This window comes from Poromitra crassiceps (genome assembly GCF_964638095.1).
Source record: "Poromitra crassiceps genome assembly, chromosome: 7".
Classification (NCBI taxonomy): Eukaryota; Metazoa; Chordata; class Actinopteri; order Beryciformes; family Melamphaidae; genus Poromitra; species Poromitra crassiceps.
In genome coordinates this window covers 39,214,756-39,281,632 of record NC_139628.1, presented here as the reverse complement: position 1 = coordinate 39,281,632, position 66,877 = coordinate 39,214,756, and the positions used below count along the sequence as shown (strand labels likewise).

The window sequence follows — 66,877 nt, the reverse complement described above, 5'->3', positions numbered from 1 at the left end:
CAGAAATCATTTGATTTTATGATATCACTGATTATGCCACAATGTATATGACATCATCAGTTATTAGGGGTGTCACGATACACTCAGTTCACGATACGATACGTATCACGATACTGGGTTCACGATAACGATACGATACAATACGATTTTAACAATATTTTTTTAAACTTGAATAATGACAATATATGACTGGAAAAGTAGTATTTTATTTGAAATGCACAAATACAAAACATGCTGTTGTGGGAAATTGTTATTACAATAACAACTAGAAAAAACATGAGATTGGAGATAAGGCTTATCTTGAAATAGAATGAGTTACACCGTCACTTAGATTTACTTTGAACTAAAAGGTTTCTCAGCAGTATAAATTCTCATTATGCATCTTCAGTTTTTCTTCAAACTCAAACAACAAGACTTTTCTTAGTCTATTTTTTATGCATCTTCAGTTTTTCCTGTCAAGTAAACAGTTTTGCCAGAAACTCATTTGAATGGTTTCTCTCCTGTATAACTTCTCATGTGTCTCTTCAGAGACTTGTTCAACTGAACTACTTTCCACACATTGAACTTCAACAAACAAAGACGTTTCTTTGTCTATTTTTGGAAAAAAAAAAAAAAAAAAAAAATCACGATATGAGATTTCATCTCAACGATACATATCGTGACGTTTTACTATCGCGAAATTTCGTGGGACGATATATTGTGACACCCCTATCAGTTATACATCATCAGTTGTGAGACAATCCTACTTAAAGCCTCTGCAGGGAAGAATTTATGGCATGGGCGGAGATCTGCCCTCTACTGAGTGTGTGCAATTTTCTAGTTTGAATTTAATTAAATTTAATATCTTTATTGTCATTGTACCAGGGGTGTAGTCATGCTTGAGCGCACCACAGAGGCGCTCTGGTACTTCTTTCTCCAAGTGAGAAATTGGATGCAGATCTGAAACTGCACATGGGCATTGATGTGTATACAGCAGGGATGGGCAACTTTGATGATAGAGAGGGTCACAAAAAAATGTCCTCGCTACCAGAGGGCCAGATTGTGACCCTGCACTTTCACCTGTAGCCTATAACACCATCACTCCCAAATATAGCTACTAATTTGATGAAAAGGACTGGTAATCATATTACCAACACTTATATTTTCCATATTCAAATTTACTAATTCTTCCATTCAGATGACACCAGAAACTTTGCTCTCGCTTTAAAACAGCCCGCTACAGCCATTTGATGGGGTACATCATACATACATCATATTAATCAGATTAGTAATGTTGCATGTGCAATGTGCTATGTGCATCCTGGATATAGTTTGATACAATAGCGTTAGCTCAAATGCTAATGTTAAACAGTATGTGAATGGACAATGCTAACGCCATTAGCGCCATGTTCTGGGATGTACAGTAAAATAAAAATGCAGATTTAGGTGGTCTGACGACCTAACCTAACCAAAAAAGTCCGCTGTGTAAAAAAAAAAGGAAATTGACCCAGGGGCCACACTGAGTGAGGTCGGGGGCCGCATGGGCATTGGCCGCATTGCCCACCCCTGGCTATACAGTGGCACGATCAATTGTGACATAATCAGTGATGATGTTATCAGTTAGTGATGTCATCAGCGATGTTATGATGTCATCGTTGATGATGTCATCAGTGATGTCATTGGTGTGACATCATCGGCGACCTGGCGACATTCTTTCTTTCAGCCTCAGCAGCCTAGCCACCTTCTTTCGGTGACGGTCACTAGTCTTTCTTTCTTTTGTGGAGACATACGGACAGTCCCTCAGATGCCTTGGCTCCTAGAAAATCACGTAGCCTGCTGTTCACCAGAGTTTAAATTATGTATATATTAGCTGCTGCTGGACCCCCATCATCTGAGCAGACTCAGACCTTAGCAAAGATTTTCTTCATTGAGTTTGTTGTAATCAGATTGTTCTAATCGCATTACATGTAATATGTTACTCCCAACTCCATGGATAATTGTTGGTTAACCAAATGGACTCATAATAAACCCAAAAATAGGCTGTCACACTGTTTTTACTTGACTGTGAGTGTAATTGCATCGGCGAGTGAATGGAAATGCTGTTCTAATTTTTTACATATTTGGGTTTGAGTTTGGAGACTGTGCGCTATGTTAAAGAGACATTCAGGGCGCGCGCACGCATGCAACGCATGCACGCACAAACACACACACACCCACACACGCGCGCATGCACGCACGCACACGCACACGCACACACACACACACACACACATATGAGGGCCAGACTGGCACATTTGACGCCCCATATGGCACATTTGACGCCCCACCCACACACACACACACACACACACACACACACACACACACACACACACACACACACACACACACACACACACACACACACACACACACACACACACACACACACACACACACACGACTGTTAACTGAAAAGGTCAAAGGTTATGCTGCTGTGCGGCTGGTTCCTTGACCCTCTCCGGCCCTCTGCTGGACACTCTCGTCATTTCCCAAACAAGGAAACCCTATTCGCGCTAAAGTAATGCTGCCTTCACTTGCTATCGGAAATATAACGACTACTAGCCAAACGCACGTGGACTGCTTAGATATGGTAGCGTGGCCGAGCGGTCTAAGGCGCTGCGTTCAAGCTGGGGGACATTCGGCCAGGTAAGGTGGGGGAGAAGGGGGAAGAAGGGGGGAGAAGGAAAAAGAAGGAGGGGAGAGAGGGGGAGGAAAAAGAAAGAAAAAGAGGAAAAATTGGGAGTCTTTCAGATCATATCTTTCTGATAAATGCATCGTTTGCTTCCAAAACACAATAAAAAAAAAACTTTGATACAACTGTCACTCCGGACTGGATTCGAACTTGCGTGTGTGCGAGTGCAAGTGCTGCGGCCTAGTGGACACAGACAGTATTGCCTCTGCATGCATTTTGGATGGGAGGGTGGGTTGATTTGAATTAAATAACAGATATTCTTCCTAGTTATGTCATTATATGTCCCTTTATGTTCATGTGCATGTTACTGACCTAATGGGTATTGTTTTTTTTATTTTTATATGTTTTTGATGTCACATGTATTGTAAGCAACAAGGAATGTCTCACAGTGAATTGCTGTACTGTCATACACCAAAGATAAAATAAATAGAAAATGTAATAAAAAATGCTCTTTGTTTGTGGTATATGTGTAATTTCTTGCATTTTCAACTATCAAGTTTATTAATTGGGTAAAATGAACTCAATAAATAAATAAAGTGTTATCAGAGCCCCCCCCCCCCCCCATTACTGTATTATTATCACAATTGTAATTATTCTGTTTGAAGCAAAAGTGAATGGAAACATCCACAAGCACCTTTGTTTAACACAATTTCAATTTATTAACCTCTTTCCAGACATGCACAAGAGAAGAAAATAAACCAAAATAATTTGTAAAAAAAAACATATGAAGGTTAAAAACGCAAAGCTCCAGTTAGCTTTGCTCTCAAGTACACACAGAGTACACAAGTACACACATACAGAGAAAAAGGAGAAAGAAGGTTACACACATAGTGAAGGCGATCAAGGCAGGAATACTTTGTTAGACATAAGCAAAACAAATTTACAGTGACTGCTATATATAAAGTGGTGACTGTGCTATATAATGTAGTAAAGTGGCTATTTTTAAATATGAATATATGAGGGAGTGTAGAGTCAAAGTGTATGGTAAGTGTGCAACAACGCTACAACATTACAAGGCTTATAGGAATGTACAGTAGTGCAACAACGCTACATAGGTTTGTAAACAAGGCTTATACAGGGATTGCATTTTAAATATGAAAAAATAAGGGCATGTACAGTAGTGCAACAACGGTACATAGTATTGTAAACAAGGCTTATCAGGGATTGCATTTTAAATATGAATATATAAGGGCATGTACAGTAGTGCTACAACGGTCCATAGTATTGTAAACAAGGCTTATCAGGGATTGCATTTTAAATATGAATATATAAGGGAATGTACAATAAATCTGTACAGTAAAATGAGTTGTATGCCGTTCAATGTGAACAAGGCTAGAGTTGACAGTGAATACAGTGAATATAAATTAAGTGAGTGGCTGGTTTAGGTGGTTTTGGTGTTCAACAGAGTGTAGAGTCAAAGTGTATGGTAAGTGTGCAACAACGCTACAACGTTACAAGGCTTATAGGAATGTACAGTAGTGCAACAACGCTAGATAGTATTGTAAACAAGGCTTATCAGCGATTGCATTTTAAATATGAATATATAAGGGCATGTACAGTAGTGCAACAACGGTACATAGTATTGTAAACAAGGCTTATCAGGGATTGCATTTTAAATATGAATATATAAGGGCATGTACAGTAGTGCAACAACGGTACATAGTATTGTAAACAAGGCTTATCAGGGATTGCATTTTAAATATGAATATATAAGGGCATGTACAGTAGTGCAACAACGGTACATAGTATTGTAAACAAGGCTTATCAGGGATTGCATTTTAAATATGAATATATAAGGGAATGTTCAATAAATGTGTACAGTAAAATGAGTTGTATGCCATTGCCGTTCAATGTGAACAAGGCTAGAGTTGACAGTGAATACAGTGAATATAAATTAAGTGAGTGGCTGGTTTAGGTGGTTTTGGTGTTCAACAGAGTGATGGCCTGTGGGTAGAAAATTGTTTTTGCGTCTATTGGTGTTGGCGTGCAGAGCTCTGAAGCGCCTGCCCGAGGGGAGGAGTTCAAACAGGTCGTGGCCAGGGTGAGATGGGTCAGTGATGATCTGTCCTGCCCTTGTTTTGACTCTGGAGGAGTACAAGTCTTTAAGATGAATACAGGGTTCCCACTGGTCCTTGAAATCTTTGAAAGTTTGTGAATTTGAAAAATAAAATTCAAGGCCTTAAACGTTTGTGAAAATAGACATGGGTCCTTGAAAGTGCTTGAATTTACACTATATTTTTTGCTGTGCTCTGTGAGAGAAGGCAAGAGGCTAACACAACACAATTGAGAGGTATTCACACATTCAAGCCTCTCTTTTTGTCTGTGAGCTTCTGCTATTTTTCATCATTCAAATGTTTATTCCTCTGCTCCTCCAACCACTGACCTTTTGGCAGAGTTTCCACTTGTGGGCAGAAAACTCTGCCACGATAATGGCTGTGGCCAGTTTCTGCAGTGCGAAATTGGCCACACTTTTTGCAGGTATTGGCCTGCACAGTGCGCCTGTATGGCCTTTTCACATGGGCACCACCAGCTCCCACTGCATCAGTGGGTGCAGCAGTTGGGTTGGTGCCCTGCAGGTCAGCAGCAGGAAGGACAAATTGATAATAAACAGTTTGCCCTTGTGGTGTTCTGCCGGTGAGGATGGAGACTGGTGGTACAGGGGTTGCTGAGGGGACAGATAATGTGGGTGCTGCGGTCGTTGCAGCTGCCGGGGGGGCTGCTGGTGCCACGGGCCCTTTAGGCATGATAGCCCGTGTTTTCCTCTGTCTAGCCTGCCCTGCCGTACTCACCGGGAGCCGGTACTGATGCTCCTGGTGTGGTGGCATGGGTGTAGCAGGGAGGGCTCGGGCCTCTGGAAGAGGATCTTCAGCCTCGGGGATGGCTTGCTGCTGGATGCCCTGGAGAAGCACAGCCAGCTCCTGCTTCTTCTGGCGACCGTTGTGCCACTGGATGAGGGTGTTTTGGTTGACCTCAACCAGCTGGAGGTTGGTGCCCTGCATCACTATTGCATTGCTGAGCACCAACTGCCGAATCTTCCGATACTCGCCAAGTATGAGGGACCATCGAGAGACTGTACCCTTACCCTTTTTCTTCGGGGCTGGGAAAAGGGTGCAGAGGCGGATGAAGATGGTCTCCACCAGCCGGCAGCAATCCGGCCACTGGGCAGGTACACTGGCTGCACCTAACAAGCAGCGGGTAGTGCTCTCAACACCAGGTGTGGTTGAGGGCCTTTTCGGTGTCCTGAAGCGCCCACTCAACAGTCTGTCCTGGTGCCGCGCTTCATACACCACCCGCTCCCTGTCCACTGCATCCAGCATCTCCCACAGTTCAGTCACCCTGTTTGCCTGCTGGTTGGTGAGGAAGAGGGATGACTGATGCCGCAGCTCTACCAGGTACTCAGCAAGCCTGTCCACGTGGTTAAATCCGGGCATATTCTGCTCATCAACAGCCTGTGAAAATTAATAAACAGAAAATAGCAATTTAACATTTTCTCTAGTTTGTGCAGAATTTTATTGATGCTGATGGTTAAATAAAATATGTGAAATTGATGCAGTTGATTTAATGAGATATGATTTATTTCTATATGCCTGCACATTCTAAAACAACCACAATGTTGCTTACCATGGCTTCATCCTCAATGTCATCATCAACTCCTGACCAGCAGGAAATCTGAGGGGAGCCGGGTGCCTCGGTGGAGCTGCTGGGTGCCTGGGTGGAGCTGCTGGATGGTGGGGGTGCATGGGTGGAGCTGCTGGATGGTGGGGATGCCTGGGTGGAGCGGCTGGATGGTGCAGGTGTGTGGGTGGAGCTGCTGGATGGTGGGGGTGCCTGGGTGGAGCGGCTGGATGGTGCAGGTGTGTGGGTGGAGCTGCTGGATGGTGGGGGTGCCTGGGTGGAGCGGCTGGATGGTGCAGGTGTGTGGGTGGAGCTGCTGGATGGTGGGGGTGCCTGGGTGGAGCGGCTGGATGGTGCAGGTGTGTGGGTGGAGCTGCTGGATGGTGGGGGTGCCTGGGTGGAGCTGCTGTTGCTGTCCAACGATGTGCAGACCGTCACAGTTGGATCTGAGAGATCAATGAAGCCCTCATCTTCCTCCATCTCATCCTCCACTTCATGCTGTTCCAGAAGCTCTGCAGTGAACTCTGAATCAGGGTTCATGTCCTGCAGTGCCTGGCCCGTCTGCTGTAGCAGATACTGCACCCCTATGAGCTCACCTGAAACATGAAAAGATGAGTTAGGACCAATGGTGGATGGAATACCTAAAACCTCCAAGCAACATTTTTGCAATGACATGCAATATGACAGCCTAACATTTCCCAGATAAGACACAATTTGCAGTCTCAAAGGTTTCGTTTGACACATTATATACTGATGTAAAGCAATCGTAGGTGCATGATTGCACACAAGTTCCCAAGAAATACTGAAATCTGCTTAACAATTTCTTTATATATTTTTTTACCTGTGTAACGGGAGGGTGGACAGTACTCTGGCGCCAGCTTTCTGCCGAACAGCCTCAGGTAATTCACATTGACACAATGCAGCAGGTCTCCTGAGTAGCTGCGCAAATGGGAATCATCACCAGCCAGGGCAGCGACACGACGGTCCTGGTTCCACCTGTGCAGCCCCTCCAGCAGGTAAATTTGGAAGTTGAGGCTGTTGGCACTGGTCCCTGGAATTACAATGATATACGTGTCATCACACTGTGAAACATTTTTCGGCCACACAACACATGAACCAACATTTCTGACAAACACAAACCTGGAATAAATCGGTGCAGATGGAGATGAAATGACTCCAATGATGTGGAGCCTCTGGCACACCTGAGCACTGGGAGACGAACACCTCCCTTGGTTAGCTCCCCCGTTTTCGTGTAGAGAGCCACTGCTGGGGGGTCTTGGATGCATTTGACATGCTTCCTCTGGACCCGCCAGACAGCCGCCATTCTCTCACGGTCAAACAGGGGTACTCCAAGGGAGTCGTTTCCTTGGCTTCCCATGAGGGAGCGAAACAGCTCCTCCAACAGCTGGACTGTCAGCGCCTCACCCCGTGTCCTCCGCCGGCAGTGGAGAGCCAGCTCATCCTTTTTGATGTGGGTGTCCACAGCAACGACAGGCAGGCCCAGGGACTGAAGCTGCTGTGTTTTAGCTTGGCGCAGCAGTGCCAAATCAGCTGCATCCCATTCAAATATGCATGCCGAAAGGCGTGACATATAAAACGGGTACAGCTGATGGGCATCTGTTGTGCATGCTATGGCCAGCCGCCGCATAAAATGCCAGATGTCCAGCCTGACAATGAGGTCTGGCCACCCGCTGAACCTGGCTTCCAGCTTTGTGGTCCTGTCTGCCTCAGCACAGCACCCACAGTCCACATAAAGGGCAACAGGGGGATCCACGCCAGCCAGCTGGTACCTCCTAATCAGGCCATCAGCCATCCTGTCCAACCCAGCTCCCTCCTGAGCGGTGAGCACGCTGTTGAGGATTTCTCCCGACTGGTTCCCCACGGATGAGAGCCAGAGTGCCGTCCCCTTGGCTGTCCCGGCCAGCTTCTTGGTGATCTGAAACACACAAAAGAGCCACTCAATAAATGTCTCAATGAAAAACTGATTACCAGTTCATTTCAGTAACCAAGCTGCTATTTTACAGAAAATAGACATTACTTCACCTTTTTGGTGGAGTCCAATTTCAGGATTGTGCCGTAGGTGGAGGTAATATTTGCCTGAATATCATCCAGTCTTGTCAGTATGTCCTGGCTATATACTGACAGGAGCCACCTGCAGCTGGGCACCACACCGACCCCTGGAGGCTCAGCGAAGGGGATGGGTAACAGCCCAGGCCTCTGGAGGAAGGCCATACACTCTGTGGTGTACCGTGCCACGCGTCGCAGCCATTCCTCAGAGTGGCCCTCCTTCAATTGTTTCAGAAGGCGTGTTGGGCTGTTACCCAAGCCCCTTTCCCGCAGAAGCCGGATCACCCGGATATCACAGGCAAACCTTGGTCAAAGATAAACACAGCATATCAGTAAAAATGTTACACATAATGTTGTGTGCCCGTTCTATTGAAGATGTACATTGTTTCAACTGTTTCAGTGCAGATGTACTTAACTTTGTGATTAAATTTTCTCTATAAACATCCAAGTAAGCTCCTTTTTTCTTCCTTATTATATATTTGGCCTACTGAGCTTTTCTTATGCCACACCCTTGTTTTTCCTTACACATAATACAAGGCAAGAAAGAAAAGAAACACTACTCACTTCTGGGTCAGGATGACCCCAAACTCCAGCCTGTGGGCCAAATCCAGCTGCTGCAGCAATGCCTGGCTCCAGGACACATAGGATGCTTTGCATTTGGAGCAGGCCAGGGTCTCAGTCACCATAAGGTAAACCCTGTCCAGGTCTAACACCTGCCGCGCCCTCTTGTGCAGACCCGCTCCTGTGAGCTGATTCTGCCCACAATCTGGGTTGATGCAGCTGAACCTCACCCTCCACAGTTTGTAGGGCATCCAGAGGAGCAGGTCATGCACAAAGTAACGGCCAGGTGTCGGTGGCTGGCAGGGGATGCTGGCAGGTCGTGGCGGATGGTACCAGAGCCGCAGGGGGTCCCGCAGCTCCGGCTTGCCTGACTTCCCGACTTTGAACAGCGCTGCCGCCAGCCATTTGTGGTCCTCCTGAGGAATGTTCTCTGCCCACAAACGGGGCAGCAGCACTGGAAGGTCAGCTGAGGCTGGCTGCACTGCGGGTGCCTGGATGATGGCAACTGAGGCTGGCTGCACTGCGGGTGCCGGGATGGTGGCAGCTGAGGCTGGCTGCACTGCGGGTGCCGGGATGGTGGCAGCTGAGGCTGGCTGCACTGCGGGTGCCGGGATGGTGGCAGCTGAGGCTGGCTGCGCTGCGGGTGCCGGGATGGTGCCCTATTGTGCCATTACAAAGTAGATACATCACTAATTGGTTTGTAAAGAGATAAACATAATTGAGTGTCAACTTGACCAGTGTGACCCGTATCTAAAACTAAAAGTTAAATTACTCATTGACGCAGAGGCACACACCACAGCAATCCTGGCGGGAGAAGTGACACTCTCATGTATGACTTGTGTCTAGAAGTAGTATGTAAATAACCAAATAAAACAATAAAATCAGATCCTTACCGGATGTACTCTTCTGGCCACATTTAAATTTGGCTTGGCTGCTGCACCATGAGCCCCTCCGAATCTTGGCTTGGTAAACTGTAAGTTAATAAAGCAAATGATCATGAAATGAATTGGCCATGATGTAAATTTAGGGAACGAAATGTCAAATATTCATGGTCAATGGAGTGTGTGTGTGTGTGTGTAAATAACTGTGTAATTACCATTGATAAATTCAGTGATGGGCTAGTAGCAGCCTGCCCAGTATGCTGTCTCACGCCGGTCTGGTGTCCCGCATCTGTCTGGTGTCCCATGCCAGTCTGCCCTGCAACAGTAGGCACCGCAACAGTCTGTGGCACCGCAACAGTCTGTGGCACCGCAACAGTCTGTGGCCTCACAGTGCCAGCACCTGGACCCGCCGCAGCAGCCTACAATTGAAACATCACCAATTAATTTGTGCACTGATGAGCATGCACGTGCGCACGCTTAAACACACAGTACAGTGCATTTATTTGCCAACTTGCACTTATAATGATTTTGTGAGATTTAGATCACACAAATCTCTCTAGTACACTACCTAACTTTAAGCAGTATGTTAATTGCCCCACCAGAGAAAAGAAAACACTGGATCTTTTATATGCAAATGTAAAGGATGCGTATAGCTTCACTGCACTTCCCCCCCTCGGCAGATCAGATCAGATCACAACCTGGCTTTTCTCACCTCCACTCACAAGAGACAAACGAGGCTCTACAGGGGTGCTTTGAGGCAACACAATGGGATGTGCTCTGTGAACCCATCAGAGCATAAATAAATAAAGTACTCTATCTATCTATCTATCTATCATTACCTTCTCAGTGTGGAATCCACAGACACACTTTGGTTGACCAAACAAGGCGGTCTGTCCACGTCTGGTCAATGGACATTTATCAATCTACAAATAAAATGTATAGAGCATGGATTAAATCATTGCTGTCTGAGTAGTAACTGTGCACATTACATTATTAGCTGAGCTTAAGACATGTTTACTACCTTATAGGACCAGGATCTTTGTCTTATGAGCACACATGTATTGTAAGAGTAAGTAAAATAAGTATAATTTGCCAAGTATCATACCCTTTGATATAGCTCATGCCACTTTTTTTGTTTGGGTGCTGGCCTGTTTCCTTCATTTGAAGGCCACGTCCCAGTAGTGGCAAATTTCCTCAGGCGGGCGATCCAATCGGAGTCTGCCAGAGCCTTGTGTGTTTTCGGTTTTGAAGACATCGCCTTTGGTGACATAAATGCATAAAAACAACAGACATGCTGGAACATGAAAGGCAGACCATCAGCCCTGTAATATTGTAATTAGGGCTACAACTAATGATTATTTTCATCATTGATTAATCTGTCAATTATGTTATTACCGGTGATTGTCTTCCAAACCCCAAGATGACGTCCTCAAATGTCCTATGTCAAACACAGATTAAGTTTACTGCATCAGACAAACTGGATTTTTTTTTAATAACTGTAGTAATCATATGCAACAAAATGTGGAATAGGGTATGCAGTTTATCCATCTCTTTTTACTCATTTAATTTCAGATCAACTGTATCAATCATGTTTGCAACATAGCTCATGAATTAATCAGATTTCCTTTATAAACACATGTTCCTACAGTGTGTGGTGAAAAATATCCTGAATTAGAGAGGTAGTTGTACCTTCTCAGGGTATTCTTTGAATTTTTGGTCATATTAAGTACAGTAAATAACTCAGCAGTGTTGCTCCCAATGAAACAGGAGACATTCCCGTTCTCCGTCGGGGGGGGGGAGGGGAGGAGAAACGCTGGTACTTCGCTGGTACTTAATACTGTAGGCTAACACAGTGGTTCCCAACCTTTTTTGTCTCATGTAGCCTACCCCCTATATATATATATATATATATATATATATATATATATATATATATATATATATATATATATATATATATATAGTAGCCCCTCACTCATGCCTGATGATGCTCCTACATTTGTTGTATAATTTTTAGTGTAATATGCAGACATACAAGTAAATCAATACAAAATCGAATTTTCACTGAACTGCCAGTGGCCTCCTTTGTCCTCCTTTGTCTCTCTCACCAGGGGCTCGCTCCCCTGAACCTGAATCTGGAGCGACAGCAACTCCATGTTTTGATCCATTTTCAGTATCAGTAGGTCTAATGTAACAATTGACACTTGTCGGGGGAAACTACATGCCATTTTAACAACGGGCTTATGAAATGACTTGAAATGATTTCCATCATTTTGGAAATAAATTGTAATCCCAAATCTTTCCAAGTACCCCCTGCAAGCTGCTCAAGTACCCCTAGGGTACACGTTACGTACCCCTGGTTGGGAATCACTGGGCTAACAGACAGCTAGTTTACGTTAAGCTAACACTACAATCAGAGAAGCTAGTTTACCTTAAACATGAATTAAGAGACGACGAAACTTCGTAAAAGTTTTAGTTACTCACCGTTTCGCTGTAACACACGATATGATTCCTGGCGGAAAAAGACGATTTCTCTCGGAAAAGGCGTGCCTGTCAGTGTCGCTCCAACATTTGATTCGTCCAAATGCTGAGCCGTAGCTCCTCCGTGATTAGTCAAGGTGTTCGAAGAACACACCTTCGCAATGTTGAAGGGGGGAAGCTGATTGGCCACAAATGTTGAAAATGTTGAGAATTCGCCATGTTGATTGGCCAGAAATGTTGAGAATGTTGAAAACGAGAAGCTGCTATTGGCTGAATGTTGAACAATGTTGAAATGTTGAACGGCCGAGCAGGCGGCAGCTGGCGTTCAGGCTCCAGTCTCTTCGGAGGCGCGGGTTCGAATCCCGCCGCTGCCAGGAAACTTTTCGAGATCTGACAGCTTAGCACTGAGACTTTTGTTTGAAAGTCAAATACGTGTTTTTTGTGGCTCTGTAGATCAGCGCATACATGGCACTAACTGCCAGGATTATGATACCATAAGGGTGGTTTGGATAACATGTCCACTGAATGTCATGTCTTTCTGATGCCACAGTGGTAAGTAGCCTAAATATGACTGGGATAATGAGAAGTTTGGGTTATGGAGCAAAGCTGTGGCTATAAAAGTTATGCAAATGATTAGCATATTTTATTGTTTGTTGTTTTTAAGCAGTGCAGCCACTTCTATAACTGACTTTGTCATGTATGTCTGTCATGTTTTTATTGTTTTGTTTCTATTTTCACTCTTTGCTGATGTTTTGTGACACTTTTTTGAGCCGAGTAACTCTGCACCACTCGATTTTTAAAGAACAGCGACCGCAAAAAACTACTTCCTCAGAGGGCCCAGTTGTCGACTAAAGCACTTGAAGCACCGACAAGTCTCGAACTCTCGATCTAGGAAGTTTTTTTTCTCGAACTAGGAAGTTGGAGCCTACCAGGAGAACGTGAAGGCGGCACTTGGACGCCACCGTCGGAGAAGAGAGAGAGAGAGGAAAGAAAGGGCAAGCGACCTGTAATAAATCCAGCCTCATACTCTTGGCGCCAATCCGGCTCAAAGACGAATTAAATAGCCAAATTTTCATTGACGGCATAATCAAATTGCCCCTAATTGGTGATACGCTCCCTTTCATCGGTCCGTGCTAGCCAGTTAGCCTCGTTAGCACACTATCATTGTCATAATCTGGCCCCTTTCTCTCTCTCGTCACGATACTAATAATTCAGCAACAGTAACCATAGGGACAATAGAGGTGTATTTCTCCAAGGTGATCGATAAGACACGGCGAAATGGGGGTGAGTTTTAACGTTATCCGTGTGTTTCTGCTTAACGTGTCCGTGCGAGGTATTGAGGTAGCGTTAATCTAATGAAAGGTGAATGTTTGGGAACGTGAATGCATGATGGTGAGAGAGCGAGAGAAAGAAAGAGAGAGAGAGGGAAGGAAGGGGAGACCATGGTGGATGGATGTAGGTCTGGCATCGGGACATATTTGGCTGTGCTAGCCGCCGTCCAGATAGCCTCATCCTCGGCGTACACATGGCTTTTTTTTTATAGCAGTTTCAGCATTGTTACATTGCTACCGCATTTCGTTTACCACCAAGTCTGCAAGTGTGTGGTTTTTGTCGCTGCCCTATGGCTGTGCTCTGTTGATAAGTTATCCTTGTATGTGTTGTGACAATGCTAGCTTGCTAGCTAAGTTAGCCACTTGGGAATCCAGTTTTTATGAGTGGTGTTTTGTTAGCTATTTATGCTAAATCCCTTTTTATTGCAAGGTGTGTGTACATTTACCGAGCAAGCCAGTGTGCCGCTTTCTTCGGCACCGACGACACACACTGTGGCTCGATACAGAGAGGTTACCTGTCACCAGGAACCAGGCCTGGAGTCAGTCCATAAGGCTATAAGTTAGTTTCCACAAGTTTAAGTTAGCAACTTTAGATAAGTAGACCGAGTTTATCCGTCACTTGCACTGCAGATAAACCAATCCACGTGCTTCCTGAGTCCTAGCTCAGTCTGTAGCCTTCCTGTGCTTGGTACAGAGTTAATTCTCTGTGCTATAATTGGCATTGGATGCATTCCTTAGTCCTTACCTTAATTGTTACCTTCTCTGGTCTTGTCTGGACTAAATTATGGCACTAAGCTAATTCGCACTTGTTTGTCATCTGCTGCATGAAACATCATCTCAACACATAATGAAACCTTGTTCATATTGTTACCTTGTTGCATATCTTCATTGTTATGAAGTTAGTTTGTTTCACTGGTATATTAACCTAACACATTCAAAAGGAGTATTACATTACATCACAACACAGCCATTTTTTTGTGGACACCAGTGTAACTTAAATTGCAAAGACAGACATGGTAGCAACAATCTGTGCTACCTTTTGTAGCTCTGTGTTCTGTTCTTTGCAGGGAGTAACATTAAGCCCATGGCACACCAATCAAACATTCTACTACAACAAACACAGATGTTTGTTTGGTGATGTGCATGGCTGTCTGTCCTTGTTTGCAGAAGCTTTGTCAGATTTGACATGTTCAATCCTTTGGCCATTGTTGGATCATGTTTGATCGGTGTGCCATGGGCTTTATCATGTTTGATCGGTGTGCCATGGGCTTTATCATGTTTGATCAGTGTGCCATGGGCTTTATCATGTTTGATCGGTGTGCCATGGGCTTTATCATGTTTGATCGGTGTGCCATGGGCTTTATCATGTTTGATCAGTGTGCCATGGGCTTTATCATGTTTGATCAGTGTGCCATGGGCTTTATCATGTTTGATCGGTGTGCCATGGGCTTTATCATGTTTGATCAGTGTGCCATGGGCTTTATCATGTTTGATCGGTGTGCCATGGGCTTTAGATGCAGTGCAGCCAGAGTGTGATTTGTTTTTAGAGCTGATACCATCACTGGATATTAATGATGAGCTATGGCCACCAGGCTAAATGAGGATATCAGTATCAAGAGTATTTATCCAATACTGAGATCTCATACCAAGAAGAACAACAACGTGGAATGCATCAGAGATCAAAGCAAGACTTTAAAACTTTATTAAAAGCAATATTTCTCCTCGTGCAACTGCTTGCCTCACCCAGTGATATTCTGTATAGATGACATTACTGTTGTGAGTGTATATAACAAAATTATCTCTTTCAAGTCCTATGCTTCTTGTTAACTTAGCATATCTATTACTGTTTCTTCTGTACGATTTTCACTCATTCAATTGTCTTGTTTTGTTTTTGACATGATTTGTGGTGTTATTTTGGTTGAGGGTTTCTGTGCTGGTGTCGTAAATTTAGGGGTGGGCGATATGGTTGAAATCAATATTATGATAATCATTATCATAATCATCAAGGATTTTTCTTAATATCAATATATATCATGATATGGTCCATGTATGTAAAATCACATTAAATAATCAAATTAATGTTCATCTCATTGAACTGAGTGGTAATGTTAGGTGTGATGTCAAACAAAACAGAAATATTCAAATAATATTCTTACCATACCTCAATTCCACGCCCGCCCCCCCCCCCCCCCGTCTAAATATTTATTGTCCAGTAAAAGTAATGCATTGGATTTATGAGTAGAAGTATACTTTACCCATACAGTGATTAGTGAAAGAGAGGTATTGGTGAAAATGAACTAAGATTCAACAGTAGAATCAGCCTAAAATGATACTTTACAAGGAGCATAATTACATAAATGCTACTGCTTACAAGAGACAGGGACTCCCCCTCTGTCCCCCCTCAAACTGCACTCAAAAGCATGGGCTGAATTGCTAGCAGCTTAACACCTTTTTGAGAGTTTGCCAAATGCACAGGTGCTCTTGTCTGTGGAGCTGCTGGCCTGCTTTGCGTTGTTTGATCTTTGTCTTATGAGGAGGACTTGGCTGTGCACGAAAAGACCTGGCTGCATAAAAGAATTTCAGATTGAGCAAATCAATCACCGTCTCCTCTCCTCTGTGCAGAGTGGAACAGATAACTGGCAGACGTGCTCCCTTCCTACTTTGCAAACTTTTTACAATACCACCAAAACCAACATGGAAACACATTTTAGTTTACAGCATAGATCTTCTCAAAGTGTCTCAAATTGGTTCAGTTGAAGACACATTGAAGAAGAGTGACATTTTGTATCTATTCTTACCGTTTGATGCTACGCAGCTTAGCATGCCAACCCACCTTTAAAGATTGACAGAGCCAGCACTAACTTTTTCAAACCAACTCCATAGTCAATATCTACATAAACATGCTCACTCTCTAGATACATGATTTCTCATATGGTATAGAGAACTTGATTTATTGAGCCACCTGGGTGTATAAAATGATTTGACAGATCTTTCCCTCCATTGTCCGTCTTCTGTCCCTTCCTCTCTTGTGTTCACCACCTTCCTCTATCGCTCCACATCTCCTCGCTCTCCCTTTCTTCTATTCCACGTGTCCTCGCTCTCTCTCTCCCTCCTCCTACCTCTCACTTCCTGTGTCCAGAGGAAGTCCAACAGAGCGAAAGAGAAGAAGGCCCGGCGCCTCGAGGAAAGGGCAGCTATGGATGCCGTCTGTGCCAAGGTGGACGCAGCCAATAAGGTGAGAGCACCGGGCGCGATGAACCAGTGAGGCTGGAGCAGCGATTCTCTGTTTTATCATCGTTTTGGGAGTGTAAAAGTCTTTGCACACAGTCAGTTTTTTTGTCCAAGTCCGACAATTACGTCCGTCATTTAAGTTTTTGGACGTTTTTCGCATCAGTCAGTAGCTTTTTGCAAGCTGGGACCCGTCTGTGTGTTCAGATGACTGATTAAGAAAACGCATACGAAGAACAAGCGAACTGTGTGTGCAAAGACCTTTACAGTCATGAAATAAGTATGTACTGCAAACTAGCTCTGTCAGTTGATATTAATGGCATTGGATGGGGGCTGCGCATGTTAGAAATGAATGCAGTCACGGTACCGTAAAGTGCTCTGCATAAACGTGTCCACCACTTGACCTTTTGTTACGTTGTTGCAGGCTCTCCATAAGGCTTGTATAGATCACGGCACTGTATCGTAAACTTGGATTTTTCATCCACGCTTCAGTTACAGTGTCATAACACATGGGCACATCTAATGACACCAGACACTGTGATCGCCCTCCCTGCCCTAATCGCATCCATAATTAATAATATGTGCATAACCGGAAAAGGCAAAGACAGTGCCATATGTTTATTTCTGCATAATTAAACAGATGATCATCATTTTTAAAATCCTGCCAATCTACTAGAACAGCAGTTCTTCCCAACCTTTTCTAATTCAGGGCCCACTTGAAAATCTCAAAGCTTTTTCGCGGCCCCCATAAAAAAACATGGAGGGCCAAATAATGCGTTGCCAGAGCACTTTTTATTTTCCACAGTCACTAACACGGCATCTGAAACATTTTGCATTTTCAGTGTTACAGTTTTCAAGGGCATTCTTTTTTAAATTATTATTAATGTAAAAAAAAAAGAAATACAGTGTAATGATTTCACGGCTCACTTGCAATATCGCCACAGCCCACCAGAGGGCTGGGTTGGGAATCACTGTCCTAGAACACCCCCCCCCTTTCCTCCTCCCAAATGCGCTTGAAAAGGGCTAGGAGGCAGGAAGGAGTAAGTAATTCGCCCCATTGCACCCGCCTGGAGCCCACTGTAGACAAGAGTGTCTTCCAGAACCAGCCTGAACAGGGCCAGCCTGGGCTCACTGGTTTCTGTGTCACTGTCCTTGTCCCAAAATGGGGCACTCTGTGGCTCTGCAGAACGGGACACATCTCATGTAATTGCAGCACTGTGGCCTGACCTGTGTTATGTGCTGTCCCCTCTCTGCCTCCTCCTGCTTCTGTCCGCTGTCAACTTGCCAACAGAGCAGGAATGCAACAAATTCTCCCAAAGCAACGTTTCTGTTATTATTTTTTGTCGATCTTGTTGCCATCAGAAAGGAAGCATGAGTTGGGCGATTGTTTCAAATACACAAATGGAGCATTCAGTTCTATTTTCTAAACATTTCAAATCGCCCATGGCAAGTTCCCCTCGGCCCTATTGTGGAAAAGGGAGTATTGTTAATTTGAGAAAACCGAAGCAAAGAGACAAGCGCCATTATGGATTATTCCCAGGGCCAAGGAAAAGCTGACTTTACGGATGACTTAATGCCACTGTTTAAATATGTATTCAGTATCTTTCAGAATGTGATTCAGGCCTTTTAAGGTGGAAAAGACTTGATGTTGATTTGTTTGTTTGTGTGAAAGTCTCTTAATTGTATACTTGTCACAGCTTGATGACCCACTGGCTGCCTTCCCAGTCTTCAAAAAGTACGACAGAAATGGGTAAGCAATGCATTCTTATTCAAGGCCTGCAACACGGTGTTTCATGAACGACATATTTCTTGCATTTCGATACGTGGAGGGAAGAGTAGGTCCAAAAACTCTGCCAGGGGTGGTTGTCTCTCTCTCTCTCTCTCCCCGATCTTTTCTTTCTCTTACACTCGCAAATAGACACACACTAGACAAGGACGCGCTCATTGTGGAATTGCTGAGTCGGCAATCACACCCCGCATACACACAAACACACAACACACACAGCCACTGGTCTGGTACATATAGGACCAGTATCAGATTCAGGACATATCCCTGTTTTACTTGGAGAGTGAGAGACAGCAACTGAAGAACAGGGAGACTGAAGCAGATGAGACGGAGACAGACATGTGACATAGATACAGCCACACAGTAGGATAAGAAAGAGAAGGGTGATTGACCAATCACAGAGAGCCAACAGGAAGGGTAAGCTGTAGCCAGTGTTTTTAACGGACAAGCTACAGTTTGCGCACTCAGCAATCACATGCACGTTCTCCAGAAAATGCTCATCATTCCCACCGTCATAGAAAAACCTGGAAAAGTAATGGAATTTCAAAATCTCATTTTCCAAGCCTGGAGAAGTCATGGAATTGGTAAAATCCTTGAACGTTTTGGAAAAGTCACAGAATTTTGTAATTGTTACAGTAATCTTCCATGGAGAACCTTCCATGTAATGTAACATGGCAGCAAATTTATTTTCTGTGTTGACGTAACATAGCTTTAATATGTGTCACTGTCGATGCGTGACGTTATGTTTACTATCGCGTAGGTTTCTATACTTCATGTTCGTGCAGCGTTATCAGTGGTGTGTGCAACGCAGTGAAGTTAGTTTTAGGATACTAGGCATCTCGCGCGCTACGCATGCTCGATGCCTAGGCTCGCCCGCTGCGTGTGCTCCCTAGCTCGGCCACTGCGCGGCCTCGCCCGCCCTATAGAGACACTGCATGAAATAGGCCACGCCCATCACGGGGGAAAAGCTCCGTTCATTTCCACACACCAGTGTAATTTTCCTTGAATTAAACATAGCTAAAAGCTGTTGTGTGGTGGGCTGCGCAGACAACAAATGTAAAAAAATCGCCAGTTAAAGTTTTTTTGTACTCCTGAGCAAAACAAGGAAGCCATTGAGAATTGGCGAGAAGAAAAATGTGGATCTAGTATGACTATGACATCATTGATGACATCACTGAGCTCTGTCAGGTCACCCGCATGGGTGCTCTTTACACCCCCTGAAAGTTCCAGCCCGATCGCACGTAAAACGGCACAAAAATTGAAACCGAGAACAGAGATTGCCCACATTGCCAAATGTATGTGCAGCGACCAGGACACATACCCCCAATACAGCTTCCCACCTGCAGACACCAGCCAATCGTACCAGCCAACCTGCGACCCTCGTGTTGGTCGGCAGGAAATCTACCGCTACACTACCCGGACGCCCAGTTACTAACCATGTTAACTTGTCCTTCTGTCCAGGCTGAACTTGCAGATAGAGTGTAAGAGAGTCTCCACCCTCAACCCCCTGTCTGTGGAGTGGGCCTACGAACTCACCAGATCCAACATGCAAACACTGTACGTATTCTGTTCTATTCTTAGTAGTTGCAGTCCAGACCCCTCCTTTACACAGCTGCATAGGCAGGCTTGCATAGATATGAATTGTAGGTGTGGAGTGGGCGACGCTGAAAACAATGGGCATTATTATTCGCGAGGAGAAAGGCGACTGACAAATTGTTTGTGTACAGCCGACCACAAAAGTGACATCAAATTGCTGCCCAGTAAGAAGTGGCAGACATTATGAAACACTTTGTATCAGAGTATGAATTGGACCGTACAGATTCAGGAGCCTGTGGGGAACCAAGGAGAACAGAGGCAGGAGTTGAAAAATGATGGGGACAGAATTCTGCAGGGCATGGGGCGAGGGCAGGAAGGATGAAGGGGGCATGGGGGGGGGGGGCGGGGTGACTACAATTTATTTCCTCAAACTTTGCCAGAATTTGTGAAGCTCGCAATTTGGCAAATGGGTGCTGTCGCTCAGAACTGAAATTTGTTCCATTTAGAAAACGTGTCCGTCTTGAGTGGTGGCGCCGGGGCCGGCCGATGGGTAAAACGCTCCGGGGGGGGGGGGGGGGTAAAATTAGCATTTCAGGTCACGTTTGTGCTGACCCATTTCCAACCTGCCCCGCTGCAGGTATGAGCAGAGCGAGTGGGGGTGGAAGGAGAGGGAAAAGAGGGAGGAGATGAAGGACGAGAGGGCGTGGTACCTGCTGGCCCGCGACGCAGACTCCGCCCCCGTCGCATTCTCCCACTTCCGTTTTGACGTGGAGTGCGGGGAGGAAGTTCTTTATTGGTAAGATACCCCGTTGTTTGTGGATTTCAAGCGATTCTTTGCTTTAGCACAGTAGCATTTATTTGTGGCAGGAGCGATATTTCACTTTTGTGCATTTTGGTACCCGAAACATTTTCCAACATGCTGACCTCAACATGACTCCACGAGACAGCCAATCAGCTCTGAGTCTCGCTGATCGGAGTCTCCTCACACTGGTCTAACCCGTTGTCTAAATCTGCAGTTACGAGGTGCAGCTAGAGAGCAGAGTGAGGAGGAAAGGACTGGGCAAGTTCCTCATCCAGATACTACAGCTCATCGCTAATAGGTAAAAACCACTGGTACCCTTATGGGTGTGATTACATCTGAAATTCAGATATTTGCCCCGAGTGTGGACGAACAACCAGGTGCAACTAGGGTGCGTGGTTTTGGAAATATGTCACTTCCATTACAGTTATACAATAATAAGGCAATATCTTTCTCGATTTGTCTTCTTGCTCTTCCTCTCTCTAGTACACAGATGAAGAAAGTGATGTTGACAGTATTCAAACACAACCACGGTGCTTACCAGTTCTTCAGGGAAGCTTTACAGTGAGTACATCATGAAGTGCACTCTGTTTTTCAGTCTAACTTGGTTCTCTGCTTTCCCCAACTCTCGAGCACCTGAGTCAATATTTGTAAGCATGAACTCGGTCGTTCTACTCGTCCGTCTCCCTCCGGCCTCGGAAACAAGATCCCGAACGAAATTAAGACTGTGAATTATTTGAGCCGTTTTAAGAACCTTCTGGAAAAATTCCTACTCGGTAAGCTCGAGTAGTGGGCGCTGCCTTTTGTCTAATTTGTTTCTGAAATTGTACTGCTTGTACTGTTACTCTCTTGTTTTTCTTTCTTGATTGATCTGTTGTTCATTCTATGTCATTTGTAACTGTACATCCTGTTTTTAAGACCAGGGACCAGGCTGGGGGGCGGCTTTAGCTCAGGAGGTAGAGCGGGTCGGCCAATGACGCATGGGTTGGCGGTTCGATCCCCGCTCCCTCCCAGCTGCCGTCGTTGTGTCCTTGGGCAAGGCACTTAACCCTCCTTGCTCCCGATGGTGTGTAGGCACCCTGCGTGGCAGCCTGCCGCAATCGGTGTATGAATGGGTGAATGTAGACTACCTACTGATTGTAAAGCGCTTTGGATAAAAGCGCTATATAAATGCAGGCCATTTACCATTTACCAAATAAGTGTCCGCACTTTTGCTTGATTTGCTGTCTTTTTTTTTTTTATCCATAATAAATTCAATCAATCAAAAGCCTCGTTTTCACGTGACCCCCTCTCTCTCCGCGCCTCCAGGTTTGAGATCGACGACACTTCGCCCAGCATGTCCGGCTGCTGCGGTGACGACTGCTCCTACGAGATCCTCAGCCGGCGGACCAAACACGGCGAGGCGGCGGGACACACCCACGGGGGCGGGCACTGCGGGGGCTGCTGCCACTGATCGGCTGCAACAACGGACCCCGCCGATTGGTTTAAAAACCAGCAACAACTTTCATGGCTGTGTGTGAAAGCTCGCGCTGCCCGCTATCTAGCAGGCATTTTGAGTTGACCTGCTCGGAACATTTTTGGAAGTTAAAACGCGCGTAGAGTGCCGTCAATACTGAACCGAATGGTGAAGCAGCACCATACTTGGCTACAGATGTTGATGTCGCATTATGGATTGAGATTAATGTGTCGATAGTTTTTTGTGTATTCCTGCTACATACGATTTTAGGAGGTAGTACGCAGTGTGAGCTTTCACACATAGCCCCTCTTTTCCTATTTCCTGGTCCGATGTCCAAGCCCCCCCATTCCCCCCCCAGTCACGTAAAGCTACCGCCTCCCTGTGCTCACACTTTCCACCCCTCCAGCTACTTTCTAACTCATCCCACCCCGCTCTCATCTCCTATTGTTCTACACTGTATCCAATCATTCTGCAGAGTTTCTTAAACTACGGCTCATGGCCCCAACGCAGCTCACGGGCCGTACTTCTTTTGGGCCCTCACAACAAGTGTGCTAGCTTATTTGAACGAACCCAGGATGAGGCTACGTTTGACCTGGTTTGGGTCCCGTGAAGCGGTTTAAGAAGCCGTGCTGCGCTGTAGCGTACTGTGCTACATTACCCGGTACATTGCAAGTTATACATGCAACAACTGTACTGTTTGGAACCACATTGGCCTGTCCTACTACTGTTACATGGTTACAATGAACGATTAGGACTTCATCTTGTCTAGTCCCATCACTCAGGTGTAGACCTCTCTCCCGCTTTGTTTAAAAAAAATCCTTAACTTAATGAGGCAAGACGACTTCGGATCACATTCTCTCCTGCTCTTCCTCCTCTGATTGTTTTAGGAATCTCCTCTTTATCACCTGTTGCTGTAAATCTGTATCCATCCAAGGGAGTCATCCCAGTATTTCCCTTCCATATGGACAGAGTACCAGTGTGTGTGTTCTCATTCAGCTGCTCCACTCAAATAACTCCCGCCCCACTTGTTCTTCCGAGAGGCAACTGAGCTAAGGTTTCCGTTTCATGGGGTCTTTTAAATGTGACCTCGCCATCATTTTGAAAGTGCATCCATCTCTCTTTTTTTCTCCACTCTTCCTTTCTTTCATCTTGTTCCTTCCTTCCTGCCTATAGACACCTCTATCTCTCCTTCACCTCTAGTCCCCTTTGTAAAATTGCGTTCCGCCCTCCGCCTCTTCCTCCCTTTTCCAAAAGGTACTGATGACAAACAAGTTGATGCTAACGCGATGCTACCTTTGGGCTATATTTTAAAAATACCAAATCTGATCCTTCCCCTCGAAATCATGTTGCTTTAACAGAGGAGGATTGCTTGCGATCAGTCACCACTCCATTACACAGCCGTCATTAATCCAGTTATTTTAAGTTGATGAGTGCTATTAGCAGATGGAAGGAAGCTTGGAGGAAGGAAAGTGGATGGATGGATGTTACTGCAGAGAATTCAAGGTATTTTATTGTATTGAGATTAACCCCCCTCTTCCCCGCGGCTCACAACCCACCCACTCCCCAACCCACCATCAGTAGTTTGCATGAGAAGATTAAAAAATGTTTGTTTAATGATACAACATGGGATTATACACAGCAGCGATGCTTCTTCTGATCTTAGCTAGCTACACTAGCGAAAATCCTCAGGAGGATCTGGCGGCGTGACTTTCGTATTTCTCTCAAATCTCCCACGAACATCAGAGCATGGTTAGAAGTATGTGAAGGAGGGGACTTGTGTGAAATTGGAAGTTAATGCAGAGGTTTGTTACTCCTCAAAGCATCTGGGCACATACAGTCAGTATTGTAACATTTGGGGCTGTCAGGTAAAGTAGTTTTTTTATTAGACCATTGTTCTGTGCTGATGTCTCCATACGTACCTTTTAGAATGTATCTCTACTGTCAATAGAGTGCCGCAGGAATTGGTCCTAAAACCCGTAAATTAGCCTCGCCTGGCTCCCTTGTCTGGAAGTCTTGTTTTTTCGTCGTGTGTTTTTTTCTATGGCGATTCTGGTTAGATGCCTGAAATAAGGTCTGTGGTTAACAAGTTTATGAAACTGAGACCTTTGTGTTCAGATAATCTTCACAAATGAACACCATTTCTATGACCCCCCCCCCCCCCCCAGGGTTTTCTGGCGTTCGCATTTTTAGGCGATTACATTTACGCTTCAAAAATCATAGAAGTGGTATTCATTTGTAAAGTTTCTTAAACTTGTCTTAACCACAGACCTTATTTCAGGCATCTAACCAAAATTCCAGTACAAAAAAAACATTGTTTTCCAGACGAGGGAGCCCAGCACGATGCTAACTTCTGGGGTGTGTAGAAAATACGTCGTCCCTGTCGTACTCTATAGACTTTAAAGGGTCAAAGATGATCTTAACCCCAAGATGCTTTTGGGTCAGCAAGTCCAGATTTACAATTAGGATTCTAGATACCCCATCGAAAGCTAACCTAGAAAGGCTGCTGTAACCACTTGGGTCGTTTCCATATCTGTTTACAAAACTTTCAGGGTATTTTTGGACAGTCCTGAGTGCTAGTCGTCTGGGTTAGATACCCTTACTAGAAACCACCATAAAACCCTTTCACTCCAGGACCGGGATCAATTTGTTCAGATTTTACATGAGGGGAGTACAAATTGAGTTTTCTCACTGTCTGATAAGGGACATATGGTGGGGGGTCGTCCATTTTCATTTCCTATCAACCCCCCCGACAGGACGCCACCAGTACACACCACACTGCTGTGGTTAAAGATTCCTGCAACTAATGTGGATCGGAGTACCTTACATTTGACACAATAGAGGAAATTGACATTTGAAGTTGATACACATTGCCCAGATCCAGGGGTAAACGCAGTTTTTGGTTGTTTCCAGATGGGGGGTAAAACGACGAGAAGGAATAGACCAAGCTATCTAGCTCTGAAACCACATGTTGGTGTTTCATGCTTGTTAGAAGTAATGTAATGAACAAACAAGCAAATCACACCCAGGTGTTGAAGGTTGACTCTTGATTGGTCTATCCCATCATTCTACAAACAGACACCTCATGCTACAAACGGACACACGTCAAGTATAGAAGCGGCTGCACCGCTTAAGAAATAATGTCAACATTTTGCTTGTATGTTTAAGTTTTAGACTAACTCTGATAAGTACAATCGTTCATTTTTACTGCATAGGTTACAAAAAAAGGATATTGTACATAGTGGCAGTATAACCGACCGACTGACCGAGTCTCTCTCTCAGGTTATTCAAATGTAAACAAACCTCCGTTTTACTTAACAGCCATGTTGTCAGTTGGATGTCAGCTGGATTGACTTTCTCCTCAGCTCTCATCTAGAATCAGTGTTGTCATGCTATCATTTAAAGTAACATTTCACTTTGGTGACTTTTTTTTTTATACAAACTTCTGTAGGCGTTAGAGAATGATCAGAAGCCGATATTGGTCACTCTGTAGACTGTGGTCACCAACACTTGTATACTTGATTTTAAAAACAAGCCTAAAAATCGTACTTTTAAAACCAACAAAAAACACAGCAAATAGGACCCAGGTACCGCTAACTTTCAGGAGGTAATTTTACTGTTTACTACTGTAAGAGCTGGGAGAAGGCCTGAACTGATGTTGGATGCTCCTGAACTCCTGTGGAGGCAGAACTGACCCTAGATCTGTGCTCAGAAGTGGCAGTCAATCCAGAAGGCTCATTGGGAGTGAAAATGCTTTTGTGAAAAACAACTTAAGTTTGGAAAGAAGTCTACTTAACGAGTTTATTTTTATGTCACTGCATACTTTTATTTTACAATATGGTTGAATACCCTCACCGATCTTGTTGGATACTTTTAATTTTCTACCTATACCTCCTTCCTCCTATGTGTTCCTTCTTCTTGGTCTTTTTCTCTATGTATATACTGTATAAGCTGTTGTGGATCCATTTTCATTTTTTTGGCCTTTTACAGGTAAAACACTTTCTTTTTAAACAATGTAAAAAAAACTCCATGTTTTGAGAGTGAGTGTTACAGTCCTGTGCTTACCCGACAATGAAAGGGAAAATTAAGTCATTTCTGCCTTGTCAGTGTTTTATTTGTATGTTACAAATAAAGGAAAGTTGTTTGACTTCTAGACAGATCCCCATTGTTCTTTGTCATGCTTGATGAACACTTGTTTTTATTGTCAAGAAAACACAATACAAATAATTGCAAGTATTTTCAATTATGAATGAAAAGGTTTTAACATGGTGCCATCATTATTATAACGCTTGGATTTACAAATTAAAAAGTAAACCGGGCATATTTGGTAGAATTTGTGGCTAGTGGAACTGTGTGCGTATAACGGTTTCTATGGGTCTCTTTACTATGCTGCACAGTAACAGGAAGTTGTTGGTGCTCTGCAGGTAAAAAAAAAAAAAAAATGTCCTAGCTAACCGAATGAATGGATTTTCTGATGCACTGAGGTGCCTTTTGCGTTTCTGCCTTCCAAGATTGATCGCCCTTGGTAAGTGCCGACATAATTATGTTAGATATAGGCAGGCTGTCATGTTAAGGTAACGCCTAGCCCAAGATTATAGCTGAGCTAACATTGACTTACCTCCAAGCCCACCTTCAAATCAAATTGGGGTGTAGCGTTACACAGGTTCATCCTCAACCCCAGTGTTTGTCATTAGTCTCACAGGTAATATTAATTTTTATGACTAGGTTAGTGTGTAACACACCGCTTGCTCTCAAGGTCGGGCTAGTAACGTAGCTAGCGTTAGCTAAGCTAACTAGCTAAATGTTGACTGCTGCTGCCAGCCAGTCGAGATATTATTAGACAGAATTTTAGTACTTCTTCTAATACATCCCACCAGTCTTCATTCGGCAGGCATAATTGCAGGAAAAGTTCAAATAGAAGAGAATGGAAAATAGCATTGAAATATGCTTAGGGTATATTGCTTTCTGACTGACACCCACTGTCACCCTTCAGCCGGGTCGGGGTGCCATGGCAACGAGGATGAAGCTGAAGCTGAAGACTGTGTTTGTGCTGTACTTCATGGTCTCCCTCATGGGCCTTGTGTACGCACTGATGCAGCTTGGTAAGTGTCAGGACTCACTGCATCCATCATCAGTCGGTCAACAAGCCTCAGGAAACGTATTGGAAAATGCCAATAAAACATTAATTAATCATTAAAAAAGCCTCAGGAAAAAGGATGCCAGGCCAGTCAGTCAGTCACTCACTCACTCCACTCCACGACCTGTTGTCAAAGTCTGTCACAAATTTTCACTCAACTGTCACTCAGTCCTCTTCTTTTATTCAGCAAATCACTACTGTCTAACATAATCCTCTAGTCTAGAGTCTCCATGACATATTATAGAGCGCTAAAGTCACGCCCTCATTCAGAATACAAATCTGCCATTCAGTTTATATATTTAAAAAAAGTGTTTAATCTGTTTTATTTTGAAGTTAATGTAGCCTAGTGGGGTGACGTAGCGGATACACCACTAGTGTCACTAGATCCAGCCGGAGGAGAGTCAGTGATTAGGTGAATAAAGGGGCTTCTTGTGCGTGCGTGAGCACCGTGTGCGCGAGCACTGTGTGCGCAGTGGGGGGATCCGAGCAGGGGATCGGCTGTGTAGCTGCTAGTGAGCCACTGCCTTGGCTGGTTATGATTTATTTTGTCACTGTGATACATTAGTTTGATTTGATTGTATAACTTACTGTGTTTAGACCACCATCCTGCGGGAGCCCTTACAGTAATTATTGTTGCTGCGTGCTATCATGACGTGGTGATATGCAACAAGTGTCAACCAACCTGTGCTGTGTGATGCTATGAGCTGTTTTAATGAAAACATATATATATATTTTTGTCAATAATAAAGATTCCTATTTTAATATTAAGCTGCTTCTTGGTGTGTGTGCCTTAACGGCGTTGGAACCTGTGGCTGTGGTCTCTAGGTGCCACATTAAGTTATCCTTTATTTATCCCCATGTGGAAATTCGTCCTCTGCATTTGATCCATCCTCTTCTAGGAACCTTCCTAGAACTAGGAGCAGTGGGCAGCCGCAGTGCAGCGCCCAGGGACCAACTCCAGTTCTTTTACCATCGCCTTAGTCAGGGGCACTGACTGGAGTCTTAACCCCCTCCATCCCGCTCTCTCTCTCTCTCTCTCTCTCTCTCTCACACGCACACACACACACACACAGTACACTCTCTCACAGACTCACACACACACACACACTCTCAAAAACACACAGTCGCTGTCACCATTACGCAATGCAAAATAGTACCCAACGTACATTCTGTATACTGTTGGAAATGCATCTTATCTACCAAAAGGTGGCGTTGCTCTTACTAGACTCAACTTCTCATCTCACCTCACCCACTTTGCTCAGTGAAAGGGAAAACCGTCATCTTCTTTTCTCTTCTCCTTTACAAATACACATTTCACTTGCCTTTAAGGACCTCCCATGGCCACTTATAGATGAAGCATTCAGTCCCAACATCTAATTTATTACATCTTCTCTCATTGCTTTAGATTTTGTCTTCGTGTAGCAGGAACACAACCTATTTTCCCCAAGGAGCTATTCAGTTCTGTTCTACTCTAGATTGTTTTCCTACTCCAGCTGGTTTTATGGGCTTTTGAGGAGGTTTAGGTTTTGGGGATTTTTTGTAAGGATGGCAAGTTGAAAAATCTGAGACCACAAAACGATCTTCATTGGCCTGCCCAATGAAGAGACCATCCGCAAAGAGGAACAACATATTTTGTGGGGTTCAACTTTTTCTTGAGGTAGTCAGAAAAAAAAGTGAGCTGCCTAAAACTGTACCTCGGTGCAGTGAGTGGCAGAATAGGTTCAACGGCATTTATGTTGAAACAGGATTTTCTGCTAGTTAGGATGAGAGTACACGTTAATGTGGCAGACTGCATTTTAAACTCCCTTTGTCTGCTGCAGGTCAGCGCTGTGACTGCACAGAGCACGACCTGCCCAAGGACCGTACCATCTCCCGACTGCGGGGGGAGCTGCACCGTCTGCAGGAGCAGATCAGGAAGTCGGAGGTGACCAAACAGCCCCTGAAACAGCTCGCTAAGCCCTCCCTGCCCACCATCTTTGTCATCACCCCGACATACGCAAGGTAGAGTCCACCCTCCCCCGTTTCTCGGTGTCTCTTTGTCACACACACACACACACACACACACATACACACACTCCAACTCATCCTGTGTGTCCCTGTGCAGGCTGGTGCAGAAAGCGGAGCTGACCCGCCTGTCTCAGAGCTTCCTCCATGTTCCTCAGCTCCACTGGATCCTGGTGGAGGACTCGCCCCACAAGACGCCGCTGGTGACCGGCTTCCTGGCCAAGAGCGGCCTGAGCTACACACACCTGCACACACCCACGCCCAAGGACCGCAAGCTGCAGGAGGTGGGTGGAGGCTGGAAGCACACACTCACTCCACCCATACTCTCCCTTGCCATTATAGCTGACATTGTGAGCTGACTTGTGGGTTAGGGCCTACAATCAGAGATGACAGTCAAATTGGACGATTTGAAAGAGTCACAAGAACATTATCAACCACTGTCAACAAGAAGAACGAATTGCAACAACATTGATGGAACTTGTCTCCTCCTATAGAAATGTCAACACCCTCTCACCCCCACGCTTCCTTCCTCTTGAGTTACGGAAGCCTGTAATGGACACAAACAATGGTCACATTTCCACAATAGAGAGGAGTAAGATAGCTTGTGATTGGGGGATGGAGTAAGATAGCTTGTGATTGGGGGATGGAGTAAGATAGCTTGTGATTGGGGCATGGGAGTGTCTTGGATTACTAATGGTAGGGGACTTTCTGTTCTGAAAGCCAGAAATCTCAGCAGCTGGTGAAGTAATCACATTGGTGCTCCTCGTGCTCAACAACCATATCAACTCCCACAGATAGATTTATGATAATTTTTATTGCCCTTTTAACTACAGTTTCAAAATGGTTGGCTCTTATGATATGTAATTCACAGCATTCATCCTGTGTTGGGAATGTAGAAAGTATGATGCTAACTGGCATGGCAGAGGTTTTTTGTGTGTGGCTTCACCATATGGACAAAACCATACTGCTCTTAGTCTTTCCACATAATTTCCTCTTGAATTTGAATCAAGAAAAGATGTAATTACAGCATCTCATCAGTCATCATTATAGTCAGCTTATTAGGCCGTCTCAAACGCCTCTCTGTCTGATTTACAGCCTCTTTGCAATTTTCTATATTTCTTTGTCTCTATTAATTGTGCACTACTGCTGAACAAAAAGCGTTTTGAAAGTGCCACAATCTGAATGCTCATTTGCCACCCCAGGGTGACCCCAGCTGGCTGAAGCCTCGCGGAGCGGAGCAGAGGAACGAGGGCCTACGGTGGCTCAGAGAGGACAGAAGGGCTCAGCAAGGGGCAGACAACCAGCAGGGAGTGGTTTACTTTGCTGATGATGACAACACATACAGCCTACAGCTATTTGAAGAGGTGTGTGTGTGTGTGTGTGTGTGTGTGTGTGTGTGTGTGCGTCCGCGTGTGTGTCATTATTAGGGCTGTGGCGATTCACTTATCTCCCGATTCGATACTATCACGATTCTTGGGTGCCGATTCGATTTATATTGCGATTCTTAAGTATTGCGATTCTACGATTATTGCGATTCGATATTACGATTTATTGCGATTTTTGTTTATTTTTTTCTTTTATTTTTTCAGTTTGTTTGCTTTTTTACACTAGATTAGAACATGGGAAAAGTTGAATCATACACTAGAGACTGTATATTATATATCATGAGTAGGGCTGGGCGATATAGTTAAAAACAGGGGCGGACTGGGATCATAATTCAGGCCGGGCATTAGATACCAAGCAGGCCAGGCCGATATGGGCCAACGCGCGTGAAATTTGGGCCGTTTGAATCCAGATTTGGGCCGTTTGAAGTCCAATTTTACAATGAGATGCACCCACTTTAACCCTGAAGTGTAATTATTACTTCAGACTAACTAATAAAGTAATAAAACCACTAGTAAACCAGTAGGCGGCGCCTGGCCTGCTGTTCAGTGAGTGGCCTGACTGCAAGCACCAAAAAAAAAAAAAAAAAATTTTTTTTTTTTTTTAAATTTGCGATTATCGATTCTGGAATAAAAGATCGATCCAAAAAATCGTGACATTAAAAATCGCGATACTTAGGTGAATCGATTTTTTTCCCCCACCCCTAGTCATTATGTGTCTCAGCAGGGGGCAGACTGCCAACAGAGATTGATTTAGTTTGTTACTGAAGTCAGTAACAAACTACAGCTATTTTAAAGGAGCTGTGTTTGTGTAGTTAATGAGTCACGACTAAACAAGCACAGCTAATGCCAAGAATAGCAGTGATTGATAATCCTCACATCCTTTTCTCCCTATTTTCCTCTCTCTTTCCTGTCCTCATCATCACTCTCTTCTCCTTCCCCCCTCCTTCCTCTCTCTTCTCCCAGATGAGGAGCACCCAGCGGGTGTCAGTATGGCCTGTGGGCCTGGTTGGAGGGATGAGGTATGAGAGGCCTGTGGTTGAAGGAGGAAAGGTGCGTACCTTAATGTATTCCCCTTTGTTTTTTTTCTTTGGTCCCAGGTTGATCAAGTTGAAGAGCCTGTGTTTTGTTTCATTCAAGGAGAAAAGTATTAGCCAAATTACACAGAGCAAATAGGAACATGCTATCTAATCTAGGGCAACTTGCATGCTGCTACAGTAGGGCCTTTTATCAAGGGTATTTAGATTGCAAGGGTGTGTGCAGGGTTTCAATTCTATGTATTTTCTAGCAATGTTCCCGGTTTAAATAGGCACAAATAGCTGCAATACAACTGTGCCTTTTGTTGACCAATAAACAACGAGGTCTTACTTGTGGTCTTAATGGTTCTTCCCAGGTGGTGCGCTTCCACACCGGCTGGCGCCCCAGTCGCCCCTTCCCCCTGGACATGGCCGGCTTCGCCGTCTCCCTCAAGCTGGTGCTGGAAAACCAGGACGCTTGTTTTGACGGAGACGCCCCGATGGGCTTCCTGGAAAGCAGCTTCCTTCAGGGATTGGTCACCATGGACGAGCTGGAGCCCAAGGCAGACAACTGTTCTAAGGTACGAGGGGGAGGGCAAGAACTTTCGTTAAATTGTATGTTTCGAGCAGATGTAGAAGAAGTGCTGAGAAGTGACAAAGTCATCGAATTTGCAAATCCTCTATTTGGGACGGTAACCCATCAAATTTGCAAATCCTCTATTTGGGACGGTAACCCAGAGCATAATGTGAAAAATGCACATTCAACGTGTGCAGAGCATAGAAAATTGTGAGAAAGAGATTACAGAGAAAGTGAGCAGTAGGGTTGACTTGATTTCAAAAATAGACTTGTCTGCACTTGATTGTACATATTTTATGGTTAATGTGTGTGTGTGTGTGTGTGTGTGTGTGTGTGTGTGTGTGTGTGTGTGTGTGTGTGTGTGTGTGTGTGTGTGTGTGTGTGTGTGTGTGTGTGTAGGTGCTGGTGTGGCACACACGGACTGAGAAACCGAAGATGAAGAGAGAGGAGGCCCTGCAGGCTCAGGGCCTGGGTTCAGACACCGCAGTGGAGGTCTGAAGTACACACACACACACAAGCACAGGAACGGCACCTATCTCCTTCCGGTTGTTATTGTAAAAAGTCCCATTTCTTGCAAACTTGCTGTACCACTGCTGCAATGTTGCTCCATCAACAAGAGGATTTGTTTGGAAATTAACCTGCATTTCCACTCACATACATACTAGGAGTGTAACGATTCACAAAATCCATGGTTCAGTTCGATACGACACAGTGGTGTCATGCTTCAGTACTCTTTTGATACAGCAAATGAAATGCCAGGGAAATGTCATTGATTTTTACATTTTTAATGGAGTTTTATTTATTCTACTTATTTATTTTATTATTTTTCACAGTCTAGTTTACATTTTTATTTCAATTTATGACAATGTTTTTTTTTTTAACACCTTTCGTCTTATTTTGTCTGATTTAGTTTACCATGATAATATCCTTGTCAAAGACTTGCCCTGCTCAGCAGTGACCGTGTCATTCGGTTAGCAATGCGTATAGACCTTATTCGATTGACGTCACTCACGTACGGGTACGCCCACTGCCGCCATGTTGTTGACATAGCATAGCAGCTTTAAGTGACAGCCTATGTAAGAGCAGCGTTTAAACTTTATAGGAAGCTAGCCGCCGTTAGCGTTACCTGTATCGTTCCAATTGTGTTCGGATGGTGACCTGCGTTCTGCCTTCAGACCATGGATCTCCTGCTGCCTGTCCTGCAGCTGCTGTCTGGCCTGATCAGCCTCAAACTTGGACTCTGCTTGCAGCTGGTCAAAGGAATCCTGTAGGGTCGTGTGCTGCTCCCACTCTAGTTGGACATTTTGGAGGTGGAGCTGTGTGCTGATCAGATGGCTGGAGAGCTGGTTCATCTCCCGCTGACCGTCCTTCAGCTCTGTCTTCACAGCAGCCAGCTCCTTATCAGACGACTGCAGCACCAGGCGCAGCTTGCTGTTCAGTCTTCACAGTCTGTTGCAGGTTGTAGATGGTCTCCTGCAGGTTGAGCTGTTCTTTCTTCCTGTTCGCTCGCTCAGTAGAAAGTTGCTCATCCTTGCGGTCAGACTCTTGTGACATCACAGCTATCTGCTCCTCAAGCTTTGTGATCTGCTGTGACTGCTTGCTGCTCTTTAGCTCCTCACCCAGCAGCGTCTGCACATGACTGACTTGCTCCTGCACTTGTTTAAGTTCCTCAGTCAGGGCCTCGCAGGCCAACTCGGTCATCTCTGGAGGAGGCTGCTCTGCACCGATGTCGTCCACATTCAGGTGGTCTGGGCTGGAGAGAGGCACCAGCTGGGACCGCAGGTTCCATGCCTTGGTTGGTGGTGTGGTGAGAACCTTGATAGTTTCAACATGAATTCTATTCAGTTAAGAGACCTCCTGTTTTTTGTAAGCATTTGTGGCTTCCAGAATGCTTTCCAAATGCCTGTTGGACTTGTCGAGGTATCTTTTCTCAGACTCCAGATCTGTTTCTTGGTGACTTCCTTGTACTCCTCGAAGGCCTGATTGGTGGCTGTGAGCTCCGACTGTTTCTGAAGCACCTGAGCCTTCAGCCTCTCCATGGAAGTGGCTGAGACGGTTTCTGCAGTCACAGGCACACAATAGGCTGGCTGAGCCTCTGTGGGCCTTTCGGTTTCCATAGCCCTCTGGAAGGCCTCTTCCAGCTCAGCTGCAGCCTCGCCTGCAGCCTCCTCCGCTCTCCTCACTGATTCGAGGGAACAGAGCCGACGGTTCTCTTCTCTCAGACTGTAGTTCTCTACTGCATATCGGCTCATCTTTGGGTGATGCTCAATCTGATCTTTAAGGATCTTAATCTCCTCCATCAGCTGGTCGATCAGAGCTTGACTCTCCGTGTCTGATTGTAAGCTTTGTCCTCCCTTCAATTTTTTCTCCAGCCGAGAGATGTGGGCCTCTCGAAACTTGATAATCATGCGGCTGGAGTGGATGAACTTCTCTTTCTGAGCCCAGGCCTCGTTAAGCTGAGCCACCTTCTGGATCAGCATCCTCTTCTCCTCTTCACACTTCCTCCACAAACGAACAGCTGCCATAATGTGTGTCCTGTATGAGGCATCAGGGTGGATTTCAGTGGATGAACCCATGGTGAGCTGGGGTCCTCCTGGCGCCAGGTCTCTCTGATTGTCCGTCATGTGCGCCTGAGAAGAGAGTGCCTGTACAAGCTGCTCCTTCAGCTTCTTCACCTCAGCCTGTAACTGCCTCACATTTCCGTGTGTGTCCTCATTGATCATGGCCTTGTTCTTGATCAATTTCGCTCTCTGGGCAAAATACAAGGTGGACATCGTTTCCCCAAAACACCTCGAACCAGGGTGCACATTGGCTATGATATAAGTCTTCGTATTTCCTCCAAGAGAGTCCCTTAGCAAGAAGGTGAGTTTGGAATCCCTGTAGGAGATGCGTCGGTTCTTCCCATTAGACACATCCACCAGTGCCATGTTCACCTGACCAAGGGACATGAGGGAGAGGTTGATACTGTTGGCCTCCTTGAGTCTGGAGCCTTCTGTTTGTGTTTGTGTCTGCCTCTCAGACCCTGCTAGATCCACCAGGTTCAGCTGAGACATTCGAATGTTCACTACTTCGTTGATGGTCTCCTTGGACTCCAAAGCCATGGTGAAAACTGCGTGGGACCTCGAAGACTCACGCTTCATGGAAGTGGAGGCCACCCTTCGATTACGCCAGCCGATAGACAGCACCTGGTAAGCTTCAGCAGCTGAAGTGACAAACTTCTCCACAGCACCCTCAACAAATCACTATCGCTATTTTGTAATGGAACAGAAACGACAATAAGGCCGTTACTATAGTTGTCAGCTGCAGGACGGTATGTCAACAATATGGCGCTGTCCGGGGTTAGCGAATAAGGTCTATAGAACCTAAAGATTCATGCCTAAATGGTTCGATACGATTGTTATACCCCTAATACATACACTGGATAGACACAATGGAGCCTATTAGACTGACACACACACACACACACGTAAATGTACTGTTCAAGTTCACACCGAGTACTAAAGAACATGGACGTAAAAAAAAAAACAGTTCGAAACCCACAAAATTAACCTGCATACAAGATATAATTACATAATGACAACACCACTAAAAGGTTATTCACCCTCACGCCACTCTCTCTCACACTCACACACACATGCACACCCACCTACATGCACACCCACCTACACGCGCGCGCGCACACACACACACACACATACCGTGTAAAGGTTACTCTGTTGTTATCTGATGCTGTACATGGAAGTCTTAAGTTGTAAATAGTGTAAATATAAAAGCGTCTGTCAGAGGCGACATATTTAAATGGACCTGGTCATGCCTGTCAGTGTCGTTTTGTGGCTGGTAGTAAGCGTGTGTGTGCGCCTGTGTGCGTGTGCATGTGTGTGTGTGTGTGTTGTAGCTACAGTAGACGCACGGTGTGAGTCTTGAGCCGGGTGATCGTGTCACTGCGTCTGTGCTGCTGACTGTGTGTGTCAGGGTTTACCTTGGTCTTACTCAGGTGGAGGCGGTTACATCGCCTGGCTGAAGATTCTAAGGTTAGGTGTCTGCTGGGTGCCTTTCTTTGTAAAGTGCTGGCTCCATTTTCTTGTTACAACACTCCCCCCTCTCGAACCCAAACACCCCACAATGAAGATCTCTAATTATAGCACTCCCCTCAGGCCAATTACATATCGATTGTGTTGTCTCCTTCGGCCCCACTGGTCCGATTTTGACAAACCTTGGAGGGGTGATCCACCTGTGCATTTTGTTCCAGTAATTACACTGATTGGCCCAATGGGGGCACTATAATTACAGGTCACACACGACTGAAACTTTGAGGGATGGTACGTTTTGGCAGTGTAAATGAATGTCAAAGGCCCTCCTCACTCCTACACCCCATTGACAGGCAACTTACTCCACACATCCAGCTTTCCTTACAAGTTACACCGTTTGGCCTCATGGGGCGCTGTAATCAAAGCGCAATATTGACTCTGAAGAAGATGTGCTGAAATCGAAACATTAGTCTCTCTCTTATATTTGCACCTTAAAGAACTTGGCATTATCTGTCCTTGTGACTTTTTCCTGTTCTGCTGCTGCTCAATATTTCATCATCTGAAAGGCCCTGTTACCGATTGGCCAAAGGGCCGCCTGCATCATTGGTAGGGAATTACGTTGACTTGACTTCAGTGGAAATGAAAAGATGTCCATTTGAAGATGCGTTTTCCATCGGCATCTTTTTAGTACTGCTTTCTAAAAAAGAGGTTCCCAGTGGAGCGAAGGGCTATGGATGCGCAGTAACCCTCACAGGTCATCTTAAGGCGTGTGGAATCCATTCAGAAGCCCTTAGCAAGGGGAAGAAGACACTATAGAAACTCATACATATATAATGCCTTATGCAATCACAAGATACAGAACACATGGTCCATTCCATTTTTAGACGGTCAGATATATGAACACTTGATTTTGCTGCTTAGTATGCAGAAAATCCGTGGTGCATTACAGCAGCGATTCAGAAGTGTATTTGAAAAGCTTCAGATATGAACTGAACTACTTGAGCTGTGCTTGATTTCACCTCCTCGGCACTTGACCAGCCGCAGAAGTAGGGGAAAAACAAACGGCGAAACGACACTAAAAATAAAACAAGTGCTCCTCAGCTACTGTTTGTTGTATGATACTGTAAAAACAGCTAGTGCCTGCTTCAGTGTTATTACAGGCATAAGTCCTTTCTCTCTTGGTGTATAATGTATTTATTATGATGATATTGCTCTTTTAATTGTACAATGTGATAGAATCTTAACTGTCTGTCTCTGGCCTTGAGAAATAAACAGAACAATCTACAACATTTGATCAGTGTCTCTTGCTATTTTTTGATGGTTATTTTTTAGTTGCCTGCAGGAAAAATGGAGGACATTTATTAGGATTTATTTCATAGGCAAATCCGAAAGTACTCCTCCTACAAACTCTCCTTGGCTGTTTCAGTGCCTGTGTCAAGTCACAGATTTTCTTCAGACTCCTTTCTCTATTATATCTCTTAAAATATATATATATATATATATATATTCCTACTAAGGTGCTTACTAATGACAATGAATATTCCACTAATATTCCTGTTTGCATGCAGCCGTGCTGCATACTGCGATGACTGTAACCACCTTCTTAAAAAGGTTGGCATTGCGATATGCGCATATCCAAAAACATGTTGATATCCAAGTTTTTCATAATGGTTAAAAGTAGGTGTGTTTGTCCTTTCTCTCCAGAAATGTGGGCTTTTCTCTTGGACGTGCATCTCTGACTAGTCTGTTTGTTTACAACGCACATATTGTAGCTGACCGTAAACATGCAAGAGGCCGTGTGACGTCAACTGTGCTAAAACACAAATTGAGACGACTATTCCAAATGCGCTGTATACACGTCCAAAGAATGCTCCTAAAACCCGAATAATATGGGCATATCACATGTCTTAATGGGAGAATGCTAAATTCGGGAATAAGGCCTACGGTAATTCAAAATATCCAAGCGCAATATGCTGTTTACATGACCCGTATACAATTTGGAATATTGCAATATTTGGAATAATAGTGGAATATTAGTGTGAATTAAACATACTCATTGTCTTGGGGGGGGGAATGCTGCATCTCACCAGTGCGTTCTCACATATTCAAAATGACACTTTAGCCAAAGGTAGGCACGACATCATTTCTTCACCCATCAGTGTGTCACGCGCAATATCTCATGAGTCAGCACTACTTATCTGATGATTTTGGCAAAACCCAGGGAAACGACACTGCTCGGGTAACCACCATTACAGCTCAGAACAAGGTGACATATTGATTATTGATTGATTGGCACAGGGACTTCATCCTTCATGGGGGGGGGGGCTCATTCTCTTGCAGCACGTGTTGGATTCTCGTTGAATCGTTGAAGAAATGCTGACACAAGCGATGAACTTAGTTTGCTTTATTCATTCAAACATGCACTCAGTCAGCCAGCACACCTGTTCTCTGTCTGACTGGATCAGGTCCTATAATGGGACCGCCTCAGGCTAAGCTCTACTATACCCTTGACAGTATATGACTTGGCATCAAAATCTCAGTAGATGTGTCATATTTCATTTCATGTCATTAATTCTTTCTGTTTTCACAGCCCCCCCGAGTTTGAGAAAGGAAGCCACTTGAAACTACAAATGTGGCACTTGAAATTAGTTAGAAATAGTCGTTTCACCATACAAAATGTGAGACTTTTAATTTTGAAATTCTCTAATATGATACAGTAAAATGCTTGATTTTCAGTTAGTATTCAATCAGGGTTGTGCTGAACTCCTTTGTGGGGGTGGCTAAAACCTCTTTGGAGGGTGCCAAAAATGCATCTATGCAGGAAAGAGCTCTCTCTTTCCCACACACTCGGACACACAAACAGCCCACAGCATGGCCACATCATAGTCTGCGCTAATTGCCCGGCTGCAGTACCCCACCATAACTTGTCTCCTCTTGACGGTATCCATGGCGACCCTCTCCTGGCTTCCGGTGCTGTCACTACTTATAATCACAGGGGCGGGGCTTCTCCGACCTCAACCCAGCTGGGGTTTTTACAAGCCTGTTTGATTGACAGGTGAAACGCCCTCTCAGGAGGAAAGTCCCCTGCTGAATGACTATATATGGAGTGGTAGGGAGGTATGACATGTACCTCATCACACAGACACACACCACAGGCTCATGAGATGTAGGTGCGTTGGCAGGTGAGTAAGAGGAGCTAAGGTCATAAAGCCCACACACACCTCCTTTGATCCCCGATGATTCACACACGCATGCACACACACTTTGTGTGTGTGTGCACACACAGTTGTAGAGTGGTCGAGACTGTCTGCCGATACCTCGTGTACAGTTTATTACAAGTCTGGGACACTAAGGTCGTTTCATTACTGTCTGTAATCTATGAACTGTATCATGAGCTATACTGTCATGCTTTCACTCTATGAATAACATGTATTGGCCTATGCTCCAGCTACCTGTGTGTGTGTGTGTGTGTGTGTCCGAGATGTTTTTGTTTCCTTTGTTTCGTGCATGTGTGTCAGCGTGTGCACACAAATGCACATGTGTGTGTGTGTGTGTGTGTGTGTGTGTGTGTGTGTGTGTGTGTGTGCAGGTGGGAGAGTACATCCTGAAGTTGATGTTAGAAAAACAGGCATGAGGTAATTCACACACACACACACACACACACACACACACACACACACACACACACACAGTTCGAGCTCCCACTCCCTGTCCCACCCAGGCAGAGTGTTTACTCTCCAAACAGTAGGATAACATTCAGTGACCACTTCATTTTATCTATATGCATACTTTCCAGTGTGCATGCGTATTAGTAAAGACTATTGGCTAATGTTACCCACAAAATAGTATTTCCGGCCTGGAAATGGTGGCCATCTTGGGAAAGTGGCACAGCCATCTTGATTTTTGCTTGGTTAATGGGTTTCATCAAAATAACATATTTTCTTCTTTCCACCTGTGAACGATTTTCCCGTAAAAATGCATTTAGCTGCTCCACTATCAGTACAGTCTCTGTTCCCTCCCCTGAGAAGTATGGCTGTCAATTTACGAAATTAAAATTTTCATTTTCATTTCAACTTTAGATCATTTATAAGGCAGAAAGTGTGACAGGGAGAACGTGACCTGCAACAAAAAACAAGTACATAATAGCTTACTACTATAGCCTACGATTCTTTGGTTTTAACATAGCCTATTAAGTGTGAGTTTAAAACCCACAGGCACAATGACCACTATACACTGAAAACATCCAGATCAAGCCAACCTGTAGGGCTGATATTGTTGTTAATGGGTACTGAATGAAAGGCTCTAATACAGAATAGGATGTTTGCTTCCGATGGTAAGATGTTTTGTGAGTTAAATGTTTTAGTCCTTAGTAGCATTGCTGAGTGTGTATTTGTGTGTGTGTGTGTGTGTGTGTGTGTGTGTGTGTGTGTGTGTGTGTGTGTGTGTGTTGTGCACACGTGTATCTCTGTCCCAGGCTCCATCTAGTATCTCTCTTGCATCGTGTTGACAGATTTGCAATCAGAACTCAACTTTATCTCTAAGTCAGTGTGTGTTCAAGGAGGTCAAGAATGTGTGCGTGACACATGAAAGAGTGAGGGTCAGAGAGAGAGAGAGAGAGAGAGAGAGAGTCTTGGAGAGTGAGAGTGCTTCCTTGCATTTGTGTGTGTGTGTGTGTGTGTGTGTGTGTGTGTGTTTGTGTTTACTTAGGTGACGACAGAAATGCAGGTCCAGGCAGGGTCTGTGTGCGACGCCGTGACGGTGTGTTGGGGGTGTATCCTGAGCTCAGACATCCTCATACACACACACAGGAGATACTGCTCACCGGTCCTCACACACACAGAGGAGATACTGCTCAGCGGTCCTCACACACACACACACACACACACACACACACACACACAGGCGAACGCAAGAGATCAGGTAAGACTTGTGACTCATTTGTTTGTTGTTGTTGGAGACCGTTACTTTAAATATCATGTCCAAATTAATATTGAAGTTGCTTTTCACGTTAGAGCCCTTGCTTCTTCTCACATTCATGTCTTCTCTTCTTCTCTTCTCTTCTTTCAAACCTGCACGGGACTTATTTTTTCAGTCTGCCACCTGCCTGTTACCCTTATCAGTCATTTCGTTCAGTTTGTTTCAATATAAACCTAAAAGTATTTGCGCAAAGGGACTCAATAAAGTGCTATCTTAACATATCTTATATTATATGTACATGTAGTGCTCTACAGTATATAGTCTGTTGCCTTGAAGTGTGAACAGTCTTTTCTCAGTCAGTTCTTTCCTTCACATTGGATGTTGTGGTCTGTCTGTCTGTTGCTTTACTGTAGTTGACAAAAGAATGAAAGAACAGAGTATAAAGTGGGTGCTTTGTATAAGCATGTGGGCTGACTAGTAATATAAATATGGAGATGGATTCCATCCGTCCGTCCGTCTTCAACCGCTTATCCTGGGGTTGGGAGGTAACGGTTCCAGCAGGGGACCCCAAACTTTCCGCTTTCCGTGGCCACGTTAGCCAGCTCTGACTGGGGGGATGCCGAGGCCTTCCCAGGCTATTGTCTATGGATTGTAGAAGTGGAATAATAATCATAATCATAATGGCAGGGAGAGCTCAAAATCACAATCCACTGTTTTTTTAAATATGGGTTGCAGGCCTGTTTAGTAGTGGGTTCCCTGATGACAAGATTGTAGTTAAGTGCAAATTGATAGATGGGGGGGATTTGAATACCCCTCTTTAAGTTTAGAACCAGTTTGGGTCTGTTCACATACAGTATTTGTTGAAAGTGAGTGCATGATGTGAATTCAATGCTATTCCCCCTTTAACATTATTGACGACCGTCCAGCCGTTAACCTGACATTGACATAGAAGGTAAACATGATGTCATTGATTTGGGCAACTGTGCAGCGTCAGTGTCAAAGGTTAGCTCAGTGTCAAAGTCTGACTCTGTGTGTTTGTGTGTGTGTGTGTGTGTGCGCGAGTGTGAGCGAGACTAGCTTGCAGGTTGGCGTCAGTGTTATCAGGGTTATATGTCAAAGCTGAAACAAACACACACACACAGTCAAATGCGTAACTATCGGTGCGATGTCAACACAGTTGGTCTTTCTTGCTTGCTGGTGACATTTTAACCTGATTGGACGACAACAAAACTCTAACCAAAAACTGACAGTCGGTTGTTTTGCTTCAAACAGTTCACCCAAAAATGTAAATCCTGTCATCATCTCCTCCTCACGCTCATGCCAGTTGAAACACAGGGGGAGTTTGTCCATATAACACACAGGGAGGTCGCCACTCGCCAGCACAACTGGAGAGAAAACCAGTCCCCACTGACTCCACTTGTACTGCACTGAAGTCAATGGTGACTGGGTTTTAGATTGATGATGCCATTTTTTTCAATTTCGGGTGAACTGTGCTTTTAACATAATTTATTTTACGCTAAACTCTTTAGAAGATCACACAACAGATGAGCCAACAACATAAAAAGCCATTGTCTCCATGTACATTGGTTTGTAACATGCAGTGAACTTTGTACTGTAACCCACATACTGTGCTGTAGATCTGTAGTACGTACAGTACATCCTGTACCGTCCAGTAGCAGATACACAGAGATAACACACACGTGCACATTAGGATAGTATCTACCATCTATGGTCTCATTTCACGCTATTCTTCTCCTCTCCTATCTCCTGCTTTATCCAACCTCCAACCTTCTCCTCACCTTTGACTTACGTGAAAGTCTCGAGGCTCTCCGGCAGCTATGGAATTAGTGAGTGTGTGTGTGACGAGGGCATCGTTATACAATCGCATTAAACTAATCTCTCTTGCCCCTTCCCTTTCAGAAGTGGAAAGAAAAGGAGAAGAAGAAAAACGGAGTGAGAGAGAGAAAGAGCGAAGATGACCATCGGCAAGAACTCCAGGAAGAGCTCTGTTCGCGGCTCCATCCGGGCTCCCAAGTTCCTGGACAAATCCAGCGGCTTCTACGGCCGCCTCGACGAGCCTGACGCCCCCGCAGAGAGGGGAGAGGAGAGAGGGACGGAGGCGGAAGAGGGGCGGAAGGGGACGGGTGCCGCGAGCGGACCGACCCCGGGCGCGACAGGCGTTTCCGGGGCGGGAGAGAGGGAGGAAGCCGGGGTGTTCGACTTCAACGAGGGGATGACGGGGGACGACGGGGAGACGCTGCTCCGGAGGGAACCCGGCCGCCGCAGCAGCAGGTGGAGAAGAAGCTGCAGGAGGAAGCAGAGGGAGACCAAGGAGGAGGCGCCCCGAGAGGAGAGGCCGAGCCTGGGCACGGAGAGCCAGACCAACAGCCCCCTCCCGGAAGTCACCAGAGTGGAGGTGGAGGTGGAGGTGGAGGTGGAGGTGGAGGTGGAGGTGGAGGTGGAGAGACTGAAGAAGACAGGGGCAGAGCTGGTTCACTTCACGGTGCGGGAGGACGCAGACGACCAGGTGCTGATCAGAGACAAGAAGAGAGGGAGAGAAGAGGAGGAGGTGGTGGGAGAGGAGGAGAGGAGGATGGAGAGAGAGCAGGAGGAGGGGATGAAGATGGTGAAGAGGAACACGTTGAAGAATTACCGCAAGGTGAGAGAGGCAGAAAGAACAGAAAATGCAAAGAGAGAGAGAGAAAGTCTTATTTGCATCTCATAGGTGGTTGGCTTGGTTCAATTCTTTATATAAGGATTTTCTGAAATGTCAATGGAGAAATTAATGGGAAATTCACTTCTTGGAACCAGAGCTGTTCAAAAGTGGGCGGGCAGTATTGAGCTCTATAACTCACATCTACACACACACACACCATACACCATATACACACACATCATACCCAAACTTTACCCTACCTGGTTAAACTTTAAACCCGTCAAGGTTACATAACTGAGTTCTCAGACTTAGTGGAACAGAGAGGTAAAGTTCTCTCTCCAGTTCCACCGTCTGCGTTCCACGGATACAGCCTCTGCTGCAGAATGTACACTGAGCAATTAATCATCGTGGAGACTTTTATATCACCCTAATAATAGCCTAGCCTGCTAGCATTAGGGTCAAAGTACAGCGGCCATTCGTGCACGTCACCCACGCACGAGTCAACCTCTGATAGGATTGTTTTCCAAAAAACTGAAAGTACCAGCTTTTAAGTGGACCGGCTGCACAGGTGCGCCGGTACACCTAGGGAGCTGATTGGTGCAAATATTTTCCGTGCTATTACACTTGCTTACTTCATGCACTACTTATACCTGATTCACGTGTTTCTGAAGATTTTCCGTTTACACACGCGCACACACACACACACACACACACACACAGAGGTGACATTCCTGCGCCTCGTCTATCAAGTCCTGGATCTGCGGAACGGACTGTTGACCCGCCTCCTAAACCCACACCATAAACATTCCACTGCTATTAACCAATCAGCTCAGCCCTCTGGCCAGCATTCCTTCCTGGTCTGAGTCTGACCTATGAGATTAGAGGGAGATCACACCATAAGAATCTGAGTTCATTTACACGAAACACGAAATACCCATTTGCATCTACGAATTAGGGTGAGCGTGGAGCCTTGGCTTTGACAGAAACCATTCTCTAGAGGGATTATTTTCTCTCTGACTCTAATCTGAGAACCCACATTTGTCCTGTATTTGTAGGTAGAGAGATAACGGTGACACTATCATTAAAACAGTCATTCTTCTACATTATCTAAGGTGGTTAACTTATTTTAAATTAAATAATGCTGAAGTTGAACTTTTCATCAATTTACTGAGGACCCCCTCAAGGACCCCTGGTGGTCCCTGGACCTCACATTGAGAACCACCCTAGAGTTAAGAAGTGTTTGTTGTAAATATGGACACTGTAAAGATGTGACTGGCATACCTGTTAACTATAGCAACCGCCATGGAGCAGGCCTACAGAGCTGACATGTCAGCCACTTAAAATCTCTCCAACTGTTTTAATCAATAGCACTGATAGAATAGAAAATGAACCCAGAACAGAACGACTATGGAAGAAGGAATGGGGAATGAAATCCTAACCCGAATCTGATCATATGTATTGATCATTTTCTAATGATGTTTATCGATCATTTCCAGGTCAAACACATTGATATGTTTCTGATGTAGAAGGCTGACCTGTGTCCTCTCGTTCCCATCAGGCATTGGACAGAGCGTTTCGCCGCGGCTGGGAGGCTTTCATCACCAACCTCTACAGTGTCACACTCATGCCCGTCACCTCATCTTCACCTTCATCGCCCTCACCTTCATCAAACAGCAAGCATCAGCACAACACCGCTCTAACCGAGTTCAAGTAGAACTGAAGAGTGACACCGTCCGGGAACCGCAAAAACCCTTCTTAATAATATCGTTTTTAATATACATGATGTAAATCAGACCTTAGCATGGCTGTGCAGTGTTTGCCCTCATGATGCATCACTTCACAAACACTACTATGTGGTAGGGCTGGACGATATGGCAATATTTTTCTTGCCAAGTACCCATTGACATATAAATACCTCAATATCGATATTGTGACAATATTGTGGGGATGACTCTTGGTGATAATGGTGTGTGATGGATAAAGAAGTAATAATTTGGTAACCAGGTAATACTGTAGCTTGGTATTAACACTGGCGGGCCGCTATTGCCAGCTGAGAAGTGTTTCCAGGTCATCCCTATGTCTCTAGATGTTTGCTTTAATCTAATATTACCATGAAATTAAATGTCCCCATTATTACCTTTGTTTCTGGTCCTGTTAGGCTATTTCAGTCTAATTACCCAGAAATACCCATTGTTAATACCAAGCTATTACCTGGATATTATTTGGTAATTACATGGTATTACCTTATTATTATCATCACGCTATTATCCTATTACCATGTTGTTACCGAGCTCTAATGTAAAGGGCTACCAATATTTACACAGTGAGATTTTTGATAAATAATCATTAATGTGGATATAATGACTAAGTGGGTAAAGGCAAATAATAGAACAGCTAGAACAGTCTTGTAAGTTCAGAAGATTACCTCACTTTACTATAATGCAGCCTTTAAAACCAGGAAAAGACAACACTTATGCCATATCACAATATCACGATATCCAAAATCCAAGACGATATCTAGTCTCATATCACAATATCGATATATAATATCAATATATTGCCCAGCCCTAGTATGCAGACAGTGTATGATGTGTCATGCAGTAGGCCTTAGATACATTAATTATGTTGTTTGGTAAGTCTTAATTACTATATGGTTACTTAATATATGTTTACTGTGTTGCCACAGTATGTTCACTGCACACACTGTGCTGTTTGCACACAGGCCATAGGTGTTCAGTGGGACTGCTGGAGCTGTTGGCTTTACATTGAAGTCTATGGGACTGGCTTGGATGGAGGAGGGCAGTCTTCAAGTGATTAGGTTCAGCTCCCTTCCAGTGAAGCTCCTGCTCGTAGACAGTGATTGTTGTTGATTTTATATTTTAGTCGTTAGTGTAGGAGCTCCGTCTTACCATCCATCCATTGACATAGCATCCACTATGAAGCGCTGTACTGTGCATCTCTGTTCCCTTGGGTTTGGCACTATGAACCCGCTGTGTTGTTGATGTGTAACCAAACGGAATGGGGGAAATAGCAATGATTGATTGATTGATTGAGTGGTTAGTGGGCTTGTGTTGTGGCCTTCTTCACATGTTCTTTACCTTAATCATTGCCATGTATTGCTTTCTGGCAGCTAATCAGTAAGAAGTCATCATGGCCAATGAGAAGGGTCTAGGACACACGCACACACACACACACACACACACACACGCGCACACACATACATACACACATACAAATGGTATGCAGACACTGTCAGTATTGTGATCGACCCGCACACACACATTTGTAATATTAGGTTTGCACACGTACGCACACTTACAAACAAACAAAGCTATCGGGTACTACAGCTTATATCACTGGTAGACTTCCTCAGAGTAAAGTTCAACCGTCTCGTTGTGTTCCTGATGAAGGTTACCTAACCTGAAGGGACAGAATGTGTGTGTGTGCATGTGTCTTCCAGCCATGCTTTAGCATCACAAGTGATGCGCCAACAGGACCAGTGTCTTTTGATTGTTACCCGCAAAGTCACATCATGTTTGTTTTACTCTTGCAGAAGACAGCACCATAACCTGCAACTACAGTATGGAAAGGTCAAAGTAGAACTCAAGAATGAAAGTAAAACGTATGTTATCGACATGCAACTAGGGACATGAAGACCAAATGTGATGGTTCAAGAGATTTGGCAATTGATCAATGACTGAACTATAATGAAGAAGTTATCATTTCCTATTCTCCATTATGTCTTTGCGTTGTCTACTTCTGAAGTGTACTGCTCACTGTTGAAGAGTAGACTAAGCAGGTGGGAGAAGAAAACTGCCCTAATTTTGTAAATTTTTTGAGAATCATTTTGTATCCCGATCAAAGCCTGTATTTGTAGGCTACTAGAAAAGCACTTTCATGAGAATAAAGATAAGTTATTCAACACTGGTTGTGTTGTTGTTTCTGTTGATGTTTAGTACAATAATCTCAGTATAAATATGAGCAGATGTGCCTCAAATGTCAGTGTGATGACTATGGGCGCTCGATTTGTGGGTATTCATGCATGTGTGCCAGCTGCTTTACAAAAACGAGGTTAGATGCAGCTAGAGATGAAACGCTATGAAAATTTCATATCAAGATTATAGTGACCGAAATTCTCATGCATATCAGTATTATATTTATCACAGTATCTTTCACACACATAAAATCGACAAAGTGGCGTCTTTCTGTCTGTCTGCGATTTGGTCATGTTTTTGGTCCATGATTTTGGTCACATTTTTGGTCCGTGAGATTTGTGATGATTTTGGTCAGTAATGATGTCACTGATGATGTCACAATGTCTATGACATCAGTCATGTCACTCGAGCACTCGATGATGTCATCAGTGAGAGACGTCATCAGTGATGCGAAATTGTGCAATGCCAGTAGAGCAGGCGAGGCCATGCAGTGGCTGAGCTGCCTAAGCAAGCCCGCGCAGCGGGCAAGCTCCAGAGGAGGAGCGCTCGTAACGTGCGAGATTTCTAGTTGTTAAAATATGCTCTAAAATTTCTAAATGTACTGATATACTCACTGAAATCATTTCACCAAGCCTGTGTTTTGGAGTCTGTTGCTAACTTTGGTTGATGGACAAATTGACTGTTTTTCAAAGCGTTGGAATCACGGTAAGACGGCACGGTATGTAGTACGGTGTAATGATAATGAACATTTGAAACGGTCCACTTACCGTCAGGAATTTTATCACGGGTTATCATTAAACGGGTTACACATCAAGAGGCATAAAAATAAAGTTAGACAGGAAGTGTGCGTCTGCACACTTCTCTATAATCTAGGCCTGATAAAACTTTTAACTTAGACAGCAGATGAACCCTGCTCTAGCCATCAGAACACGTTTAGCTTGTTGAAGCAACAGATACCCACCAATGATAGGGAGGGAAAAATCTGTGATTTTTCATTAAAAGAAAGCACTGATGGTATCAAAACTGTTACAAATGAGTATTATATCAGTTTCAATTTTTTTGTATTGCTACTTATCGATACTATTGATACCTGTTGCAAATGAGTATTGTATCCGATTACAATTTTCAGTATTGATACTTTTCGATACTATCGATACTTTTGACAACCCTACCTGAAAGTAAATGATGAAAATCTTAGCCTCCTGTTATCTTTAAGTGGCTAAGAAGCCATTTTACACCATGAACATACCATTAAATGTGTATATATTACATATAGTACATATATTGTTAGAAACTATATGTTAAAAGCCATCAGGGGCCCATAACCCAGAGCCTCTTCACAGGGGGATGAAATGATCCCTTAGGGCCCCAACCATTTATTTTTTGACAAAATGTTCAATATGTTTATGGACAATTAGGGTTATTGTGCTTTTGGCTTTAAATGAGTGTACCTGCGCTGTAAATCCTGTGTTATTGAGACAGGGCACAAAATTAGCACCAGCCACCGGTCAAATGCTGGTAAAATATGCAAGTGGCTGGTAGATTTGCTTCACTCACCAGCCAGAAAAACAACAATGGTAATCTCAATAGATTGGTCAAATTTGAACATTCACTAGTCTACTTACTATTCACTAGGCTGGTGGACAAATAAGTTAATTTTTGACCCTGTATTGAAATATAGCCGAATGTATTTATTTGTTATTGTGTTGTTAGCTTTGAGTGTTCAGGTGGCTGTTCTGTAAATCCTGTTGAGATGCAGGTGAATGTATGTCTTTTTTTTTTTTTTATCTTTTTCTGATTCCAAATTTGTTTTTGTTTTTCTGATCCCCCCATTTTCCCCCAATTGTACTTGGCCAATTTTTCACTACTGCTGCCCTGGTCGCTGCTTCACCCTCTGCCGATCTGGGGAGTCGAGACTAGCACCATGCAGCCTCCGAGACATGCGCAGTTGCAGGCCGCTTCTTTTCACCCGACAGCGGGACCTTCACCGGTAGAGGATCATGCTATTCCCACCAGTTCCTTTCCCCCCGAACAGGCACCCAGACCGACCAGAGGACGCGTTAGTGCAGGGACCAGGACATATATCCTCAATCCAGCTTCCCTCCCGCGGACACCAGCCAATCGTGCCTGTATGGATGCCCGACCAAGCCGAGGTAACACGAGGATGCGAACCTGCATGCGCGCCTCGCGTTGGTAGGCAAGGAATCTACCGCTACGCTACCCGGACGCCCGTATGTCTTAGTTATAATTCTGACCTTAATTGGGCATATGTGCGCTGTGAGGGGGGGGCCTTTATGCACCCAGGCCCAGGGGCCCGTCATGTCATAAACTGCCTAGAACCCTCCCACCCATCTGCATCAACCAATCACCTTCCATTTCAAATAACCCATTGCCCCAACCCACATCTAAACCAGAGCAAACCAAGCGGCTACATGCTTTCTCCACCTGACGGAAATCGTACAAATAAGGAACACATGAAAGAAGTACAAAGTCCTACAAATGTGGAATCTGGTGAGACTTTGTACAGGTGTGATTGCAGTACTGAGTCTGACCACTGTAAGGCAGTGTATGTTTATCCATAAAGGTCCTCATCATTGTCTTCTTTGAAAACTGGGCCACTGCCAGTTCCCCCTGTGCCTTGGCCTGGCCCGCTGTTCCCTGTAGCACTGGTGGGAAACTTGAAGCAGCCGAAACCACGGCTCTGCTGCAGTCTCTGGGCAAACATCTCATATTTGCAGATGTCGTTGTCGCTGACGGAGCGACGAGCAAATCGCATGGCCTCTTCAAAGTGGTCCTTCCTGATCTCAGGCACAGGGTCATCCTCCTCCACCTCTACAGCCAATGGGTTGGTCTGCCTCTCCCTCTCTCTGCCGATCTCATTCTCGATGCTCTCTCTGATGGCCAGTTTACACGCCCGCTGGCAGATCTCTGTGAGATCAGCTCCAGAGAAACCATTGGTCATCTTAGCCAGGAAGTCCAAGTCCACATCCTTGCTGATTGGGCTCTTGTGGAGATTGGCCTTGAGGATGTTGATCCTGCTCTTCTCGTCGGGCAGGGGGATGTAGATGAGCTGGTCCAGACGGCCGGGTCTCAGGATGGCAGGGTCAATGATGTCTGGTCTGTTTGTGGCTCCGATGATGAAGACGTTCTTCTTGTTGGACATTCCGTCCATCTCGGTCAGGATTTGGTTGATGACACGGTCAGCTGCTCCACCGCCGTCTCCCACATTGCCACCACGGGCCTTGGCTATGGAATCCAGCTCATCAAAGAAGAGAACGCATGGGGCTACCTGACGAGCCTTGTCAAAGATCTCTCTGACGTTGGCCTCAGACTCTCCGAACCACATAGTGAGCAGCTCAGGTCCTTTGATGGAGATGAAGTTGGCCTGGCACTCGTTGGCAATGGCCTTGGCCAGCAGGGTTTTACCACAGCCAGGGGGACCATAGAACAGCACACCCTTGGATGGGGTCATGCCAAACTTCAGGAACTTGTCTGGGTGCTCCACTGGATACTGCACCAACTCCTGCAGCTCCCTCTTGACACCATCCAGACCTCCGATGTCCTCCCAGGTGATGTTGGGAACCTCAACCATAGTCTCCCTCAGAGCTGATGGGTTGCTCTGGCTCAGGGCCCACTTGAAGTCATCCATAGTGACAGCCAGGGACTTCATGACTTCAGTGTCAATCGTATCATCCTCAAGGTCGATCAGGTGCATCTTCTTTCTGATGGCCTGCAGGGCGGCCTCAGAGCACAGAGCAGCCAGATCAGCACCCACATGCCCATGGGTCTCATTGGCCACCTGTTCCAGGTCAACATCATCAGTCAGCTTCATGTTCTTGGTGTGAATCTGGAGTATCTCCAATCTGCCAGTGTCGTCGGGAATGGCAATGTCCATTTCCCTATCAAAACGCCCAAATCTCCTCAGAGCTGGGTCAATGCTGTTGGGTCTGTTGGTGGCCGCCATAACGATGACATGAGCTCTCTGTTTTAGGCCATCCATGAGAGTCAGGAGCTGAGACACGATGCGCTTCTCCACCTCTCCATGAGTCTTCTCTCTCTTGGGAGCGATAGCGTCAAGCTCATCAATGAAGATGATGGCAGGAGCATTCTTCTCTGCTTCCCCAAAGGCCTTTCTCAAGTTGCTCTCACTCTCTCCTGCCAACTTACTCATGATCTCAGGGCCATTGATAAGGAAGAAGAAGGCTCCAGTTTCATTCGCCACGGCTCTGGCAATCAAGGTCTTTCCTGTTCCAGGGGGTCCATACAGCAGGATCCCACGTGGGGGCTTGACTCCAATGGCATTGAACAGTGCAGGGTGTCTGAGAGGCAGCTCCACCATCTCTTTAATCTGAGCTAGCTGCTTTCTCACTCCTCCTATGTCATCATAGCCGACCTCATTCAGGGACTCCTCCTCATGCTCTCTCCTGATGGGCTCTCCCTCATAGTGGATGACCGTATCAGGAGCAACGAAGCAGTAGGGAGAGGGATCAGTCTCCACCACCTTGAACTCCACAGCATGCATTTCTCCCCTGACCAGGAAAATATCACCTTTGCGGATTGGCCTGTAAGCCTCTAGAAAGTATGACTTCAGGAAGACCTCAAACAGGTTTCCAGTAATTCCTTCTACTGTGTCAGTTATTGGGAGAACATGGATCCTCTTTCCATACTTCACATCAGGGCATGGCTGAATGCTGATGACGTCCCCCAATCGGATCCTCAGGTTGTTGCGGACGACCCTGTTCATGCGGACCTTCTCATCAGAACAGGTTTCATCAGAGAGCACAACGCACACAGTCTCCCTCCTCTTCTTTCCTTTCATCAGCACTGTGTCTCCACGGAAGAGCTGCAGCTCATCCATCTTGGTCTGAGAGAGGGAGACCACGCTATTGTCTTCATTGATGGATTCATCAACAATCAGTCTGTTAGGCCTGTTCTTCCGTTTCAGAATTGCAGTGGATAGATCATCATTTTTGGATTCACCTCCCGTGGCCATGGTTGCTGTCGATGGCCATTGCTGCAGATCGTCTTCACAGCGCTCAGCCTTATGCGGCTCCAGTGACCCCGCTCGCATCTTTCGCTGCCGATCGTCTTCATGACACTCAGCTGACTCCTCCGGAGTTTCCCTGGCTTGATCCAATTTCTTGCACTTGGCTTTGGGATTGGAGAGTGCCGGTCCTTTCCTTTTGGGCATTGCTGACTCACGCTCACAGTCAAGTAGTGTAGTACTAGTCCTACTTATACTCCCATCACTTATATAGCCTCACCTTTATGACATCACTGATGATGACACAATGTGATGTCATCAGGGTGAAGGGAACAGTGGATGGATAAATCCAGAAGGAGGCCATAATGCAACATAAAGGATGCCAACTACCATAAAACACCACAGAAGAAGTGATGTCATCAGTGACGTCACTGGAGCCATCAGTGATGTCACAATGTCTATGATGTAAGTATGATGTTCCAATGGCATTACCCTGAGGCATTGTGACATCACTGATTATGTCTATGACCTCATTAGCATAATAAGGTGTATAACATCATCAGTGCTTTATGACATCAATGATGATGTATCTGTGACCCTCCACAATCAAGTGGTGGCCGGCTATCTAACTGTATATCAGTGATTTATGGTCTCATTAGTGATGTCATAGAGCTGTGATTGGTCTATGTAAGATGATGTTATAGCAATGTGAGCTGTGAATGGTCTATATAAAATATTGCAATGCAAAATATCGCAGTGTAATTTTTACACTTTGCAAAGTCATCCTGTGGGCCGGATTGGACCCTTTGATGGGCCGGTTCTGGCCCCCCGGGCCAGATAATATCATTAATCATTATTATTTTGGACAGGATAATCGTGAGATTAAATTTTAATATCATCTGATTCCAACCCCTAAATATTGTTTCATAAAAAATATTTTGTGTGCTTTGTGTGGTTATTGCAAGTGGTAGGCTGTATGTAGCGATCCCCTTTCTAGAAAATAAATAACTTACTTTTATTTGCTCTGTAGAAGATTATTTGCTAATCAGTAATCACTAACTAAATCAATCAGCATGATATTAGCCCATAGACGAATATTTAACTTACTCGGGGCAGACGTCCCTTATGCCATTTCTGGTATCTCTACTGACATCTTGTGGATGTGAAGGGGAAGGGGTGATCTTCACGGAAATGACGTAATACAAGAATCCCAGACGACTTTTCTGAAATTTGTCCTTAATGGGAATATTTCCCCCCAGTTATCTATCAAATAGATTCAACGTCAAATTGTGATAAAAAAAAATCTAATGTTAGTTTATTGTTAATGTTATAGTTGTCGGTGGGGTGAAACCGGGAGGGGGGGGGGGGGGGGGGTGAAATACATGCGTGGGGTGGGAGGCGCATGGAGGCCGGAGGAGATAAAAGGCAGTTGGAGCGGCTTCCTCTCCCACTTCCTTCTCTCTCCTGGCTGAGGTAAGATCCCACGCGCGCTGTAGTAGCCTACTCAACATTATGGCGGGCCTTTGTAAACTTTACTGTTATTATAGACAAGAAGAGATATTTGTTAAATGTTGCGTTTGTTGTTAACCATACATCTGTAATGGAGGTTTGTTTGTATTCCACTGCGCATAGTCTTTGAGACTGATGGCGTTCTCTGCAGCGCAGCACGGACTAGAAACTACAATCCATATCCATCTACCAGTTAAACCTAGATATTTAGTCAGGAACGCAATGCCTACATTCACGGCGATGCTAGTTCTAATTTGTGCGTTTGTTATATGTCGGAAAAAATATATAATAAATAACAAAACTGAAGATACCGGTATCTTCCACCATTTGGAAATGGCCGCCACTCGTGATACTTGCAGCGTCTCTCTATGATGATAACTTTCACAGACCTGTTCTGAATGACTGTGATTGTACATTAATATTCTGATGTTAGACGCTTTCAAAACGTCGCGTTGAATTTGGTTTTAATGCGTTTTGTGGTGTCCCGAACACGTTGCTGGGAGCAGCCGTCTGCTCTAGTCACGTGTTCGTGGCTGGTCAGAGGAAGGCATTTCTCGGAGTCTGCATGCTAAACTCATGTCTGTTTCCCCCTCCTCTAGATGTGGCGAAGAAAGGTCGAGAAACCACCTCATGCCAAGGTAATTTAACCAGCCATGCGGTCAATTTAAAATGCATCTGATGCTGCATTCTTCAATGCTAACATTACTTGCCATCCAATTGGGTGTGTCATGCTACCATGATGATATGCAACTTGAACTCTCTGTCTGAATTGACAAATATTGATGGATACCCTCGCATTTGCTGAGTAGCATCGTGTGTATAATCTGTTTGATCAGCCATGTTGCTGGTTGTGCAAAAAACTAATGTGCTAATCTCATTCCCTTTTTTAGGTGTGGGGGTAACATGGGGATACATTGTTCTCTACTTTGAGGTAATTTCATGTTGAAAATCCTAATGACTCAGTTTCATGAATTTTCTTTCCATTTTAATTTATAATCTATTATACTGTTAATTTGGCTTGATAGCTACTCCAGGAGCTCAATGCTACAATGATGATACTGAACTCTCTCTTACTGAATCAGCCTTGAAGAAACCTCTTTACCAGATTCTGAGTTGCATTCAAGGGCTTCTTGGACATAAGTGTATTTTACCAGTACTATGGTATCGGCCTAGCCACTGTGGCTAGTCTGCTCTATTGGCATGTAAAGCACACAATTGCATCAATGTCACAATGCTTATGACATCATCAGTGATGTCATATGATTTTGGTCAATGATGTCACTGATGACATCACTGATGATGTCATAGACATTGTGACATCAGTGCTGTGACATCAGTTGGACAAAAATTGAGAACAGTCCACTTGCTCACTTTGATGAAGGAAGAAGATGCTGCAGAGTTAACTAAACGTTACTATTTATTTTTTTTGCAGCTATGGCCTGGTCAAAGATGGAAGACAGACCCTGACTGGTGAGTTGGCGTTAAGATAAAACATTGTGAAATGCCACAAGGGTTCCAAATGATGATCTTCAAATAAGACAAGCATATGCCTGACTACAGTGATGCTAACCTTCAATCTGACAAGCCCGCCAAAAGCTAGCTCACAAAGAGCTTATACCCAGCTTCACCTTTCGGTTCATGGCTAACCAGTGATTTTATGCTGCAGGTTGGCTTACGCTGCCTGCTCAATGTGCTCATGGATCTGCTGAAACCAGCTGTGACACAAAAGTGAGTAAAACCATTTATTCCAAGAGTCGGGTCACATTTTGGGGCTAAACATGATGATTAATTTCAATGACAAGCATATGCCTGATTCCAGTGATGCCAACCTTCAATCTGACCACCCTCTGTAACGTGTATTAATTATTACTGTCTAAACATGGCACTTACCTACCGATTTCTTCTTTTGGTAGATGGCTCTTTATGATGGAGGATGAAGGCTGCAGACTGCTGTGAGACATGTAAGTCTGTGTGGGCTTGTGATCCCTCTTAGAAATGCCTTTCCTGTGGTGCAAGACAAATGGTCACAATATTGCAATTTTTTTAATAGCAATGTGGAAAGATGCCTCCCTCAGCAGCATCATTCCATGGATTCCCTCTAGTGTTGACAGAAACAAGAAATGACTTCAGAGTGATTTTGATAGCTGTAGTGAGTAATTGGATATTGAACGAGGAACTTTACTTAGTGCAAGTATGCAGCACAGTGGTCAGCAGAAGATGGCGCAAAACCATCTCAAATTATAAGTGACATATGGGGGGAGAAGAGAATGGCCATGATTGTCCGCCATACTGAAACTATGGGAGAGGCATTTCTCATGACTTGTTTGAGAGGATGAAATGGGGTAAGACCCATTGTATTTCTGGACGACTATTGTCACATGGCAGTTTGTCACCAAAGCCCTGATCAAACATGAGCCTTCATAGTCAACCTGCCTCCTATCATTGGCACTCGTCATTTAGTGTCAATTTCTTTTGCAGGAGCCCGAGAGGACGCTTAAACGTGTGGGCAGCAGGGCGGCTAGTCTATTCTGATGGTAAGGCCTTTTCAACGACGGATAACCAGTTATACAGGGAATACCTTTACCATGGAGGGAGAGACTAGAGAGGAGTCCAGATGAGCCGTTTACCTAGGAAGCGGTACGACTACCTTCAGACACAATCCATTTAAAGGAAGTTTAGTGCGTCATCTGACCTTATCTCATGGATCCGTTCACCATAATGCAGTTCCAATGATGATGAACTTAGCTCACTTTGAACCGATGTGAAACGACACGAACATCTGAGCAACTGCATAGCATACATGTAACCTCAATACTGTTTCATCCTTAATTTTGCTGAAATGAGAACATTGACAAGTTAGCGAAGAAGTTTTGACAAAATGATGCACTTCACGAAATAAGTTGGGAGCTAAACAAGTAGGATTTGTTAAGCATTCTTAAAATGAGCTTTGTTTTGTTTAACAGATTGTCCAAGATGGCTGCAGCCAACGTGATGGAAGGTAAATATGACCTCTGTACCTCCAGTGTTCATTCATACCAGACCATAATCTGAAAATGATGAGACAAATTTGGAATCTCGTTCGTCTGAATAGCTGTTGAGAAAATGGAATATCTGACCTCAGTGATGGTCGTCTCCACCTAGTGTTAACCTTGACTCTGTACTGAGACTAACAGTGGTTTGTCTGTTTAAAGGTTCGTGGCTTTCAGTGTGGTGCAGAGATCTACTCTCCAACTAAGGTATCTACAAAGTTAAATTTTACCACATTTAACCTCGATCAGTCTTCATTCATACCAGACCATAATCTGAAAATGATGAGAGAAATTTGGAATCTCGTTCGTCTGAATAGCTGTTGAGAAAATGGAATATCTGACTTCAGTGATGGTTGTCTCCACCTAGTGTTAACCTTGACTCTGTACCGAGACTAACAGTGGTTTGTCTGTTTAAAGGTTTGTGGCTTTCAGTGTGGTGCAGATATCTACTCTCCAACTAAGGTATCTACAAAGTTAAATTTTACCACATTTAACCTCGATCAGTAATGTGGTGTGGTCAAACCGTACATTCAGACTGAAACATTTGTCTTTAATTTAACCTTTTTTTTAGATAATAAACTGAGTAAAGAGAAAGCGCTCACACACATTAATCAGTTGCTTTACTACAAATGTCACCCATTTCCTTATGATGACACCCGCACGTGTCTTACGCCCTGCGTCAACGCCAGAACCTGAAAAGGTGGACCCACTGGCGTTGCCTTGGCAATAAGGGGAAGACCCGTTGGGGTTACCAACAGTCTGAATGGGAACTAACATGGATGTGACAGAAAATGGTTGGATGGAGAACACTGTTAAATGTGACTAGTAAGCTGGAGGCTAAGTTTGGTTCTTTCTGTTTTCTAGATTGCCGCCATCTCCTGGAAGATCAGGAAACGTGGGCAATCCATGGTTGGTATTAAATCCCCCCCGAGCCTGTCGCTTTTGTTTTTTCCCTCGTTGTCCGAAATATGCGTTCTCACTCTATAGATCAGGGAAATTAATGTACTGTACCCCCAAATGTTATGTGGTGATGTACGTATTTGTAAGTTGGTATGTTGTGTGGAAGTGTAGGGGTTTGTCATGTTTTTTCACCTTTTAATATTAAATAAAAAATGTTAATGATAAAAAAAATGATATCTTTAGCAGACGGGAGTATATGAAGTGATGAGTTCCTTTTACCGCCCCAGTCTGATATTTTGTGACTGACTGGTACCCTCTGATCATAGAAAACAGTTTCTCATAATTTTCTCATTTAGCATAATCAAAGAACACCTGCCGCAACCGCTTCCAGCCTGACTCCTGCTTTTTTGTGTGTCGCCCTTAGGAATTAACTGGTTGTCGCAGTCAACACAATCCCTTTGGGTGGGAGATTGTCCAAGGTAGGCAGCTTGAACCTCAACCACCATGTTGGGATTAAAAATTGTGGAATGGGGAGATGATGTTAAGATACACGCAGGCCAGTTGTGTTCCTATCCGGGTTCGGATTGCCAGACCACCTCCCGTCAGTGCCCCCTGTTGGCCCGCTTGACACTGAGAACCCTGGATTGAACCCTCAGGTGTAAGGTGATCACCGGCTCCCTGATGGGGACGCTGGAGGGATGGTTTGGACTGCCGGTTGCCTGGATGTATAACTGAAAATGATGGTTGCTGATCTCATTCTAGAACATTTCTATAACTTCCTCAAATACCAGTGGAACAGGCATCTGATCGCACTTTCACTCTTCAGATCTTAGGTGACCTTCAATCTGCTCATTCACTGAGGGAGCAAGATGCTGATGTCCAGATTGACCCACCCCCACAAAATCTTGACATTCAAGACTGAAGGTTGGTGTCTTGACCATGTACCTTATGCTTAAGCGATGATGTACAAAAAAATACATGTTTTCTGATGAGTGAGGGCTTTGATGCAGGAAATGGTACCATGATTTGTCCCTTCTAAACAGGGGAGTTATATATAGATTCACGCCCATGCAGTTTTCATATTACTGTATCAAATAAAAGTCTTGAGCTGATGTGATGAGTTCCAATTTACCGCCCCAGTCTGAAGATTCATGACTGATTGGTATCCCCTCTGATCACAAGACTGAAACTTGACTCTTGGTAAGGCTGTCACAGCAGTGTCATTGGCCCCACATGGGAACCCCATTATTTTTGCACATTCAGAGGTTCCATGTTGAGTTGCTAAATGATTATGTGATACTGACTACATATCACTCATATGACAGTAGGTGTTAATTTCAAAAGGATTAATTGTTTTTCCTTGCCTGCAGTGTCCATTGGTAAACTGGCCATTCTCTGCACTGCTTCCATGTAACTAAACTAGTGAGCGGTTGTAACGCATGGCATTAAAAAGTAGCGCTTAAACGGCCCTCTGGTGGTAAAAAGGCAGTATGATTGGAGGGAAGCCACACCAGGGTAAAAATTGCATCACCATCACAACTCCCACCTTGATTGGAACACTCTTCACTCATTGTAACCTTGTTTTGGTTTCAGCTGTGCCTTTCATCGGCTACCTGAACCAGAAGCTACTCTTGGGACTGTTGCAGATGTAATCAAACGTGTGAGTATCTTTCGTCTCATTAACTTCTTTGTGTTTCTGGGATTGTGGAAATGATGCAACTGAGTCCTTTGGTCACAGTCGGGTTCGTACACGCCCAATGCCCCTCCAGTTGGGTCTCCCCTCCTGTTGGCCCAGTATGGCACTGAGGACCCTGACATACAGGTGTAAAGTGACCTGCTGGAACCCTGATGGAGAGGGATAACTAGTTGTAAGGGGATGACTGAATCCTACCCCTCTGATCTCAACCCAGAAACCAGTGTAGGAAACTTAAAAAATGTTTTGGGGGCAACCTCCCCCCCCCACTGTCTAAAACATGGGGCATTTACAAAATTTGGGGGGGCACTTAAAAAAGTAATTGGTGCCTAAAATGTAACAACTGCATGGTTTTTGACTGTGCGCATGTTCTGGCAACCTGCTTGCAGGTGTTGTGTTGGAAGGAGATTGAAAATTTAATGAAAATCCAATTCATCGATGAATTGAAATCTTGCACTACTAAAACAGTTGAGAATTCTGTTCCCACACGCATTCCTGGCCAACATTGGCGTCGCACAGGCCTTGAAAATCCTTGTATCTGGAAGCATTGCTTTTGGAATTTGCTGACTTTGTTCCTAATGAGGGAAACTGTCGTACTTTTTCAGCCTGTGGACCTTCACCTGTACTGTCCACAAGGCTCCTGGGCTCCATCTCAGCCAGGTGAGTAGCTGAATGACATTGGTGATTTTATACATGAAGGAAATCTGGATCTCATTATGGGGAATATGTCAATCTTCAATGAAGGCATCGAAAGTCTTGAGTAGATAGGATGAGTTTCCATTTACCGCCCCAGTCTGAAGATTCATGACTGATTGGTATCCCCTCTGATCATAAGACTGAAGCCTTACTCTTAGTCAAACTTAATTATAAAATAATTTTCCTGGTTAATAAAATAACCCCTTTTCTCATTACAGATATCACCAGTCCAGCCAGATCCGGTTAACGGTTGTCTGGGTGACAACAAGGTAACTTGAGTTATTAAAGCTTTCAAAAGCTAATCTAGACATGATGAGTTAATATTTACCGCCCCAGTCTGAAGATTCATGACTGATTGGTATCCCCTCTGATCACAAGACTGAAGCCTTACTCTTAGTCAAACTTAATTATAAAATAATAATTTTCCTGGTTAATAAAATAACCCCTTTTCTCATTACAGATATCACCAGTCCAGCCAGATCCGGTTAACGGTTGTCTGGGTGACAGGTAACTTGAGTTATTAAAGCTTTCAAAAGCTAATCTAGACATGATGAGTTAATATTTACCGCCCCAGTCTGAAGATTCATGACTGATTGGTATCCCCTCTGATCACAAGACTGAAGCCTTACTCTTAGTCAAACTTAATTATAAAATAATAATTTTCCTGGTTAATAAAATAAACCCCTTTTCTCATTACAGATATCACCAGTCCAGCCAGATCCGGTTAACGGTTGTCTGCAGCTCATGGGTGACAACAAGGTAACTTGAGTTATTAAAGCTTTCAAAAGCTAATCTAGACGTGATGAGTTAATATTTACCGCCCCAGTCTGAAGATTCATGACTGATTGGTATCCCCTCTGATCAAAAGCAGTTTTACTTTGACGATGACTGAGGATTTTTGCATCTGTATCAAGCACCACCTCATTAATATGTGTTTCTCTTTTCAGACTCTGGGCAGAACTCGAGGACCCTAATGGAAGCTCCATCACGTGCTATTCCCATCAGTTCCCTTCCGCCCCGACAGACCAGAGGAGGCGCTAGTGCAGTTTCCAGGACACCCTTTGTGTTGCAACACTTGGTCACACAAAATTTGTTATGAGGATAACGCATTGTTTAATGATCCTTAAATGACATGTCGTGCATGTACTGTATACTTTCAGTTTGAAAATTCAAATAAAGCATAGGAAGTATATACAGAATTTGTCAAGTGTCACTGGAAAAACATTTTAACTTTCTACAATAAAACCATTTAGAAAAGTTTCATTCACTAATATGTTCACCCTTGCCCTTTTTTGTGGTATCTTACTACCACCTCACTATCCCTTAGATAATTTATTGTAAGAAAGGTGTGTAGCGAATAGCAATATACCCTTTTGAATGAGTAGTTGGACAATATCAGGTGTAGAGATCAGTATAGTCCATGGATTAAAGTACAATGGAAAATATACAGTTCCAGCTTAAAGCATAGCCACTACACACTACCTCAACACCAGGGAGGGAAAAAAATCTTTTAACCTTTATTTAACCAGATAAGACATTTGATACAAGATCTCTTTTGCGAATGTGATCTGGCCAAGAAGGCAGCAATTACAAGCCAGGTTACAATCAACATACATTACATATAAAGGAAACATAAAAACAGGGCTATAGAGCTGAAACATTTCAAAAAAGAACAAGTCTATTTTTTGAGTTCTGCTTTGTTAAAAATAATTCAGCTCTATTGATCACAGACTTGACGGGAGTAAACAAAAAGTCACAGGACAGACTGACGAGGAGACAAGGGTGACTTGCGTGCGGCCATCTTGGAATGCACCTAGGGAAATTAATAAAGCCATTTTGAAATTATTCTTGCCAATTCAAAGTGGATGTTGATTTGGACTTTAGTGTTGAAGTTGTTCACACTGACCTGGTTTAAATTTGGGAACTCAGGGGAAAATGAAACTAAAGGACCCGTGGGAATCATGGAAACTGCCTGGTCTACTGCTTCAGCCTTTTTTCTGTATTTCAATGGTATTGCACTGACAGATCGAGACTGGACACCGTTGCCTTCAATGTGTAGACACAGGTTTATTAGAAAACATCTTGTCAGCAGACAGTCTGATTCCAGCCAGAAAGTATAAAAGCGGGAGCAAGATCTTACAAGGCAGTTGTCACCTGTCACTGCAATGGTTGTGTCATTCAGGTTCCAGTATGTTTTACATAAACGGTCATTGGTGATCCACCCTTGTATTTATATCTACATCAAAGAATGAGGCAATATAAGCTTCCAGTGACATGCAGTGGTCATGGATAGGCAGCGTTGCCTTCTGCTCCAGGACAGGTATGGTGACTGCAAATAGTATCTGACAAGAAACGTAGTTTTGGTAGTCCTGAGGCTCATATGAGACTACTGACACAACAGAGCCTAACAAACAACCTCCAACCAAGGTGCACTATATTGTTAATGAGACATTAATATTTTTTAACCGCTTTTATTAGCAATGCTCTCTTCAAGTTGGGGCACACACACTCATGCACACACAAAACAAGTGTCTCAGTCTGCAGTGAAGATCCTTGCAGCGATATCATCTAGTAGCCAGTCCACTCCAGCCAGCAGGTTCTCTCCTGTTACAGCACTGCAGCCAATGATGCACCAGTGATGGCTTTTAATCTCATCGAGTGCCAGTGCCTGGAGGAACACACACGCACGCACACACGCGCGCGCACGCACACACACGCGCGCACACACACACACACACACACACACACACACACACACACACACACACACGGTAAGACATGAGAGCACATCTGGAAGCACATTTGCAAAACGTTTCACTTGGTTGGTCACTTGATTAGGTCTTGTGTTGGGGGTCCAGTATGTTCTAGAGATGCACCGATATGAACATTTTGACCGATAACCGATATATTAACATTACTGTTATGGCCGATAAGATAACCCGATATTTACCGCTGTCGATATGATCTACATAAAAACAAGTTTCTATGATAATACAATTTTGTACAAAGGTATTTCCAAAACATTTGGAAAAGCCCATAAATCATAGATTTACCACATTGTTTCCTCTCAATATGAAAATTTAGGCCGATACGATAACCAATTTTATTGCTGTTATTTTGCTCAGCGGACTGAAACAGATAACAGATAAATGAAACAGATAAATGATTAACATCGACCGATAATATTATTGCAGATTTATCGTGCATCAGTATGTTTGCAGTATGTTAATCCATTACTGATTATATATACTAGGGACACATCTGTGTGTGTGTGTGTGTGTGTGTGTGTGTGTGTGTGTGTGTGTGTGTGTGTGTGTATATTTGTGTTTCACTTTCAGTGTTCTATGCACTACTAAAAAAAGCATGCATTACTCATTTAAAAGTGATTTTATTACTTTATAACTCCCTGGCAGCAGTAATTTGATTGTCTTCTAAAATCAAAGTAGTGGGAATACTTCCAAGAGAAAAGAAACTATGTGATATTTCCTGTCGAAGCCAGTTTATTGTGTGCCTTGACACACGCACACACGGTGGTGAAAACAATGACATCCCTGCCGTCGCGGCTGGCAATAATGCCACGCAACACGGCTCACCTCTCGTATGGCCTCTTTAGACAGCGCTCCTGGTAAGTCTTGTTTGTTGGCAAACACCAGCAGCGTGGCTCCAGCTAACCTCTGGAGGGAGAGATTAGAACATGTGGAAATAATCACTACACCGTGCTAAAGGCTGCTTCATGCCGCCTCTATTTTGACACATTAGCAGTATTTGGTTTTCCCAACACATGACAATCAGAAATAATTTACTCTAGACATCAACCAAAGAGTTCACACAGGTTTCATGTGTTTACTCTTCAAGGGATAGACCATGTTTTTGGGGGATTGACCCGACTGATCAAATTGTCAAACTGATGAGAACATAGATACCAAAATCATCCATGTTACCCAGTAGATCATTCACTCTATACTATGTTGTAACTATGATATACTTTGTTGAGTGACAATAAGCAAATAATATTCAAAGTACCGTAAATTCCGGACTATAAGCCGCACCTTTTTTCCCGTTTTTTGGCCTTTTTTGGCCCCTGCGGCTTATATAACGGTGCGGCTTATCTATGGATTTAAAAAAAAAAAAAAAAAAAAAAAAAAAAAAAATCTCTCTTTTTTAGCACTCTTTCTAACTATAAATCCTATATAACTATAATAAGTTTTAATTTCCTCTCTTGCCCTCTTTTCACCACACTGTATGACACTGTATGACACTGTGTGCACTGTAAAAAACAACACAGGTGGTGTTGTGTTATGTTGTTTTGTTGAAATGTTAATAAATGGGAGCTTCCTCAAACAGCCATCTCTTTCCCAACAATCCCCTCTGTGCATGAACCCTTACATATGGTAATTAAACATTAAAACACAATAAAAAATAAAAATAAATAAAAATAAAAAATAAACCATTAAAACACCCGCGGCTTATAGTCCGGTGCGGCTTATATAAGAAAAAAATAGTCAACTTTGCAGGTGCGGCTTATACACCGGTGCGGCTTATAGTCCGGAATTTACGGTAGGTATACTGGCGTGTGACTTTTTTCTTTCTTTCTTTCTTTTTCTTTTTTTATAAAAAGCAATTAGCAATTAGTGGTTTATGCCTGTATATTCATACATTTTAAATGACTTATTTATTATTGACACAATATAGCTGATGTAGTCGAGTTTCTTTTTGGAACCACATTAATCATCTGTGCAGTGAGTTTTAACTGCAGTCTCTCATCATCCACCATCTTCACTTCCTGTACCAATCTACACATAGCTGCCAGACTTAGCAGGTCTGTGTCAAATTCATACAGTTGCACACATTCACACCATGGAGCTCAATACAATAACTTTTCTTCTTGTGTGTGTGTGTGTGTGTGTGTGTGTGTACCTCCTCCAGCAGCAGTGTGCTCAGCTCTTGCCTACAGTCCTCCAGTCTGAGTCTGTCTGCGCTGTCCACCACCCACACCAGCCCATCTGTACTCTCAAAGTAGTTCCTCCAATAGGAACGCAGCGACTTCTGACCCCCGACATCCCAAATATTCAATTTGAACCTGAGAAAAACAACAACAACAACAACAACAACAACAAAGAGAAGTACATGAGGAGGATGGCAGGCAGGGATGTCCATAACAAACCTAGGCAGTGTCAGCAACACTTGAGCAAATGAGTGTGTTCTTGCGATGCCACCAACCCTTTGTGTTCCAGTGTTTTGATGTTGAAGCCTAGTGTTGGAGAAATGGTGCTGACGTCTTCTCCATTAAATTTCTTTAAAATGGTTGTCTTCCCCGCGTTGTCAAGACCTCTGGGTTTACAGGGTTAAGGAGTGGAGAACACGCAGTTTTATTACAAGTTAGCTAGTTAGCATAGCATCACACAAAACACAAAACACTTTACAGACAGAATACCAATGCCCTAAGGTTATTATAGTATCCACCCGTAAACTGAATGCTTACAGAGCTTCCTGACAGACGGGGGGTTAAGTTATTACGTTAGTATGAGGGCAAATAACGTTAAATGACTGTAACGTTATTACAAAGAGGATACAGCATCAACAGTCGCATCTCCCGCTCCTTGAGCTTCATTTTCTTCAAAATTGTCAGCAGTCCCATCTCAACGGCGTCACGATCAACCGCAGTTACTCTTTCATTCGTTCAGCTTGTTACTAATTTAAGATTTGGTATTCAACCTGATGACCAGCACATTGAACGTTACTGACCAGGAAGTAAGTGCAATGCAAACCCCGCCCTACGTAGTGTGTCAAACCTTCGGAGCAGTTTGATTGGTCAGTCAGCATCTACAGGGTGTGACCATAGACTGCAAGACAGCGCGACAGCTGCACGCTTGTGGGTTTGGCGCCCCCGTGTGTATTTTGAAGGAATTACACCCTTAACATCTGCAATGTTTAGGTCTTTGACATGGCTGTGTGGAAAAAGC

At 44.2% G+C, this 66,877-nt stretch overlaps 4 protein-coding genes, 1 long non-coding RNA gene and 1 pseudogene across 8 annotated transcripts; 3 read left to right on the top strand and 3 right to left on the bottom strand.

Moving 5' to 3' along the window:
- Positions 1-13,496: 13,496 nt before the first annotated feature.
- On the top strand, positions 13,497-22,488 carry naa40 (N-alpha-acetyltransferase 40, NatD catalytic subunit). Its single transcript, XM_083640541.1, has 8 exons — positions 13,497-13,602; positions 16,789-16,884; positions 18,575-18,627; positions 20,125-20,220; positions 20,837-20,995; positions 21,216-21,299; positions 21,485-21,562; positions 22,307-22,488. Exons 1-8 carry the CDS (start codon positions 13,597-13,599, stop codon positions 22,449-22,451), a joined length of 717 nt encoding a protein of 238 aa, XP_083496667.1. The 5' UTR covers positions 13,497-13,596; the 3' UTR covers positions 22,452-22,488.
- Positions 22,489-27,459: 4,971 nt separating this feature from the next.
- b3gat3 (beta-1,3-glucuronyltransferase 3 (glucuronosyltransferase I)) lies at positions 27,460-33,072 on the top strand (the record flags this gene model as incomplete). The annotated part of the gene is made up of 7 exons (XM_083640540.1): positions 27,460-27,553; positions 29,409-29,589; positions 29,693-29,876; positions 30,795-30,956; positions 31,941-32,027; positions 32,368-32,571; positions 32,967-33,072. The coding sequence occupies 7 exons, from the start codon at positions 27,460-27,462 to the stop codon at positions 33,063-33,065; spliced, it is 1,011 nt and encodes a 336-aa protein (XP_083496666.1). The 3' UTR covers positions 33,066-33,072.
- A 601-nt stretch (positions 33,073-33,673) lies between these two features.
- On the bottom strand, positions 33,674-35,803 carry LOC310779589 (kinesin-like protein KIF15-B; the record flags this gene model as incomplete). Its single annotated transcript, XM_083640109.1, is given in 4 exon segments — positions 33,674-33,995; positions 33,997-34,412; positions 34,416-34,510; positions 34,513-35,803. Coding segments are annotated over 4 exon segments (2,124 nt in total), but the record flags the coding sequence as incomplete, so codon positions are not given.
- A 14,872-nt stretch (positions 35,804-50,675) lies between these two features.
- On the bottom strand, positions 50,676-53,096 carry LOC310780004 (transitional endoplasmic reticulum ATPase pseudogene; annotated as a pseudogene). The gene has a single exon. The product of its transcript is annotated as a transitional endoplasmic reticulum ATPase pseudogene (transcript).
- Positions 53,097-55,193: 2,097 nt separating this feature from the next.
- LOC310780014 lies at positions 55,194-62,136 on the top strand. Of its 3 annotated transcripts, XR_014552892.1 has the most exons (18): positions 55,194-55,234; positions 55,487-55,527; positions 56,029-56,066; positions 56,263-56,324; positions 56,510-56,557; positions 57,075-57,130; positions 57,560-57,594; positions 57,788-57,832; positions 58,043-58,087; positions 58,490-58,534; positions 58,950-59,004; positions 59,352-59,449; positions 60,119-60,185; positions 60,824-60,878; positions 61,133-61,183; positions 61,375-61,421; positions 61,614-61,673; positions 61,862-62,134. It is a non-coding gene; the product is annotated as an uncharacterized lncRNA (long non-coding RNA). The 3 variants fall into 3 exon arrangements; XR_014552890.1 differs by lacking the exon at positions 58,043-58,087 and having other exon boundaries at positions 61,862-62,136; XR_014552891.1 differs by lacking the exon at positions 61,375-61,421.
- A 309-nt stretch (positions 62,137-62,445) lies between these two features.
- Positions 62,446-66,650, bottom strand: arl2 (ADP-ribosylation factor-like 2). Its single transcript, XM_083640542.1, has 5 exons — positions 66,488-66,650; positions 66,135-66,245; positions 65,832-65,994; positions 64,508-64,588; positions 62,446-63,582 (listed from the first exon to the last, which is right to left on the bottom strand). The coding sequence occupies exons 1-5, from the start codon at positions 66,550-66,552 to the stop codon at positions 63,448-63,450; spliced, it is 555 nt and encodes a 184-aa protein (XP_083496668.1). The 5' UTR covers positions 66,553-66,650; the 3' UTR covers positions 62,446-63,447.
- Between the last annotated feature and the right edge of the window lie 227 nt (positions 66,651-66,877).

Excerpts from the sequence above, each read along its gene's own strand:
- naa40 (XM_083640541.1), top strand. Across the intron at positions 16,885-18,574 it reads AGGTGGACGCAGCCAATAAG|CTTGATGACCCACTGGCTGC; the intron begins GTGAGAGCACCG and ends TACTTGTCACAG. Across the intron at positions 20,996-21,215 it reads GGGGAGGAAGTTCTTTATTG|TTACGAGGTGCAGCTAGAGA; the intron begins GTAAGATACCCC and ends CTAAATCTGCAG.
- arl2 (XM_083640542.1), bottom strand. The coding sequence starts at position 66,552 with ATGGGACTGCTGACAATTTTGAAGAAAATGAAGCTCAAGGAGCGGGAG. Across the intron at positions 66,246-66,487 it reads GAGATGCGACTGTTGATGCT|AGGTCTTGACAACGCGGGGA; the intron begins GTATCCTCTTTG and ends CTGTAAACCCAG. Across the intron at positions 63,583-64,507 it reads CTAAAGAGGCCATACGAGAG|GCACTGGCACTCGATGAGAT; the intron begins GTGAGCCGTGTT and ends GTGTTCCTCCAG.